General features: G+C 33.5%; 1 long non-coding RNA gene and 1 pseudogene across 14 annotated transcripts; one reads left to right on the top strand and one right to left on the bottom strand.

Moving 5' to 3' along the window:
- The first annotated feature begins 14412 nt into the window (after positions 1–14412).
- LOC149696409 (uncharacterized) lies at positions 14413–17732 on the top strand (annotated as a pseudogene).
- Positions 17733–34828: 17096 nt separating this feature from the next.
- On the bottom strand, positions 34829–36211 carry LOC149696408 (uncharacterized). 14 transcript variants are annotated; one of them, XR_016382426.1, is made up of 6 exons: positions 36114–36129; positions 35863–36034; positions 35700–35752; positions 35277–35614; positions 35012–35114; positions 34829–34937 (listed from the first exon to the last, which is right to left on the bottom strand). It is a non-coding gene; the product is annotated as an uncharacterized LOC149696408 (long non-coding RNA). The 14 variants fall into 14 exon arrangements; XR_016382429.1 differs by having other exon boundaries at positions 35182–35614; positions 35863–36211; XR_016382433.1 differs by having other exon boundaries at positions 35277–35617; positions 35700–35775; positions 35863–36210.
- Between the last annotated feature and the right edge of the window lie 35878 nt (positions 36212–72089).

Here is a 72089-nt window from a genome sequence, read left to right as displayed (position 1 = left end):
TTGCCTTATGCTCAATAATCGAAAACAATTGGGTCAAAACCACAATACTAGTGCTATAATTCTGCAAAATCCCCTTGTTTTTCGGCCTACTTTTGAGAGCCCATAACGTCGCAACGAAGCGCTTTACCCTAACACGTCATAGGACCTTTGGGACTCCGTTTGACCCAAGGAACATGCCTGTTAATTTGTGCCAGACTTTCCAGAAACACCCTGTATACAAAGATGATTAAAAACTATTCACTTATAGCCTGCGTTTCCTACCTAGAAGCTTGGCTTGAAGGAATAAGGGTGTTTGGAAGAGTATTTTCTACTCACCCGTTAAATAATAATTTTATACATCTTGAATAGGGCAGGGAGCTAGCTTGCGGCACCCCATTTGTCTTAAACCAGCCTGTCATAAATGTCTTAAGCACATAATCACGATAGAAGTGCAACATCAAGTTAGGGAGCATTATTAAATACCGCCACATTCCCGGAAAATGGCTTACAACTTTAGAAATTCTTCAGACGAAGAACAAATATACTCATTTAAAAATTGTTATTAATACTTAAGTTATTTGTGATGTTCAGGTGTTACTATTAATTTTTCGCAAGGTGTTCAACGCAAATTGGGTCCCTATGAGGGTCCTCGGCAAGGATACTGTCAGGTATAGATTAGCCACGGAGCCAAGATAAGATCATGAAAGCCCGTGCAAACCGGCCAGCTCTCCTGGTTTATGGGCCACCCATGTTGCTCGGGTATAAAAGGACCCCTCGCACGGGCATTCGAGAGATTCGCTTCGGCGACAGTAGAGGGATAAGACCATTGGTGTCCAGCCCCTGCTAGTTCGTCTAAGTTTTCCGCTCTCAGGTTAGAGGGATAAGACCCTTGTTGTCCAGCCCCTATCCGAGAGAACGTCCCCGCAACCCTGACTTAGGTTCCGGCGACCCCTTGTTCATATACCGAATAAAGAATATTTAAACGTACCATACATCTGTCGTCTCACTTAAGAATAAGCCTATTCCGACTTATCCGTACAAATACTGACGCGACAATACGATTTATTAAAACCCTCGCTGAATGTCAACTTCTATCGCACTCGGAATTAGGTAAAAGCTCTTGGAAGCAAAACAGACTGACATTCTGCATATATAGATTCTAGGAGTCGGACGTTTGGCATTTAGTGTACGGGATTTTGAGATTTTGCCCCAGATTTTGAGACCCTGACTGAGATTTTAGAAATCAATCTTGGACAAGATTTTAAGATTTCGGGATTTTCAAGGAGATTTTCAGATTTCGATGGAGATTTCAGGATTGGGAACAAGATTTTCAGATTTTTGATGAAATTTTGGGAATTTGCAGGGGATATCATTAAGATTTACTATTAACTTCCGGTGTTCAAGGGACATTTCGAGGTTTTGAAATCGTGGGGATTTTGATATTTTAGGGTGAGATTTCGGGATTTTACGTTAAGATTTCGGGATTTCTTGACGTTAATGTGAGATTTCGGGATTTTAGGTGAAGATTTCGCGATTTTAAGTTTTAAAATAGGGATTTCGGGATTTTCAGATTTTAAGGTAGGGATTTTGGGATTTTTAGATTTCGACGTGAGATTTCGGGATTTCGAGATTTTAAGGGTAAGATTTCGGGATTTCGAGATTTTAAATAGATTTCAAACGAACTGTACGGGATTTTGACAAACGTCCGACCCCTCGTATAGATTGTTTTTTAGCCTCATCGTATATGTACGATGAGGCTATTAGTTTGTCCCGCGAGCCTGTGGTGACGGTTGTGGTGGTGGTAGTACTAAAGTAGTTTTTCGCGATTTGGAATGTGGGCAGAGTTACCCAAAGAAATGGTTATGTCAGAGCTAACCGAAGAAATGGTCATTTTATGCTTTTGGCAGTATAAATATTTTCGTTCGTCATTAAAGGGAGGGAGAGTGAATGTGAGAGAATTGTGGTGAGATTATATTTTTCGTTCGTGTATTTTAAAAGGATGGGGATTATAATAGTATGTTTAAGCAATGCATTTAATTGTACAGGTAAGGCTAAGCTTTGTGAATTGTGTTTTACGTTTGCTCGATATATTTAAAGTGAGAGAGGATTATGGTATTGCCTTAATTTAAATGGAAGGTTTAATACTCCCTTTAAAATTCCGGTCACCCGTGAACAATAACGGTTTCACGCTTTTTATCCCGCTCGCCTATTTCAAAATCAAAAGAAAAGTAAATACCGACGTTATATTTAGAATGCTCTTGAGGTGGTGTTAATTATTAGAAATTACGCGTATTTCTCCACAAGTCGAGAAGAATTTTAAAAGGAAGTACTAGCTTGGGCCCCAGATATTGCAATTATAACGTAAGTAAATTTATTGAATGGTTAAGGGTTATAATTTTTTACTAGGGCATCGAGGGGCTATTCAGTCTGATCTTCAGTATTTCTTTTAATGGGTATTTACGTGTATTTCGTTTTACCACTGTTAAAGGATGCGCATCGAGGGGGTACTCACTCACGTTCTCCGTTATTATTACACTACTATAATTATAACAGTTAAGAAATTGAAGTAATAATTTTAAAACAGTTAGAGCTAGCGCATCGAGGGGCTATTCACTCAAACATTCTGTACGCCTGTTAAGTACGGTACGATGTGGCTGCTATTACGAGCCCTTGGGTCGTCTTGTCTAGGTCAAATTTTGCCGTTAGCTAAGCGCTACCAGACGCTACCAATACAGATTTCGTCGTAACGTTTTATCCGTGGGGAAAATATTATAATAGTGGGATCGTATTCGGTGCATTTTTAAATATGAGTTTCGTGCTGATTCTATATCTTCTTAAAGTGAGATTTCTTCCCAAAGATTTAGTGATTTCATTTCGGTAACCGATTTCGCAAGAAAAGTACGGGATTTCATATAAATAATACACCCCTTGAAATTTCACAGCTAAACATTAGCTCCCCGTTAGCCCATTCGAGCGTTTTTCATTACGTAAATTCCTTCTCAATCCCTATGGTCTCTACTCATTCCTTTGCGTCAGATGGTCCTTCCTCTCGATCCTTTGGATTTCGAAACAAGCTAACCACACCATAATAGCATTTTCCAAGTCTCTCATAGAACAATTGTGTGTCAAAATAACCTTACTCACTTAGGATGCATTTTCATGTAGTTGTAGATAATCCGACCCATTCCCATTTCGGATGCCCTTTAATAAAATATTTAACATTAATAAAAATTGTCATTAGATAAGATACAATTAATCGCAATTAATAGAAAGAATGGTTGTAACTTTGTCCTACTCATAGTGTTGAATTTATTACGAAATTACCAAAAACGTTTGGATTAAATAGAAAAATGGGTTATATTTGTGGGTTATGAGCAGTTCTCGAAATAGCAACCGCGATTCCAAAAAACAGCGGCGTTGCTCAAAACTGCTGTTTTAGAGATAGCAGCTGCTGTTTTAGAAATAGTAGTGTTTGTCTTGAGCTTCGAGCATTTCTTAACAATACAGTTATATTCGTTGGTTTCAAAAACCACCTTTTTCTGTGATCATTTATTCAGTAATGTGACCTACTAACGGATCGTGTTTTTGAATTTTTTTAAGCACACTTAAATATTGTACTATTCTGCAGGCTGTATGAGTTTACATTTCTCATACCAGGATAGAAAATAACTTGAGAGAGCTTATTATATTAATAAAAACTGTCATTGTAGACAAAGACGGGAAAGTGTAAAAGATAAGTGTAGAAGATGAATTGCCTGAAGTAACAGAAATTAAAACTAAGGTAAGTATTTTTACGAATAATCGATGTTTTATGACCATGTCTTCAAAAGTGAATATTTTAATATTACTACGTAAGACGGAGCGGCTGATAATCTATGAAGATGGACACCTTGGACTGGGGAGTGATCATAATGCGTTTGTGACTACTTTTCGGGCCTCACATTCCGCTACATTGCCCCGAGAAGCAGATAAATGCCAAAAGAGATGGAGGGTAATAAACCAGGAAGCTAAAAACAAAAGGAAGCCTCCCAGCTTACCATCTCCATGATCCATACATACGAAGAGTTTACTCACATTATTAAGGACTCTGCAGTTGCAATATTGGGCGAGGTCTCAAATGGCACGAAAAAGAGGCACTTGCGCCAATGGTTCGACCATGAGGTTAAACGGGCTATACAAGACATGAAGAACGCCAATAAGGCTTATCTTCACGAAGCTAAAAGAGCCCCACAGAATGCCACTCCTGAAGCTTTCCAGCTATGGAAGATATTTCTAGCCAAAAAACAGATAGTAAAATCGCTTGTAGCCCAGAAGATCAAGTACCTAAATGAGCGGACAGCGGAAATCATTCAGGCCGCAGAGGGACAGAGTAGTTAAGCTTTTTGGCGATTGTTCAAAGAACCTCGAATTTCTACGCCCCCTGTTGCTATCAACGCGATTGACGGTCGCACTCTAAAATCGGGTTCGGAGGTGAAAGCACGTATCGAGGAGTTTGTCTTAAGCTGGGAGGCTACCTTTTCCCCATAAAGTTTGTTAGCTTCCTGGTTTATTACCCTCCATCTCTTTTGGCATTTATCTGCTTCTCGGGGCAATGGAGCCGAATGTGAGGCCCGAAAAGTAGTCACTAACGCATTATGATCACTCCCCAGTCCAAGGTGTCCATCTTCATTGATTATCAGCCGCTCCGTCTTACGTAGTAATATTAAAATATTCACTTTTGAAGACATGGTCATAAAACGTCGATTATTCGTAAAAATACATATCTTAGTTTTAATATCTGTTACTTCAGGAAATTCAATTTCTACTCTTATCTTTTACACTTTCCCGTCTTTGTCTACAATGACAGTTTTTATTAATATAATAAGCTTTCTCAAGTTATTTTTCTATCCTGTTATGAGAAATGTGAACTGATACAGCCTGCAGAATAGTACAATATTTAAGTGTGCTTAAAAAAATTTAAAACACGATCCGTTAGTAGGTCACATTACTGAATAAATGATCACAGAAAAAGGTGGTTTTTGAAACCAACGAATATAACTGTATTGTTAAGAAATGCTCGAAGCTCAAGACAAACACTACTATTTCTAAAACAGCAGCTGCTATTTCTAAAACAGCAGTTTTGAGCAACGCCGCTGTTTTTTGGAATCGCGGTTTAGGCCAATAACTATATGGGTAAAACATTTGGATAGATACATGAAACATGTAAGTTTTGATTTTCTTTTTTGTCTAATGAACGTAGATAGTTTATTTTATTGATTATGGGTGCGTTGTGTAGGTGAACAGTTAATTGTTTTAATGGACTAAACAGAAAAAACTCCTTGGCCTACCCGTATACTAGGTGTTTCTGATACGTCTGCTATAGATTAAGAGGGATGTTCTTTGGGCGATTTTGAGTCGAAAACGTTCTATGACATTTAGCCGTCCGGGTCACTGTTTTTCAGCTATGATTGGACTGTTTTAGGGATGACCCCTTAATTAAAGTAGAAATCATTGTCGTTCAGTTTCTTAATTAAATTTAAGGGGTCACCCGTAAAATACTCCAATCTTAACAAGCAAACAGTGTCCCTCACGACAAACAAAATGGAGATAGAAATTACATTTTCGACTTAAAATCTCCCAAAAAAACACCCCCCCTTAATTTATGTCAGTCTGATCAGAAACACCCTGAATATAATTTTTATTATGTTTTCATTGGTTTGCTTTGAATACTTTTAAAAATATTTGGGGTAATATTGTCCAATAATTTTTTGAAAAATTACCAAAATATTATTTTTATCTCTATCAAAACAGTCACACAAGGTAACCTAAAGAAAAGGTTATTGATCATTCTGTTTACGTCTTTGTAGAGCCGGTTACCCTATATGAAACAGTATATAATACAGATTGCGTAAGGACGCAATGTATATAATTAAAGGGTTACTTAAAAGGTCTCTTAAAACAATACATTTTAGCTGCCGTAATTCAACAATGAAATATTTCAAGGAGGACCGTAGTTCAATGGGTTAAGCGAGGAACACACATGCGTAAAAAATTTCACGGAAACGTACTAAAAACTCGTAAACGTAAACAATTTTACATTCCGTTTACATTTACGTTTCTGGATCTGAATCGCACTTGAACACGTAAACGCAAACGAAAAACTTAATTTGCGGTGTTGAAATTCGAAAACAGTGACTTCTATAATAAGTCTCTTTCGGTAAAAAAACATTGAAAATGGCGTGTAGCCGCGGACCCAGATATGCTCATGGGAGACCGAGGCTTAGGGTTCAAATCAATGCTACGAACCTGATAAATTACACCGTGCTCTAATAGTTTGCAAAATATTTGGTTTGAAAATTGTATTTGAAAGAAAAATCTTGTCAAAAAATGATGGAAAACTTCCAACCTTCCCTATAAATTGCTCCAAAACAGCGCCTTTCTCCGCTCTGCTTTTCTTCTCCGCCATTTTTGCAAAACAAACCTAGTGCCAATCGGGCATCTGATTGGCTGGAGCTTAGCGTAAAATGTTTTACGACGGAAAAAGTTAAAACAATTTCAACTCCCTTTTCTAGTACGTTTACGTCGAAGTTTTTTGTACGTTTACGTTTCAATTTACGTTTCTGTCGAACTTTTACGCATGTGTGTTCCTCGCTTTATATGGGCGATTTTGAGCAAAAATGTAATTTCGATAATGTTTTTTACTCGTGCGGGCGGATTCAGCGATGGTGCTAGGGCTAACTTTCCTTCTGAAGACTTAAGCTGTCTGTTGCGAGTTCAACTGTTATGTTAATATTTATCAGTCTCGCTCAAAACTGGAGGTATGGCGTCTAGTAAAGAAATCAACCATCGAAAATTTCGAAATGTAAAGTTTTTAGTCAATATAATTTTTTCTTGTAATATCAATGTGTTAAAAGTCTGCTTTAATGGTTCGACCAAAACTTGTATTTTTACCTCATGCTCGCTTTTTGGGCCCCTTTGGTTTCACTTTTTTATTATCTTACATATCCCGCACGAGTGTCCTTTCTGCCGGGCAGCTTGTTCATATAAGAACCACCATAAACAAGTTATGACTAGACTGTTTTAGATGATCTCACTCTCTCTCACTCACTCACTCACTCACTCTCTCTCACTCTCTCTCACTCTTTCTCTCACTCTCTCTCTCTCACTCACTCTCTCTCACTCACTCTCTCTCTCACTCACTCACTCACTCACTCACTCACTCTCTCTCTCTCTCACTCACTCACTCACTCTCTCACTCACTCTCTCTCACAAGACTAGTGCTGTGCGAGTACTCGATAAGATTCGAGTACTCGATAAGAGATTTTCTGAGACTCGAAAAAGTTTCGAGTATCAAACCAAGGCTCGATAAATACTCGAACCTGCTTTTGGAAGGCCTTCAACTCTGAAAATAGGATGTATTAGCTATAAAAATCTACAAGAAAGTCACGCTTATTGGTTAACAGACGCACAATAGTGCTCATTTGGTAGTTTAGATCATAATGCCAGTGCAATGTAGTAGGGTAGTAGCTCCTAGCTGGTAAAATAGTGGAAGTAATGGTAATGAAATACAGTTAAAGGGGCGTTAACTATTATTATTTTATTTATTAATTTATTTATTTAATTATTTATTTTAAGTTTTGGTTAGTAATTTTCGCTTGGAACTTTGCGCGAAGTATAACAATGGCTACAAGTGACTTCGGTGAGGAATGACAAGAAGATATTAATGAGGAATTAAGTTTGTTGAATTTAAAGGGAAGAAGATTAATACCGTCTGGGAATTGATGAAAGTAGTTGTCGATGGTCAAATGTCTATTTTGAGAGCAATAAATTAACAGAAAGTATGAAAATACTAGAAAATCAATTCCCAATTACTCGATAAATACTCGAAACAAATTTTCTAACTACTCGATACTCGATTCGAGTGCTCGAGACTCGGCTCGATACTCGATAAGGGAAAATTTCAATACTCGAGACTCGACTCGAAACCAAAAATTCAAGGCTCGCCCAGCCCTACACAAGACACAATGGGGGCTCAAATATCTAGCCCTACTCGACCGAATGGATAAAATCCACACACATGGAAAAATGACTAGGTCACAACCGAGAACGTTATAAAAACTACCTTAAGACACCATTCTCGAAATAACGTCTGGGTATACTTGCTTTTCTTTTCAAAGAGACTAAGAGTTTGGACACCCTCGCTTTTAAAACACTAAAAATAGGCTAAAATAGACATAGAATAGTTTATCATAAAATCACTCAGCACCAGAACAGTCTTTTCTTCGCGTATCTTTCATCTCTGATTATTGTTAAACAATTCTTGAATTACCTTCATATGTTTTGCCCCCTTGGTAAAATAGTGAAGCTGAGGCGAATGGTTAATAGCGCAGTGTTGAATCACAGAAAATTAGACTTTTCGTCAATTATTCCACTCGAGAAACCCTCGCGTAACACTCTAAAATTGAAAAGAGTAGCACGGAATGTTTTATAATTATGCAAAAATAAACACCTAAAATGTTTCGCTTTTTCGGGAATTAAACGCAAAGTATATGGATAGATGACAGGCCACAGCGCGCTATGGCGAAAACCGTGGGTCAGAAAAAGTGCGGAATTCGGTTAATGTTTCTATACTTGAAATGCTTAAGCTTTATTTAATGATTTCGCGTGACGCAAAAACGTTTCTTTGTCCGCTTTTATGCCTTGAAATTAAGAACAAAAACCTAGCAATAAGCTGCTGTTGTTGGACGAGATTTAATAAGTTTATCAATTTACGAAAAGTTAAACTCTTGAGTTCCGCTTTATTCAACGCAATTGCGTGATTTAAGTCATTCCTGGGAACATTTCCCAAAAGTTAATATTTCAATTATAACGCCATAAAGAGCAATTTCGAAAGAACTTTATTTAGTCAAGCGAGCAACGAGCGAGTTTTATACGCGAGAAATGAGTTTGTTTTTTCACGCAATTAACTAAATGAGTCCGTTGTTTTGGTTCAAATTCATTTTCAATCTCAATATTAGAAAGAATTTGATACCGTATTGTGTCGAGGTATGTTCTATACTTTGAAGATACTCCCTAAAAATCCTTTAATGTGACACAAGAAATATGTGATCCGGAATTCGAAATATCAAATAAAATAGAAATAAGGCGAAACATCAAAAACAAGATGGCCTAAGGGCTGGACTTTAATAGTAGCCACATCGTTATATATTTAATTAGCAAATAAAAAGAAAATAGATATTAAGACCGAATGACAAAAAATTCAGAAGTATCCGACCCCATAAATAGGGTACTCCCTCATTTCCGACCCCTTAGTGATAAATTAAACGAAGATAACTCGCTATTTCTGTTAAGCCCTTATGGTACAGTGGTAAAGTGTCTTACTATTGCGCGAGCGACCCCGGTTCGATTCCTGGCTGCCACTAAGAGAAATTTTAAGTAAAATAATATCTCTAACCGAGCTCAGTTCCACCTATGGGTGGGTTGAGGTACTAAAGCGAAAACTCCGGCCACATCAACTAGGCCTACTACGACTCGGGTCAAACTAGGAGCCTATCGTATACTGCGATGTGGCTAAAAAGGTAAGGTAAAGAACTTTAAATCACGAAATTTGTATTAAAATCTAAAATAGCTTCTTGCTAAAAACTCAGAGGCGACGGAGTATGCACGAGCACGATGTTAGAAAAGAAAATCTAGCTCCTGGCAAGAATTTTACACGGATACTGTTCCGCCTTTTTGAGCCCACACCATCCGTCTGTTGTTGGAGACTAACTGCCCAAGGTGGTAGGAGTTCACCTTACCAGGGATATTAGGTGTTTAATTCATTTTATAACCCTGGCCTTATAAGTATCCACCCCCAATATCCTTTATTCCCCTTAATCTTCCATGATCTACACATGCACAAAACGCTCGACACCAGCTTGAGAGCACACAGAAAGCTATTTAACTGCACTATCTGTGTGTCTTTCACCGCGCTTGCAGTTGGCACATCGGAGCAAAGGTATTCGCAATATCCGGACCGCATTTGCAGTTCACTGAAAGCAATATTAGCATCTACTCCAGTATCACGGTTAGGGTTAAAATGTACGCGCCGATCGCCTAGGGTTACGAGAAAACGCCTAGTCTCTCAATGGCAGGGTTCCACCAGCTGTTCACGCAATTGCGGCATTTTACCTCGCCGAATGACGATGACGTCACGGAGAGGCATTACACTGAACGTACGACCTGGGTGTGTGTTTGTGTCTGTCCCCGCATTCGCAGTTAGCAAATCGGAGCAAACGTGTTCGCAGACAGCAATTTTTGGCTTCTACTCCCATCGTTAGGAGTGTCGATTAACACCGTTAAGAGTGTCACTTAACACCTTTGACAGTGTCGCATAATACTTTTCAGAGTGTCGAGTAACACTTTTAAGAGTGGAGGATTTTTTGGTAGGATAGTAGTAGAAATACTAGGGTATTAGTACCCTTAATCCATCTAAGGGCGATTTTAGAATCACTCAACATAAAGATCCTCTTTGGCTTTGTTTTGAGGTGCTTCGTCAGGTGCTGGACAAGTTGGGCAGCAAGGAGGGCTCCCTTCAACTCGAGACGTGGGAGTGTCAGTTTCATTAAGGGCGCCGCAGCCGCCACTCGGGATTTCTATTGGAAAATAGACATATAAAAAAGGATTTGACCTAATTGTGTTAAAGCGCTCCGCTAGGGGGTGTGTCAGAGGCTAGTTGTAGTCTAGAGATCGTCTGATTCTTCCTAATCAGTCTAGTGAAACCTCCCGCCGTAATAGTCATGCTTTACTTTTTTGTTTTAAATAATAAACTAACCAACTACCGTTTTCAATAGTGGCTATTATTTCACACTCGCGAACTACAATAATTCAACATGGTAGCAGAGCGTGGTTGCGCGAACGTGAGTTTTAGTTTAATACGGAATTAGTTACGGACGATAGTAAACGAGGACCAAGGCTTATCGTAATGGTTAACGTGTTCGGTTTCAACTTCGGTATAACAATAGAGTAGAGGTGGACTGAACTGAACTAGTCAATATGGCGGACAGTACTCCGGTGTTTAATGTTGCGCAAATCGAGAAATTAGATTTAACAAATTATAGTAATTGGAAATATGAAATGCAATTAATTTTTCGTGATCGGGCGCTATGGAAAATAATAGACGGTACGGAAGTGGCACCATCGCCAACAGCTACCGCGGAGGTTCGGCAAAAATATGAGCTGAGAGAAGAGAGGGCGTTTTCAATCATAGCCATGACGCTTAAGGAGCATGTAAGGTCTATCATTGACGGTATAAATGGAGCTAAGGCAGCTTGGGACACATTGAAAAATCGCTTTGAACCTGTATCCAGAGGAAGAATAGGCATGCTACTAAGAAAATTCTACTAATTGGAGTATTCACCGGCAGAGGGTATGGAAGCTTTTATACGACAACTGATAACTACACGAAGTCTGTTGAAAGACGCGGGTCGCCAAATAACAGATGAAGACCTATCATATAAGTTGATCGCTTCACTCCCAGAATCATATGAGGCACTGGTACAACAGATATATCACTCAACTGATGCAGAATTTGTGCCAGAAGTAATTAAGAAGAAATTACTTGCGGAAGAGGATCGTCAGGCGGAGAAATTGAGACAACAAGAAACGACAACAGCCTTTTCGACACAATCCAAACGGCATGAGGAGTCTTCAGAGCCTCGCAGGGCGGATAGAGGAAGACAACAAAGATATTTCCAAGGAACATGTCACAATTGTGGGCGGAAAGGACATAAAGCGATGGAGTGTCGATCGGAGAAGAAAACGCGTAAGACACAAAAACCGAGGACTAATGTTGGATATGGAGCATTTTTTGCGTCAACATGTTGTACGACGTTATCAGCAAATGATTGGGTGATAGATTTAGCTGCGACTCATCATTTTTGCAATAGAAGAGATTGGTTTTGCTCGTACACACAATCCGACAACAACGTTATACTTGGTGAAGGGCAGTCGAAAGCTTCTGGATGGGGTGATATATGCCTGCGGATCGTACAAGGAAATAGAACGACGGAACTACTACTTAAGGGTGTTATCCATACACCTAACATGGGGAAGAATCTTATATCGGCAAGATTGATGGATGTAGCTGGTTTTAAAGGTGTAATTGAAAACGGATGTTTCATAGCATATTTTCCTACACGGTCGGTGGCGTTTGAGGCAGCACTCAAATTAAATTTCTACGTCCTTGAAGCTGAAGTTATCCAGAAGGGACGGCTACGTCAGATAGAAGCACATCAGGCTACGAAATCAAAAGATGAAGAGCAGCTAGCGCTTTGGCACAAACGTCTGGGTCATGTGAATGAAGCCGATTTAAAGTATATGGGACAACATGGAATGCTACAAGGGATGTCGGAATTTAAAGGATCACTTGAAGTATGTACACCATGCCGACTGAGTAAAAGTACTGCTCAACCTCACCCAAAGATTAAGGAGATTCAAAGCAAGAAGCTCTTAGAGTTAATCCATTCGGATGTATGGGGACCGGCTCCCGCTATCTCTATTGGAGGAGCGCGATATTACGTATCTTTTGTCGACGACTACAGTCGCTATATTCGAATTTTCCCTATGGAAACGAAAAATGAAGTCCTTCATTGTTTCATGACATACAAGAATCAAGTCGAAAATATCATCGGTCAACGCATCAAAAGAATTAGGACAGATAATGGTGGAGAATATTGTTCCAGAGCCTTTGACGAATATTGCAGCAACGCTGGAATAAAACACGAGACAACTAATGTCTACTCACCATCTATGAACGGCGTGGCCGAGCGCATTAATCGTACCTTGATTGATATGACAAGAACCATCCTCGAGGAAGCTCAACTACCAATCTCGTTGTGGGCTGAAGTATTACGTACAGCAACATATCTGAAGAATCGTTTAAAACACTCTCAGCTAGCCAATAAGGTTCCTGCCGAACTCTGGACGGGTAGAATACCAAGCGCAAGACACTTAAGAACAATCGGATGTTTGGCATTTGTTCATGTACACAAGCAACAAAGAAGGCATAAGCTACAAAGAAGAGCGAAACAAGGTGTTCTTATTGGATATGCAGGAAGGACGAGAGGTTATAGAGTCTGGTACCCGGATAGGAAAACAATACAAGAGTCAAAGCACATAACGTTCGATGAGGGACGAATGGGTATGCATGAGTTGGAAAAAACAAAAAAGGAGAAAGGAACAATAATACTTCAATGGGATAATCCAGTGGTCGAAGAGGCCACTGTAAATGAAGAACCTGAACCTGAGAACAATGGACATCAACAAATACAAGAGAAACAAGAACAGAGGCACGATGATATAATCACAGCTGAAGGAAAACAGAAGGAGGAAGATGTGCCAAGAGAAGTCAAGCCACGGAAACTACGTACTAGAAACGATGCTAAGCGTTATATGAAGGAAAATAACCTGCAGATGGACTTGTCCTTATTTGATTTTTCGCGGCACAATGTCCAGGAATCACAAGTACAACAACCACCAAACCTCGAACCCACGGAAAATGAAGACAACGACGAATATTATGAAGCTCAGTCTGCTGAAATAATTCTACCTAAGAACTATGAGGAAGCAATGAAGTCGCCGGAGCATACATACTGGAAGGCGGCAATGGACGAAGAAGTAAAGACCTTAACAGAACGAAAAGTATTCGAGTGCGTCGCCAAGCCTACAACAAAACGCATCACAGGATGTCGTTGGGTCTACGTAATGAAGAAGAATAACGAAGGACAAATCATAAGATATAAAGCGAGATTAGTGGCTCAAGGATTTAATCAATTACAAGGAGAGGATTATGACACAACGTTTTCGCCGGTTGTGAATTTCTCAGTCATACGACTATTCATCGCTATTTTTGTCGTTACTTTTGGCTGGATGCATTGCCACATGGACATAAAGAATGCATATCTTTACGGAAAGCTAGACAAGAACGTTTATATGAAGCAAATTCCTGGTTACGAAGCCGCTGATACATCCATGCATTGTTTAAAACTATTGAAGTCATTGTATGGCTTGCCACAAAGCGGACGATTATGGTTTCAAGAACTGGACAAGACATTTCAAGATCTCGGTTACCGAAAATTAATAGGAACCAACTGTGTATATTTTATACCGATGCAAGTAATTATATTGGTTTACGTTGACGACCTTGTCGTTTTGGCCTGTGATAATAAATATTTACAAGAAGTTTACAAGAATCTAACCAGCGTATATGAATTAAAGCAACTCGGACCGCTGAAACAACTCTTAGGGGTTGAATTTCAAGAAACACCGCAGGGATTGAAACTTCACCAACTCAATTACGTTAAACGGATCGCTGAAAAGTACATCGTATGTGAAGCACCCGTTAGTCTACCATTAGTATCAACTGTCAAGTTAACCAGAAAAGATTGTCCGACGGACTAAAATGAGCAAGAACGAATGAAGAAGTACCCTTATCAAGCTGTCATCGGATCTTTATTGTTCCTGGCACAAAGAACCCGACCTGACATTCTGTATGCAGTCGTGACGTTATCACAGTTTAACTCTAATCCCGGATTTCAACATTGGCGTTACTTATGTCAATTAACCCGCTACGTCATTTCGACCAAAGACTATGGACTACATTTCCACCGTGATCATGAATTTAAACTAACCATTTATTCAGACAGTGACTATGCCGCAGATGTAGATACCAGACGTTCAACCTGCGGTTACGTTTGCTATTTTGGATCATCACCTTTTTCATGGCGTTCGTTCAAACAGAAATCAGTAACTCTGTCAACGATGGAGGCGGAATATATGGCCATGGTCGAAGCTATCAAGGAACTTTTATGGTTGATGCCAATAACAAATGAAATCAAAACCGCGTTTAATATAAATTTTAAAACCCCCTTAGTATTATGTGATAATGAATCTGCCATGTGTTATGCTAATAATGCCATAGAAAACCATAGATCTAAGCATATAGATGTCAAATATCATTTTGTTAGGGAGCATTTAGAACAAGGCGCGTTTATACTTAAACATGTAAGCTCTAAAAATAATGTAGCAGATATTTTTACAAAAGCATTATCGAAAGGTCTATTGCAAAATTGTTGTAATTTGTTAAAACTAAATGATTAACTATTTATTAATGTTGTAAAGAAATATAAAATTATGTCAAATAGGGGGAGTATTAGAAAATAGACATATAAAAAACGATTTGACCTAATTGTGTTAGAGCGCTCCGCTAGGGGGTATGTCAGAGGCTAGTTGTAGTCTAGAGATCGTCTGATTCTTCCTAATCAGTCTAGTGAAACCTTCCGCCGTAATAGTCACGCTTTACTTTTTGTTTTAAATAATAAACTAACTAACTACCGTTTTCAATAGTGGCTATTATTTCACACTCGCGAACTACAATAATTCAACAATAACAGTGTTTTGCTTTTACCCCGGAGGGCGGGACGTCAATGACGGCTTTTTCAAAAACAAATATCCAACCACCTCTTTAGAGTCCTTTTTTAAGCTACTTTTCTGGGCATACTAGTTGCATTGCTTAAGTTAGCAAGATGGTCAAGCCTATCTCGGTCTATAAAATTTCACAACACGAGGAAATCAGGCCAATTCCGTCCTATATCATCTTCATTTGTGATTAAAGGCACGCGCAAATATCACAAACGTAAGTTTATTGTGGCAGTGAGAACCCTAACCACATTATTAGCGAAGCAACAACGCCACCCATCACAAGACGAAGCAAGAGATATATACTAACTAGATATACATCATCATCTAAAAACTTCACCCTAGACTAACGTGCTCCTCGTGAGTACCTTTTAGCCACATCGTATGATGGATATCTAAGATGTAGGCTTTTACATTTACTAGCGACGTCGGAAGAAATAGTTGTTGAGGAAGTTTTCGCGGTTTGGATTGTGATATGGGTTAATAGAAGAAATGGCTAGTAGGGTTAAAAAGTTTGGAAATATAAGCACTGTTAAACGTAGCGCGTCAAGGGGCTGTTCACTTAGATTTTCTGTACGTCTGTGCAAGGTTTGGTTTGAGGGTAATCATTTTATCAATGTTCAACGAAGTGAGGGACTATTCATTAAAATTTTCTGTAAATTAATATGGGTCTTGACCATTTTGCTCTTATAGCGTGAAGCACATTTTGCCTAGAGCGCTTGTTTTACCCGATAAAGTACAAATACCATTTTAGCTTTCCATGAGCTCATTCTTTTTTAATATGGCAGCGATGCATGAGAGAACAGGGAATAATGGGGAGAAACATGAGACCGCGATTGAATAGCCAAGTTTCATCCTCGAAAGTTTTCAGGTTTTAAAAAGGTTCTTGCTTTTACACCTTCGCTTTGTAAGTGATCTTTGATGTTTTAATACCGAAAGTTAAAGAAGAAACTATTTTACATTTAAATGCTGTGCTCAATGAAATGGAGGGAAAAAATGAAAAACTTGTAGAAAAACACAAGAAGGAAATTGACGGTATAGTATATGCTTACCGTTTATAGAGGATTTTCTTAAATGTTTTACAAATTATATAGATTTCAAAGCTATTATTGTGAAATTGAAAGAAGACATGACTGAACTGCAAGAAGATTTTGACTTTCTAAGAAACAGCATGAGAAAACGTCTAAAAAATAGGTATAGACAGAAGTAAATAATACTTCTTCCCAACATCGAAACATTTGGAGCAAGGTTACTAAACCGAATCACATACGCAATAAATAGTTCCCTCATCATTAGTCTATTCGCGTTAAACTATTTGGCAAGACTCACTTGTGGATTTTTGTCTCACCCCAAGACAAGGTTAGGGATTTGATTGCTGAGGATTTAGTACCAAACAGTTATAGAGTTATAGAATTCACCTTACGGTGCGATGCCCATCTTGTTTGATGAGCGGGAGAGCAAACAAAAATGGTGAGCCTGGGTAGAATGATATTACATAACAAATGTATTAAGATGATACAGAGTGGCATCCTTCTTCTATTATTCCCTTCTGGTATAGAGTAGTTTCAGTCCTGTACATGGCAATGCCATACCCCTCTATCTCTTATCTCAGTGTCAACCCCCTACTGGGGGCGTACTGCATCCTCTGTTACAACTTTGCCCACAAAGGAGGCTATCCAAAATTACTCTATAGACCTTTTCGACGTAAAACAGGGCTAGCCAACCCTTAGTATTGGGAAAAAAAGATACATTGTCGTCTCTGCGCACTCTCATTATACAAAAAGACTAGAGCGTAGGCGCGAAAATCGAAACGAAAGGCAAAGGTATTACCTCCATGTCTTTTCCTCTTAGTTACATCGAAATGGTCTATTGTGGCAAAATATTTTCCAATTAAAACTGTCAGTAAGTTTCTTGGTCTACATTGGAGTAACGCCGCCGACACGGCGGTTGCTAAATTTTCGGGGGCGGAACCTTACACCATTTACGGAGCTGCAATACTCTTTAAACTATGAAGTCGACGAAAGACGACGATGATCCCCTCCTTTTAAACAAAAAATCGTCTCTGTATCGGTAAACGGTGGCCGGTCATGTGACATCTGCGGCGCTCAAATGGAACCCTATATTATCCGCCACGCGCAGATAGTAGTTTTGATGTCAGATGAAAATGCATTATGATAATGTTTCTACTGTTAATATTTTAGTGTTGGAATTCAGACAGAAAAAAAGAGGAACATCAGGAAAAAGAAGACGACAAAACAGCCAAAGAAATTTATGATTCTTCAGTTGAATTTGATCAGTTTTCCATAACAGCTTTCTGAGACAGTGAAGCCCTGATTGACTTTGAATTTGACAGCCAATAAGAGATTTAAGGTGAGGTGTAATTTATAACCGAAATAAGCTAGGGAGTATGATCTCTGGTAAAAACGAATTTCTTAAACTTGCCTGTTCACTTTCCCTTTTATTTCCACAATATCTACAATAACCTTTACTTGAAGCAAAGCGCGGGTCCAGTGGACCCCTTACAAGGTCACTTTCGTTACGAACTCCAGTTCTGGCTTGTCGAAGGCAGGAGGCATTTGGGGGTGGGATTTATAAATGAACTTATAAATCCCACCCACTACCCTTCGCCAAGCTAAACCCGGAGTTCAGGGGGAAAATCAACTTGTAGGGGATCCACTAGACTTGCACTCTACTTTCAACAAAATCAACAAACGATGTGGCTAAAAAGTAATTTGAGCCAACGTTCACCTAGCGCAAATAAAAACCCACATCATTTAAATATTCAATACGAATACATCCTATTTCGCTGTAGGATTTTTAAGACAGTTAATATGCATTTGGTTTACTTTTAGATAAAAAATGCCGAAAGAAACGTTTAAATTGTTGTCCAGCATGTCTTCACGTCACAGAAGCAGGCTTATTCGTAAAAATTTCATTGAAACTGAGCAAACTTTTAAAGAATATGAATCATTTGAACAAGAAACTACCGTGAATTTTGAAAATAATAATGAAGATAGTCCAATTTGCTTGGAGAGTCAGACCCATAATACTTCAGAAAAAATTCCCGGTATATCATTGCAGGATCCACAAATAAACGCTACACACCACTCAAACGATGTAGCCAAAGACAATTTGGGGGCTTTACTTGATGAACACCATGAAATAGTCTTCGATTGTAACAATATATCTGTAGAAAATGCGTGTTTAGCTAAAAACCAGAATAATGAAGTGTTTAACCAAACAGAGACCGACAGGGACAAACTTGCTAAATGGGCTGTTCAATTTAAAATTAGTAAGAACGCGGTAAATGGTCTATTAAATATACTTCGTAGTCATGACTGTTATTTTGAACTACCTAAGGATTCAAGAACACTTTTACACACACCTAGATTTACTGATGTTCAAAACGTTTCTCCAGGGGCTTATTACCATTTTGGTATAGAAAGTGGAATTCTCCACATCATGTCAACTGTTCAAAGTTTTGCTAATGTAACGGTGGATATCTTAGTAAACATTGACGGTCTCCCAATAGCAAAAAGCGCTAACAGTGAATTTTGGCCGATTTTAGGAGCTGTCACAAATTTGAAAAAATCTAAACCTTTTGTGATAGGAATATATTACGGTAAAAGTAAACCTCAGGTTGCTGACGAATATTTGTTTTACTTCATAAATGAATTTTTGGCTCTTAGAGAGAATGGAATGTTTTTAAATAATAAAAAGATTCAGGTTCGCATCCTAGGTTTTGTGTGTGACACTCCGGCTAGGATGTTCATTTGTCAAACAAAAGGGCATAGTGGCTATTTCGGGTGTGACAAATGTATGACGGCTGGGGAATACCTTAACAGACGTATCGCGTTTCCTGAACTTGATGCCACTTTGAGAACCAACGAAAACTTTCGCGGCAGAGTACAGGAGGAGCACCATTTAGGAAACACGATATTGGAAAACATACCCGATCTTGATATGGTGGATGATTTTCCACTGGACTATATGCACCTAATTTTATTAGGCGTTCAGAAAAAAATTATTAAATCTTGGCTATGTGGAAAAAGAGCCATATTTAGGTTAAACAACAGCCAGTTTGAACTACTTTCAAAACGGTTAGTGTATTTATCAAATTATACTTGCTCGGAGTTTGTTCGAAGACCAAGAAGTCTGAAAGATTTTAAACATTTCAAAGCAACAGAATATCGACAAATCTTATTATATTTAGGACCTATAATTTTAAGAGATATATTGCCTAAAAGATACTATGAACACTTTTTGGCTTTGCATGTTGCTATTCGAATTCTTGCTACTCCCAATCAAGAAGAAACTCTCATTGACTATGCTGACAGACTATTGAAATATTTTGTACAAACGTTTTCAGTTTTATATGGAAAGTATCTTATATCTTATAATGTCCACTGTCTGATTCACATTGTAAGAGATGTAAAAAAATACGGAGATTTAGACTTTTTCAGTGCTTTTCAATTTGAAATTTTTTTACAAAGTTTAAAAAATATGCTCGCCAATTCTGGTTTGCCACTCAAACAAATTATAAACTGAATTGTACAAGAGAGAAGGTTAATATTAATCACTCCAGATCTAACTACCCCTTCTTTCCACTCTGTTCACACTTACGGTCCGTTATTGAATGAATGTGGGGACCCTCAATATAAAAAAATTGTATTCGATAATTTTGTTATCAGTACAGCAAATAACGATATTTGTGCATTAATGAGGGATAATTCCATTATAATAGTGGAGAACATCGCTTCATATAAAAATGGGAAATTCATAATAGGACGAAAATTTTTAAGCGTGGAGAGCCTTTATAAAAAACCTTGCAGTTCTTCAGCTGTTGGAGTATTTAAAGTTGAGCATTTTTCAAGGCTTCAAATGTGGCCAGTTAATGATATACTAAGTAAAATGCAAAAATATCCAATGACAAATCCAAATGAGTATGTTACTATCAAACTTTACATAAATTTGAGTAGCGCTTCTTATGTGAAGGGATGAACCATTGCTTATCGCTAAATGTATGTTTGGGGTAAGATTTTTTTTAATGTGAAAATATAAGACTAAAATATAACTATATGTAAGATCTTACTAAAACATATGGAACAACCATAACAAAATAATAAAAAAAACTCTCTTTATAAATTTTACTTACATATTTTGCAAAATAATTTAGTAATAATTAACAAGTGAAATACTCTACCACCGAAATAAAATACTCTCACTAAATTCATTATATTGAAATAACAACTTTACTCCAGGCTTACTTTTATAATGTATTTCATAAAAATGGAATTATGTGTTTATAAAATGCAGAGAGCCCTATACTTTAAAGAAGAAACCGGAACATAAATATAAATTTGTGTTTTCAGTTCAAAATGTCGAATGAAGGATTTTACGTCGTTGAATTTGAAAAACATGGCGTCGCAATAGTCCCGAGAAATTGGGTTGACATTCATAAGCCCGATAGACTTTGCTCATGGCCCAATAAAGATAGCAAAAAACTTGCGAAACAGTGTGCCCAAGCCTTAAGCACGTGGAAAATATACGATGTACATATTCTGTACGATTGTGGTCAGTAATGTTTTGAATAACATGCTTATTCATGTTTTACCACTCTCTTTTGATATAGAATTTCACAGACCTGTGCTAATTAGCTGACAACTAATTGAATTAGAATTATCAATTAGGGAAATATTTATGAACTAATTAATTAGCCAATTAGCAATTAGACATAGAAACTAATTCAATTCAATTAGAAATTAGACATTTATTTATCAAACTAATTAATTAGAATTACTAAATTCTAATTAATTACTTGTCTAATTAAGGTAAAAAAGAAACCATAAGTAAACATAATAGTTTAAAAGTGCCCATGGATTTAGTACTTTGGTAATGCAAAGTTTAATGTTTTAATGCCATTGAAAAACGGGTACGGAAGCCATGAATTATTCTCGAAAAATGAGACAGGTCTCGAGCCTTCCGTCGTGTTAAAATTTGTCTCATTTCTTCATTTTCTTGCCACAGTTCCTATAATGGGCTCCTGAGTAGTAAATACATGCGCACTGCTATTAATTCGAGTAGGAAAAACAGTCGAAATTTCAAAATGGGGCAGTTGCGAACTACGAAATTTACTACTAGTACTAGTATTCTCTCATATTTGAGGAGCTGAAAAATTTAGAGTAGCACTAAGGTTTCCTCATCGATATAATAGGGCTTTTTCATATTCAAATAGATGAATCAAGAGTTAATTCATCTATTTTTTACAACAAATTGGCGTAAAAGATTAATTGAAAATCTAATTGGCTAATTAGTTAATCCTAAATCTAATTAAATTTTAATTCCGATTCATACTAATTAATTAGAATTACTTCTCAATTAGCACTAAGGTAATTAAAATTCAATTACAAATTTTAATTAGTAAATGTTGCTAATTAATTAGAAATTCAATTAGCTAACTAATTAATTAGCACAGCTCTGGAATTTCAATTTCAATACATGACAGTGAATTTTTAAATATTTCATTATGATAATGCTTGTACCCTGACCTCAAAATGCGCGTTAAAACAAGAAAAAAATTTACATGTTTTTGTAGCAACTTATGAAATAGCACTTAAAAAGGAGAAAAGTGCAATTCAAGGTTCGGGATCCTCTACAAGTGAGTGTGACAAAGGAAAAGGAATGAGAGCCAAGAAAAGGAATTCAAAGGTGATTTCAAGCGAAAGTAGCGCTGACGATGAAGATGACTTTATCCCAATGCCTGAATTAGATTTTTCAAAAACGAAAATCATAAAAGGAAGTATGTATTGTGTTTACTGAAGATATTATAAGGGTTGGAAAATAGGTGTACGCGTATGAATAATTTTGGGTGACAAAAAGCATGAAGTGTGTTGGCTGCATTTTCAATGGGAAAAATATATATAGAAGAGGTCAGTTTATGTTGAAAGTCTCAGCCCTTTAAATATAGCATAATGATTTGTATTAAAGCTAATCAAAAGCGAAGAAGACCTTCAGTGTTGTCAGCGGGACCCTTCCAAAGTTCGTCTCAGACTTCAGAAAATCCGGAAAGCTCAAACCAAGAGGATTTGCTAGATTGTAATGCATTTAACTATTAACTATTTAAAGTTAAGAAACAATGGAACAATTTTAAATTTAAGGTTTAGGAAACCGAGAAAAGGACACGACCAGGATTGAAAATTTAAGCATTTGCAGTAATTAAAATAATTTTACAAGTTGACTTTCCTTACGAATTGCGGGTTTAGCTTGGCGAAGGCTAACTGGCGGGATTTATAAGTGTGCACGTATAAATCCCGTCCACAAATGCCTCCTGCCTTTGCCAAGTCTAGATTGGAGTTTGTAAGGAAAGTCATCCTGTAGGGGATAAAAATGGACCCGCGCTTTGTTTTAAAATACTGTTACTAATTTCGCTATTGTTTTCTATAAGGAACTGAAAAAAAACGTTCAAAGTATTGCTGGCTGTAACCACATTGAGTCTCTGGATTCTGGTAATATATCATTAATAGTATGCAATAAGTGATGTATTTAATCTGTAATAAATCAAGCGCTTAAAGGTAAGCGCGGGTCAGTGGATCCCCTACAAGGTGACTTTCCTTACGAAGTCCAGTTTTGCCTTGGCGAAGGCAGAGGAAATTTGTGGATGATTTATAAGTGCACTTATAAATCCGGCAAACTAGCCAAGCTAAACCCAGAGTTCGTAAGGAAAGTCAACTAGCAAGGAATCCACTGGACCCGCGCTGACAAGAGACAACAACCAGTTTTGGTGTGGGAAAGGGGTTATCAATATTTATCATTGAACTATCGGCGCTTTTCAGGGTGTTAATCTTATACAAAATTAATAATTATATAAATACTCACAAAAAACTTGATATCTTATAGAAATTGAATTCAATGTTCCGTATTCATCAACATCTGCTAATATCCAAGGTTTGTAATATATCTGCCATTCTTAATAGTAATTTTTTAAAAATAAATATTATGTTTTTTAAGACAAACACATTCCCAGTCTGGCCGCCAAGTTGTCAAGTAAAAGCACAAGCAATGCAGGTAATAAAAAGCCATATTACTATCTTAATTCTACTAAATTTCCCCCCCCCCCGCCCCACCCCAAATCTAGTTAGTCCTTCAGAATCTGGGAACTGCTCTCCAATCGAGAATTTAGGCACGGTGTTATCCCAAGGTAAGTAATACAAATTTGTTTTATTATTACTTAGGGCTCCTGCACCCCCTTGCATTTAATCCCAGAATGGAAGAAGGTCTAGTTTTTCCATGATCCCAGCTGGTCAATGTGTATTGCATTTCCCAGAATATTCGCTTTGACTGACCTGGAAATGGCGTGAACTTCAACCGAGAGATTATGCAATGGGTGCGCGAGCTCTGGAGGATTCCTTTAAATTACCTAGCTTTATAACTTTAATCGATACATTTTATAATTTTAAGGAGCGATATTGCTAGATGTAGAAAAGAATGGGACGGTCGTCGACAGTTCTTTAGAAAGTAATATTTTTTTTCATTTTGGAAATTTTCAAGTGCAAAAAGCAAAACTTTTAAGGAACGCTATCACCAAATATAGAATCGTTCAGTGTAGAACCAAACTGTGCGACTGCCACCAATTCTTTAGAAAGTAATTTTAAATGAAATTTCATTTACTGAAAGGAGTGGAAAGCAATTAGAATTGTTGAAAAACTCACAAAACAGCTTAGATTTACTAAGTATAGCACCTAATTTTCAGAATATTAATTGTGAGCGACATGAAAAGCTAATTAATTCACCTTAGAATGAACTGTTTGTACTCCCTTCAAAATTTAAAATTACCATACAACTAAGACTTAGATATTCAATTTTAAATCTTTTAAGGACTGGCATCTCGAAGCGTTGAGCCATTAAGAATGGACAAAAACGGTAAGAATAACACTGCTATATAAAAGCTAATTGCTAAATATGTATGATTATAAAAAAAATAAAATTGATTATGTTTTAGAAAGGGCACAATTACGTGGAAAAGAACATTCCAAAGGTAAAGTGGTATTACATTTCATGTAAAAATAAGAATTTTACTAAGATGTTAAACGATGAGGTTGGATAATCAAATGATTGTATTGAATGGCAATTTATTCCCAGATGGACTGGTTTCAGTTAGTCAAGGTTGGTATTTTTCATTCGAGCCATATTTATTCAAAAGAACTAAAAATTTCATCTTTTCTTCTCGTTATGTTGCTATAGTCAATGTTATAATACAAAAATTATTAATTATATATAATATATATAATAATATAATATATATTATTATTCAAGCATACCTGTATTTGAAAAAGCTGGACTGCCTATATTCAAATCTGTCGACACCCATTTTGAAAATTTTCAGAAACAGATATACAGTTTGATCGAAAGCTAATTAAGCTTGGAAATGTGTTTAATGTTAGCAGAAGGGGATAATGGAAGAAAGATGACACTGTCTTCTCTTAGTACCTTAGTACTCACCCTTTTTATTTGCTCATTTGCCCATCAAACTTCAGATGGGCATGGCACCATGCTAGGGTGAATTCTATAACTGTTTGGTACTAAATCCTCAGCGATCAACCCACAAACCTTGATTGTCTTGACGTGGGGCAAAGTCCGCAATGTTTGAAAATAATATGTTTAATGGAAAATAGGAAACGTGTTATTTGGTTTACAGTATATTCGAAACTCATTAAAATTATAACAAATCATGTTAAACCCTAAGAATAAATAATTTTATACTCAAAATTTACAGCTGCCAAAGGGAGATACGATGGCTTAACTTTTCTAGACTTCATTAACCTTGGTTATTAATGGTGAAATTGCCATTTTTAAGACTAATTTCCCAAACAATAATAGTGATAAAATAGGTTGAGTGTTATGTTTGAAGTTAGCGGTTGGAGCTACAGTTAGTAATTGCTAGTAGAACTATAATTCACGAATTTTAAATATACTTTTATATGTGTCATTAATTTCAACTTTCGGCCACGCCTTTAATTGCTAAGCTATTCCTAATTGCAGGGATGTTTCAACTTTCACTATGGAGTGGAAACCAGAAAAAACTTGATCATTGATTTTGGGTCGCTTTCATACCATAAGTTAATATCAAGAAGTGATATCTAGTTTATTAGGGAGAAGGTATAAATTCGCCACATTTCCAGCTTTATCTCCAGTCCAAACGTAGGTCCGGAGTTAATACCCGCTTCTAAATTACAACCAGCTCTCATTAGTTCTTGAAAACTCACGTCAGCGCGACGCGAATGACGAAAATTACGGATTTTCCGACTGAGGAGAGGCGAAATAGCCTGGCCTCCTTTTACCTCCCCCCTCGTATTTTGAAAGGGGGACTGGAACTATGGCGCGTGAATACATAGGCAACTTATACCTTCTCCCTAATAAACTAGATATCACTGCTTGATGAGACGTTGAAGATTGTAAAGTTTCACAAATAAATAATTCAAATCTATTTGTTTATACTTTGGAATTTTAAACAATATGGTCAGGAAAATTTATGGAATATGGCAACCCTGAAAATTCCGGAAATATTTTTTTTTGTACAAGCCATGTAATGAAGTTTTAAGGATTCGATTGAATAATGCCTAAGTGGTAAAGTTTTTCAATTATAATAACCTGCGGAAGTACAAGGGTTATTGGATTTTTCAATTTCAATTTTTATGTCTATATCTATTTGAAATTTTCACGTAGTCGTATTATAGCGTTTCCAACTTCAAGTTAGCGCCTTGGGACTTTGCAATTTGAAAAACAACATCTGAGACTTAAACCTTTCCATGCGTGCCCTCTAATGTTAAACCCATTTTGGAAACGAATAATTTTTCTCTAATGCAATTCCGCTAAAAGCTTAGTCGCGGAACAAATTTAATGGAAAACGTGGTAAAATATTAAACTACTGCTCATATTAACCACAGAAAACGCGCAGTATTTTGAACCAAATACTAGGGTTAATTGTCTGCCAGCGATAGCACATTAAAAAATGGATCTCGACAAATTTGTATATAAGGAGTCCAGATTCTTCAAATATCGGTATGTTTAAATGGTTTGTAGGTAAATAAGAAGTTCATAAAATGATGTGGGCCAAACTTGATCTAGCCTGACATATAATACAATAGGGATGCATACGCGAAATAAGTTTCCGACTCTATATTTAAAATTAACGCTTTTCCATATCAAATGTTTCGGTAATTAGATAATATGCCTTAACGAAAGGCTATTTTCTATGAAAGTCAGTTTGGAGACGCAGCTTTTTTGAATAGAAAACACTGTTTTAACTGCTATTTTAGAATAGAAGACGCTGTTTTAACTGCGGTTTTAAGAATAGAAGACTCTGTTTTAAGAATAGAAGACGCGGTTAAATTTGGTTAAATTAGAAGGAACTCTTAAAAGATTTCTTAACTTTCAGATATGCTCAACCTTTTCCAGGAAATTATGGCACAATTGCTGCAATACGTTAATTTATATTCGTTCGCTACTTCTGAAACCGTAATATTTAAAGTTTTAATAAAATTTATTGCAGGAAACATGGAGTATGAAGAGTCAAGCCTTAAAATACATCTTTACCAGGGAGTTTTTGGATCGCGCCATTAATATCAAGTACAATATTAAAAACCGCAGCATCTTATCATCAAAAATATAGGGAAATTTACATTTAATTAGGATTTCTTTAAATAATTTTTATTTCATTTCATAGACTTAATTACGAAGACCACAAAATAGATTATATGGAATTAGTCAAAATACACGAATCACCATCAGAGTTTTATGTAATATACAAATATATATAATAGTAAAAATTATAAAAATTAATTTTATCATTATTTAAAAGGATAAACACGTCATTGTGTTTCCAATTCAGCTTTCATTCTTCGAAAAAGTGATAGGTGTATTTACACCTTCCTCACCGTTTGAGTTTAGTAGCACCGTTATTGTCACTGGTCCACCTGGAAAAATTGTCTCTTCAACATTATCATTTCTTTCCATGGACACGAATGTAAAAATATATTTTTATTACATTCCAAAACCTGTACTTAGCATAATAATATATGTAATATAATAATATAATAATTATAAGGATGATATCCCTGTCTATAAGCCTAATCGACCAATATACTAAATTTGTATTTAAACATAAATTTTCTTAATATTTTCGATGGTACAGGTTGTTACGTTACTGACCACGTCAGTTATTTTAATTTCGGCAATTCTGACATTTCATTGGATTCTAACGCGTCCACTCAAGATATTGTCTACTAGTCAAACTGTTAAGAAATTCGTGTATCTAATGTGGAACCACGTTTGGAATAACGCTTCATCGCTCTGCGCTGAACGTGAGTCATTAGATACTCTATGTCCTTTCCCCTTTGGCGAAAAAAAAGGAAAACAAATGTGTTATTGCAGCCGTTCCAGAGATATCCCCGGAAGTAACTGTTCGAGTGATATCTTCAGTTTGGTTGTTAGGTGCCTCGATAATTCTGTTCTTTTTGGGATGTTACTTAAAGACCGAGTTTACCACGGAGACATACGACACTCTCAACTCATTAAGAGATGTAATGGCGTCGAAATTAAAACCCAAAATAATCGAGGGAAGCATCGTCCACGAATATCTTAAGATTTTGGTAAGATTATCTTCAATGGATTTTGAAATGGTTCCCTTTAAATGATATTGATAATTTTCACTTCCTGTGTTCATAAATTCAGTCAGTAAGGATCAATTTATCTTTCGAACCGATATTTTTCAGGCAACCGGCGACGAAGTTGTCAATAAGTGGCTCAAAAGTCTAAAGGAGGAAAATTTTTGTGGTCTAGCGGATTTGTTAGATTTAGATGGATACATGGATGTCCTGTCTGGCGATTCGGTTCTAATCATCAGCAAAACCTATCTGACTTGGTTAATCGAAGAAGTGCTGACGAGAGGTGATGATTCAAAAGAAATAATAGCAAAGATGGGTGGATTAAACATTTCGAACGAAATTCACACCGATTATCTGCACATCCTTTACAACACGTCATTTATAACTAACGGACCTGAAATTAAAGAAATGGGTGCTGTGAGGTACGGCTACAACCAACCCTCCATCAGGGAAAGTCGTGTTACCTTCGTATTGATCCAATATTTCCTAATACTAATTACTTTTTTTTCCAAATTTCAGCGTGTATCCGATATTTGAGAGTAAACCATATGCTTATCTGGATTTCAACTTCATCCATCCCCTCGATTACGTAACGTGGATGAAACCTCAAGAAAGCGTAACCGAACTGAGCATATCACAAATGACAGCACCATTCAAGCTACTACTTTTCCTAATTGTTGTATAATCACTACACTCGAAATATTATTCTAGAAGTTCTGCAAGGAAATCTCAGTTATATCAAACGGTGCTTTCTTTTTTACACAGAATTTAGCCTCTAAAAATATTCTAATGATCATAATACTTTTAGTTCACTTCCAAAATAACTGGAAAAATATTTCAGTGCACTCACGATAAAATGATATTTATTCCTTACAACTTCAATCATATGAATTTCTTAGAACCAATTTACAATAATCTCAAATAGTTCTAGAGACTTCAAATGGATATGATTTGACTTGGGTTCATTTTGATGAAAACACTTCTCAGCATCGTGTACTTATGGCTTAAAGTGTACATTTATGTGCACTTTTCATTATAATGAAATTAGACTGTGCACGTTTGCACGGTAATTCCTCTTCACATCATCTACCTTTGATAGGATTAAATAAATCCCGGGGTTACACTAACGTTTTTGAAATTTGACCTTTGGTTTACAAAGGTCGACGTGTAATCGCAACACACTATATCAAAAACGGATTTATGGGATAAGAACGTCAGAGTTAGCGAATTCACTCCCCATCCTCGCATACTTTATTGAGAAACTTCGTCTGCTTATATTGACTCCACCCACAAATTCTGTATATAGCTACTTCTAGAGATCGAATTTGTGGGTGGAGTCTAAATATAAGCAGACGAAGTTTCTCAATAAAGTATGCGAGGATGGTACTAGAGGCTAAAGCTATGATCCGACGTTCATAAATCCGTTTTTGACTATATTAATACACCGTGCGATCATGGATTTAATGTTATGCTTCTGTATTGTATATGTGAATTAAGTTCAACCAGAAGGGGATAATAGAAGAAGGATGACACTCTGTATCCTCTTAATGCTTTAGTTATGTAACGTCATTCTTCCCAGGCTCACCCTTTTAGTTTGCTTTCCCGCTCATCAAACTCCAGATGGGCATCGCACCGTAAGGTGAATTCTATAGTTGTTTGGCACTAAATCCCCAGCAATCATCCCACAAACCTCGTCTTGACGTGGGACAAAAATGCACAAGCGCGTCTTGCCAAATATTTAAAAGCTAATAGAGTAATGATGAGGGAACTATTTATCGTGTATGTGATTCGGCTTAGTAACCTTGCTCCAAATGATCCGATGTTGGTAAGAGTGACGTTACACTTACCCCGCTTTGTGGTACACTTCTCTCGAAGAGAAGTATTATATACTTCTGGTTCAACCGAGAATTTGTCTCTTCAGCAGGCAAAAATATTTTTCAATAAAAAGTTTCTATAATTTTATTTCTTCAATATTGAGAATCTCGCTCATCATGAACACGTGATATTAATTATTGAACAATTAAGACGTTAAAGATTGTAACTTTTCTCAAATAAATAATTCAATTTTATTTGTCTCTATTTTGCAAATAGGAGAAATTTGTGGTATATGGTAAGCCTGAAAATTAGGGAAATAATTTTTATTTTTACGAGCCCTACAATGCAGTTTTAACAATATCTTTACTTTTTATGTTTTTTTTTTCAATTTAAATTTACGTATCAACTTCTACAGGCCAGTTTCCAACATTAAGTTGGCGCCTTGGGACTTAACAAAAACAAAGTTCTGAGACACAAAATTAAACGTTTCCATGCTTGCCCACTTATGTTAAACCAGCTGTGAAAACGAATAACCTATTTTCCGTACCAAACATTAATGCATAGTTTTCTTCCACTTGGAATATTAAAGGGGACAAAGACTCCATACTATTTACAAGAAAATATGACTTTTTTCCCAACCCTAAGCCTTTGCAAATGGATTCTGATGTTTTGTGTAACTCTGTTGACACTTTCCACTGACGGTTGTAGGTCGCGACGAAAGAATTACACCAATGTCACGTCATTTGTAAGCCGAAATAAATTACGCATGACCTCCCCACTTTAGTTGAAGCAAAAAGGCTCAGAAAATGGCCTGTTAAAGATTCCAAGTGGAAGATCAAGATGTTTCCTGATCGAAAGCGTAAAGCAAGTTACCTCGTGCAACTTTAGTAGTAGGAAAGTACCGATTTGGGGACACTGGCGTCGTGCCAGATCTGGCACATGATCTGGAACCAATAAATATGGCGTCAATGAATCAGACATGGCACCAGTAAATAGGGCGTCAATAAATCAGACATGGCACCAGTAAATATGGCGTCTATGAATCAAACATGGCACCAGTAAATATGGCGTCAATGAATCAAACATGGCACCAGTAAATATGGCGTCAATGAATCAAACATGGCACCAGTAAATATGGCGTCAATGAATCAAACATGGCACCAGTAAATATGGCGTCACTGAATCAGACATGGCGTCCACCGCATCTTTCGGACAATCTTCTTGTGAATCAAACATGGCGTCATATTTTTCACCCAATATTGTTGTGACGTCAGTAAAACGTACATGACGTGTCACAGTCTTCCTATGGCGTCAGTGAATCAGGCACCCTCCTCTTAATGGGAACATTTTAAACTGTAATTAAGTACACACGCAGGTTCGAATGTCTTAAATATAACGGGGGAAAATGTTAGGCTTAAGCTTAATATTCGACAACGTGGCCCGTGTGGTAAATAACCCTTGTCATACACGTGGTTTAAACGCCATGTTCACTATAAGAACATGATTGATCTAAAAAGAGCGCCATGTTTACATGGTCAGAGCCCAGAATGTCACGTGACATTAAAGTATAAAAGACGAGGACGGTTTAAAGATAAGCCAGAGTTAATGTGTTTCTAATTTTTTGGTTGTCTTATCTTAAATCTTATAACACCCATAAAATATTAATTTAGTTAATTTTTACTATTAAAAACATAAAATTTCTCTTATCATAATATATTATTATTTGAACTGATAAGGGAAATAAACCATGTTCAAAACTCTGTCTCACAGTGCCAACAGTAAAGCGAACTTTCGATCTGATAAGAGAACCAATAATCATTCTGAAATGATAATGATAAAAGCATATGACTCGATTTATCCATTCTTTCACATACATGTCGAGGAAATGAACAAATATTTGATCTTCCTAAAAGTAAGGATAAAAAGTAAATAGAAAAGACGGCAATTGTATCTCCTAAACACAAACAAAATCAAATTCAAACCATACTAAACAATGATAAAAGGGTAAAACTCATTTCAAAATCATCGGTAAATTTCCTCCGAAAGTGAGCAAGCAAAGGTTAAATTGATAAGTGCAGAAGTGAACTAATTTCAGAAATATGGCGGGTAGACTTTCGAACTACCCACGCTTTAGTCCATGCGTTTAATTCATTTCTAAAGTCAACATGATTAGAGAAAACTTTCCTATTAGTGTTCAAACCTACCCTATTATTGTTCATACTTTCCCTATTAATGTTCCCATCCCGATATGAACACCAGATACTAGTGTTGTCGTCCTTAAAACAATGTTTAGATACTAATAAACCTACTTTCTATTGATTAAAGACATTTATTCCGATAGCACCGTATCATAAATATCTTTATCATGTTTATACAATGAGCAAATATCGGATATCATAATAAAGCGGAATAAAAATAAAAAATGTCTTCGTGGACAAAGACTTGAAAAAGTAAATGATAAGAAAACAAAATGGAATGACCGAAGCAACAGATATTAAACTTTTTCTTTAAAGACATGATTATAAAACATCAATTATTTGAAAAAAAATACTTATCTTCGTTTTTTTCACCAAAATTACATTTGCATTGTTTTCGAAAGACAGATTATTCATTCTATATATCCTTTGTGGTATTAACAGTTTTCGAATGAAAAGGATTAGAATAAATATCCGAGTATGGATATAGGTTATTTTTAAAGGTTTCTCTTTTCGAACTATAAGGCAAAACGTTGTTTAAAACGACTAAATTCAACCGAAGGAAGAAATTTTATCTTTCATCATGATTGACATTTTAAACGTCGCTTTAGGGTGCTTTGGTTTTGCGCCTGCATTTATACGACCACGATTCAATTTGGGTCCCATTTTTTGGGTCGATGATTTAAAATGTTTTATAAATGAATCATTAAAATCTGGATAAAAGACATTATTAACAAAAAACCTTTGGTATATTATTGAGTGCGTGAGAACTGTTTTAAAAGTTGTGATTGAATTAGTTTGGTATGACTTCAACTCGCTATGAGGAACACATTGTAGAGCAAACGTATAACACGAAACACGTAAATGGACACCGACAAATGGTGGGCTGCGTATTTATTTCACTATTGGGTTTAGTTTCCAGTATTAAAACGCATTGTAGTTCAAATTAAAAGCTGCAATCCTTTTAAATATCACTAACGAGGAACTGTTTCTATCATGGTCTACACTGGAAATCTAGCTGTAAATATAAACGATATCGCATGTTTCTGTTATATAGTAAATCTTTGACACAAACCATTTTGAAAAGAATGGAAAATTTAATGATACAATATTTTTCGGCAAATGTAATTTTGGTGAAAAAAACGAAGATAAGTATTTTTTTTCAAATAATTGATGTTTTATAATCATGTCTTTAAAGAAAAAGTTTAATATCTGTTGCTTCGGTCATTCCATTTTGTTTTCTTATCATTTACTTTTTCAAGTCTTTGTCCACGAAGACATTTTTTATTAATATCTGTTCCTTCAGTCTTCATTTTAATTAAGATTGTTAAGAAACTGTGGCATTTTTAAAATCTGCACTAAGCACAAACATAAATATAGGGGAGCGTAAGCATAAGGGACCTAATATTGCAAGTTAGTGACTAATGCTTTCAGGTACCAGTTAATCAGTTATCACCAATGAGATTAATTTATTACTGAAAACATCAAATTTTCATAATAAAATTATTTTGGCCTTTCCTTATCCCCTGGCTTTGAGCATTAAAATATTTAAAATAACTCTGAGGATTATCTAGAATCATTTCTACTGATATTTCAAATTCAGAAGAATCAGAGTCATCGTTTTGAGTCTTTCAGATGACTGGCTTGGACTTATGTTGCTGGTATTTGGTTTTCGTTGTAGCAGTGTAACCAGGGATAAGGGAATTGAGATGGATTGCAAATGAAGATGGGCGACCTACGGCACCGTATCTCTCCCAATGTACCTCGCGCACGCCCCTACCCTTCGGTAGGCGATTGCTAAGTGCTGCCGCGTAGCGCTATTTTATTTGTATGAGAGCTAGCTTCTAATTTTAAGATAGAGGGGGCGCCCTTTACAATTTCATCCAGTACGACCCTACCTAACCGCTGAGGATGCTGGGAGGACTACGGTGCCGTAGGTGGGGGTACACAGGCAACGCTATAGGTATGGGGGTTTCCAATACAAGGTGTAGCCAAAGAGAATATAGGGGAGGAGTGGAAAGAGGGGAAAATCTTGTTGCTCTTTTCTACCGCGCATCTTCAATGCGCAGTACCGAGGCATTTCCGTTTGAGACATTTAACGGTATCGTAGGTGGCGCGACTGAGCCGGAAACTCCCTCGTACCACTAGTATAATTTAGGGGCAACAATGTAATTTACCCTTGTGGAGCGGGGGATCTTCAACTCCACCCCTATATTCTCTTTGGTGTAACTGAGACAAAGTTTCTTCCTGCAAGCATAGCCCACTCGATCCGCGCTCATGGACGCAAGCTGCTCGCGCTTTATAATAATATTTGACCACGTCGTCTGCTAAACTTAGGAATTGAACAATTAAACTTTTTGAGTTAATGTCTGGACTCTGGTTACCTTTGCATTTTCTTTGTGGTCCCATGGTTTTATTTTTAAACTAGTCATTTGCCCTGTATCATTATTGTGTAAGAGACAGCCTGGCAGCCCCGTATTTGTTTACCCTGCCCATAGCCCACTCGATCACGCGTAACACTACGCAAGATGCAGAGCAGCGTCCGTGAGCATGGATCGAGTGGGCTATGCCCTGCCTGGCCAAGTCAGCTGACTTAGGTCAAATATTTATTACTTCTATGCGACTTATTTCTAGACATTCATGAACGAATCATCTTGTGAAAATTTTATAAGACAGGCTTCTGGCGCTGGGTTTTTTCCGAGCCAAATTTGCTTTTTAAATTTAAAAAAATTAATTTCAACCTTTTTTCCTCTCTTCAGAAATTTAATAATGATAGTGTGTTACATATTTATCCAAAATTTATATTAATTAATTAACACACTGTAATTTGTAATTTCGCGCTTGGAAGAGCCTGAATTAAAAATATTGATTTGGAGACAGGGATTAGTGATAGTGTGATTGAATTGAATCTATCATTTATTTTACCAGCAAAAAACATATCTTCGTAGCGGTAACCCTTGTCTAGAAACCAGGGAATGAACTCTTCTGCGTAGTTTGAATTAATCTACTTTACACATCAAAAATGTATCTAATTTAAACAAAAAAGTTTATTCCAAATAGCGGTTATAAATAGTACTTAAAAACGCAACTGTTACCTAATAAAAATGATTGCAAGAGCCGTGATAAAAAACATTGGTTGGTTTGTTGACAGGGTTTAGTGATCGTGTGTTTAATTATTCAATTATATTACCATTAATTTAAACCAATAAAATGATCTACATAGTGGTTATCGGTGGCACCAAATATAATCTGCACAGTTATCGTTGGAAAAATGGCCATTGTTTACTGTTTTGAGGTTATGTTAGAATAAGCACTAAATAATTAAAATTTAAATTGTTAACCTATAAGAATTATTGGAAAAGCGTCATTTAAAAATATTGTATGATTTGGTGACAGGGTTTAGTGATAGTGTGATTGAATCTATCATTTATTTTACCAGTAAAAAAGGTATGTTCGTAGCGGTAACTGTTGGCTGGTGGCAACAGTCAAAAACCAGGGAACGAACCCTTGTGCGTCTTTTGCATTAATCTACTTTAAGCAACAAAAATTGATTTAATTTAAACAAATTACCTAATTAGCGGCTATCGTGGGCCGATGGCACCAGGTGAAACACCTTAAAACGTACGCTACACGGCCAATTGGTCTCTAGTCTCTACATACAATCAGCTGGATTTAAATTTTGACCGAGGCTTAGTGAAATCAGTCAATTTAAAAATTATCGGCTAAATCCTAAATTTAAATTCTTTAGTATTAAATTATAATAAGGTTTAACTTACGAAATTAAAATAAAATGAGGACGAATTAACCCCTTCTTTTATGTGAAAAGTTAAAAAATTCGCCTTAAGCTCGGCATAGCCACACGCGTTGTCTAAACAAAAATCTTCGCTCAGTCGCTCTATTAGCGGTAAAACAGCGTAAGTCCAACAGTACGTTTCTCTATGATTTTAGCTAGGATTAAACCACGTAAGTCCAACAGAATAAAAGGTCGTAAGTTTAAGTATGTGCTTAAAAGTACAAAAAGTAATACTTAATATTAATTGTTTTCAATAAAACTTCGAAAGGCACCAGAAAAATGTTCAACCTTTCATTTAAAACCATTTTCAGACCTATCGAATAAATAGTCTTCAAAAAATTCTCGAGTCAATTTGGCCATCACAGCAAACATTTGCCATGTTATTCCTATGGGAAAATTTCCCGTTTTTTGCCAAAACGTCTTAATTTTTTTATGGAAATGAAAACCACCCTTAGCAACTTTATTTTCTATGAAGAAAACTAATAGAGGGATCTCTTTGAAATTTTAACCACATATTAAGGGTCCGAATTTTAGTTCAGTGGAATTTTTTCAAAGCAGTAACCATGATAGGAAAAAAGTTACATCGAATCAAAAAACCACCCTTATACATTAAACGCAGTATGAGGTCTTATCTAAGAGAGCAACCGCTCTCTCAGAATTAAATCAAATACCCTCTATTCTATTTGGTGAATCTATGGATAAAAATATTTGTAAGATAAAGCAAGATACAGATCTTGGATTCTATCCCTAAGCACTTTGTCAAAAGTGTATCGAAATGGGAAAATATGCGATTTAAAGTGTTGTGAACCTACCAAACTAAAATAAAAAGTGGTGGAAAATAATTGAAAAGATAAACAAAATACTATTTAAAGTGATGGAGAATGATAGAAAAGATGACGAGAATAATACTGAAAGCTACACTATTTCTGTTCAGAGTTTCACTATTTCTGTTCAGAGTTTCACTATTTCTGTTCAGTGTTTCACTATTTCTGTTCGGTGTTTCACTATTTCTGTTCGGGGTTTCACTATTTCTGTTCGGGGTTTCACTATTTCTGTTCGGTGTTTCACTATTTCTGTTCGGTGTTTCTCTATTTCTGTTCGGCGTTTCACTATTTCTGTTCGGCGTTTCACTATTTCTGTTCGGTGTTTCACTATTTCTGTTCAGAGTTTCACTATTTCTGTTCAGAGTTTTACTGTTTTTGTTCAGAGTTTCACTATTTCTGTTCACACCTTTCCTATTACTGTTCATTCCTTTCCTATTACTGTTCATACCTTTCCAATTACTGTTCATACCTTTCCAATTACTGTTCACACCTTTCCTATTACTGTTCACACCTTTCCTATTACTGTTCACACCTTTCCTATTACTGTTCACACCTTTCCTATTACTGTTCATACCTCTCCTATTACTTTTCATACGTTTCCTATTACTGTTCACACCTTTCCTATTACTGTTCATACCTTTCCAATTACTGTTCATACCTTTCCAATTACTGTTCATACCTTTCCCATTACTGTTCATACCTTTCCTATTACTGTTCACACCTTTCCTATTACTTTTCATACGTTTCCTATTACTTTTCATAGGTTTCCTAATACTGTTCACACCTTTCCTATTACTGTTCACCCCTTTCCAATTACTGTTCACACCTTTCCAATTACTGTTCACACCTTTCCTATTACTGTTCACACCTTTCCAATTACTGTTCACACCTTTACTATTACTGTGCATACCTTTCCAATTACTGTTCATACCTTTCCAATTACTGTTCACACCTTTCCTATTACTGTTCACACCTTTCCAATTACTGTTCACACCTTTCCAATTACTGTTCACACCTTTCCTATTACTGTTCACACCTTTCCTATTCCTGTTCACACCTTTCCTATTACTGTTCATACCTCTCCTATTTCTTTTCATACGTTTCCTATTACTGTTCACACCTTTCCTATTACTGTTCATACCTTTCCTATTACTGTTCATACCTTTCCAATTACTGTTCATACCTTTCCAATTACTGTTCATACCTTTCCCATTACTGTTCATACCTTTCCTATTACTGTTCACACCTTTCCTATTACTTTTCATACGTTTCCTATTACTTTTCATAGGTTTCCTAATACTGTTCACACCTTTCCTATTACTGTTCACACCTTTCCTATTACTGTTCACACCTTTCCAATTACTGTTCACACCTTTCCAATTACTGTTCACACCTTTCCTATTACTGTTCACACCTTTCCAATTACTGTTCATACCTTTCCCATTACTGTTCATACCTTTCCTATTACTGTTCACACCTTTCCTATTACTTTTCATACGTTTCCTATTACTTTTCATACGTTTCCTATTACTGTTCACACCTTTCCTATTACTGTTCATTCCTTTCCTATTACTGTTCATACCTTTCCAATTACTGTTCATTCCTTTCCTATTACTGTTCATACCTTTCCAATTACTGTTCATACCTTTCCAATTACTGTTCACACCTTTCCTATTACTGTTCACACCTTTCCAATTACTGTTCATACCTTTCCAATTACTGTTCATACCTTTCCAATTACTGTTCACACCTTTCCTATTACTGTTCACACCTTTCCAATTACTGTTCACACCTTTCCAATTACTGTTCACACCTTTCCTCTTACTGTTCACACCTTTCCTATTCCTGTTCACACCTTTCCTATTACTGTTCATACCTCTCCTATTTCTTTTCATACGTTTCCTATTACTGTTCACACCTTTCCTATTACTGTTCATACCTTTCCTATTACTGTTCATACCTTTCCAATTACTGTTCATACCTTTCCAATTACTGTTCATACCTTTCCCATTACTGTTCATACCTTTCCTATTACTGTTCACACCTTTCCTATTACTTTTCATACGTTTCCTATTACTTTTCATAGGTTTCCTAATACTGTTCACACCTTTCCTATTACTGTTCACACCTTTCCTATTACTGTTCACACCTTTCCAATTACTGTTCACACCTTTCCAATTACTGTTCACACCTTTCCAATTACTGTTCACACCTTTCCTATTACTGTTCACACCTTTCCAATTACTGTTCATACCTTTCCCATTACTGTTCATACCTTTCCTATTACTGTTCACACCTTTCCTATTACTTTTCATACGTTTCCTATTACTTTTCATAGGTTTCCTAATACTGTTCACACCTTTCCTATTACTGTTCACACCTTTCCTATTACTGTTCACACCTTTCCAATTACTGTTCACACCTTTCCAATTACTGTTCACACCTTTCCTATTACTGTTCACACCTTTCCAATTACTGTTCATACCTTTCCCATTACTGTTCATACCTTTCCTATTACTGTTCACACCTTTCCTATTACTTTTCATACGTTTCCTATTACTTTTCATACGTTTCCTATTACTGTTCACACCTTTCCTATTACTGTTCATTCCTTTCCTATTACTGTTCATACCTTTCCAATTACTGTTCATTCCTTTCCTATTACTGTTCATACCTTTCCAATTACTGTTCATACCTTTCCAATTACTGTTCACACCTTTCCTATTACTGTTCACACCTTTCCAATTACTGTTCACACCTTTCCAATTACTGTTCACACCTTTCCTCTTACTGTTCACACCTTTCCTATTCCTGTTCACACCTTTCCTATTACTGTTCATACCTCTCCTATTTCTTTTCATACGTTTCCTATTACTGTTCACACCTTTCCTATTACTGTTCATACCTTTCCTATTACTGTTCATACCTTTCCAATTACTGTTCATACCTTTCCAATTACTGTTCATACCTTTCCCATTACTGTTCATACCTTTCCTATTACTGTTCACACCTTTCCTATTACTTTTCATACGTTTCCTATTACTTTTCATAGGTTTCCTAATACTGTTCACACCTTTCCTATTACTGTTCACACCTTTCCTATTACTGTTCACACCTTTCCAATTACTGTTCACACCTTTCCAATTACTGTTCACACCTTTCCTATTACTGTTCACACCTTTCCAATTACTGTTCATACCTTTCCCATTACTGTTCATACCTTTCCTATTACTGTTCACACCTTTCCTATTACTTTTCATACGTTTCCTATTACTTTTCATACGTTTCCTATTACTGTTCACACCTTTCCTATTACTGTTCATTCCTTTCCTATTACTGTTCATACCTTTCCAATTACTGTTCATACCTTTCCTATTACTGTTCATACCTTTCCAATTACTGTTCATACCTTTCCAATTACTGTTCACACCTTTCCTATTACTGTTCACACCTTTCCTATTACTGTTCACACCTTTCCAATTACTGTTCACACCTTTCCTATTACTGTTCATACCTTTCCAATTACTGTTCACACCTTTCCTATTACTGTTCATACCTTTCCAATTACTGTTCATACCTTTCCAATTACTGTTCATACCTTTCCAATTACTGTTCATACCTTTCCCATTACTGTTCATACCTTTCCTATTACTGTTCACACCTTTCCTATTACTTTTCATACGTTTCCTATTACTTTTCATAGGTTTCCTAATACTGTTCACACCTTTCCTATTACTGTTCACACCTTTCCAATTACTGTTCACACCTTTCCTATTACTGTTCACACCTTTCCTATTACTGTTCACACCTTTCCTATTACTGTTCACACCTTTCCTATTACTGTGCATACCTTTCCAATTACTGTTCATACCTTTCCAATTACTGTTCACACCTTTCCTATTACTGTTCACACCTTTGCTATTACTGTTCACACCTTTCCTATTACTGTTCACACCTTTCCTATTACTGTTCACACCTTTCCTATTACTGTTCATACCTCTCCTATTACTGTTCACACCTTTCCCTTACTGTGCATACCTTTCCAATTACTGTTCATACCTTTCCAATTACTGTTCACACCTTTCCTATTACTGTTCACACCTTTCCAATTACTGTTCACACCTTTCCAATTACTGTTCACACCTTTCCTATTACTGTTCACACCTTTCCTATTACTGTTCACACCTTTCCTATTACTGTTCATACCTCTCCTATTGCTTTTCATACGTTTCCTATTACTGTTCACACCTTTCCTATTACTGTTCATTCCTTTCCTATTACTGTTCATACCTTTCCAATTACTGTTCATTCATTTCCTATTACTGTTCATACCTTTCCAATTACTGTTCATACCTTTCCAATTACTGTTCACACCTTTCCTATTACTGTTCACACCTTTCCTATTGCTGTTCACACCTTTCCTATTACTGTTCATACCTCTCCTATTACTTTTCATACGTTTCCTATTACTGTTCACACCTTTCCTATTACTGTTCATACCTTTCCAATTACTGTTCACACCTTTCCTATTACTGTTCATACCTTTCCAATTACTGTTCATACCTTTCCAATTACTGTTCATACCTTTCCAATTACTGTTCATACCTTTCCCATTACTGTTCATACCTTTCCTATTACTGTTCACACCTTTCCTATTACTTTTCATACGTTTCCTATTACTTTTCATAGGTTTCCTAATACTGTTCACACCTTTCCTATTACTGTTCACACCTTTCCAATTACTGTTCACACCTTTCCTATTACTGTTCACACCTTTCCTATTACTGTTCACACCTTTCCTATTACTGTTCACACCTTTCCTATTACTGTGCATACCTTTCCAATTACTGTTCATACCTTTCCAATTACTGTTCACACCTTTCCTATTACTGTTCACACCTTTGCTATTACTGTTCACACCTTTCCTATTACTGTTCACACCTTTCCTATTACTGTTCACACCTTTCCTATTACTGTTCATACCTCTCCTATTACTGTTCACACCTTTCCCTTACTGTGCATACCTTTCCAATTACTGTTCATACCTTTCCAATTACTGTTCACACCTTTCCTATTACTGTTCACACCCTTCCAATTACTGTTCACACCTTTCCAATTACTGTTCACACCTTTCCTATTACTGTTCACACCTTTCCAATTACTGTTCATACCTTTCCCATTACTGTTCATACCTTTCCTATTACTGTTCACACCTTTCCTATTACTTTTCATACGTTTCCTATTACTTTTCATACGTTTCCTATTACTGTTCACACCTTTCCTATTACTGTTCATTACTTTCCTATTTCTGTTCATACCTTTCCAATTACTGTTCATTCCTTTCCTATTACTGTTCATACCTTTCCAATTACTGTTCATACCTTTCCAATTACTGTTCACACCTTTCCTATTACTGTTCACACCTTTCCAATTACTGTTCACACCTTTCCAATTACTGTTCACACCTTTCCTATTACTGTTCACACCTTTGCTATTACTGTTCACACCTTTCCTATTACTGTTCATACCTCTCCTATTACTTTTCATACGTTTCCTATTACTGTTCACACCTTTCCTATTAATGTTCATACCTTTCCAATTACTGTTCATACCTTTCCAATTACTGTTCATACCTTTCCAATTACTGTTCATATCTTTCCCATTACTGTTCATACCTTTCATATTACTGTTCACACCTTTCCTATTACTTTTCATACGTTTCCTATTACTTTTCATAGGTTTCCTAATACTGTTCACACCTTTCCTATTACTGTTCACACCTTTCCAATTACTGTTCACACCTTTCCTATTACTGTTCACACCTTTCCTATTACTGTGCATACCTTTCCAATTACTGTTCATACCTTTCCAATTACTGTTCACACCTTTCCTATTACTGTTCACACCTTTCCAATTACTGTTCACACCTTTCCAATTACTGTTCACACCTTTCCTATTACTGCTCACACCTTTCCTATTACTGTTCATATCTCCCCTATTACTTTTCATACGTTTCTATTACTGTTCACACCTTTCCTATTACTGTTCACACCTTTCCAATTACTGTTCACACCTTTCCAATTACTGTTCACACCTTTCCTATTACTGTTCACACCTTTCCTTTTACTGTTCACACCTTTCCTATTACTGTTCATACCTCTCCTATTGCTTTTCATACGTTTCCTATTACTGTTCACACCTTTCCTATTACTGTTCATTCCTTTCCTATTACTGTTCATACCTTTCCAATTACTGTTCATTCATTTCCTATTACTGTTCATACCTTTCCAATTACTGTTCATACCTTTCCAATTACTGTTCACACCTTTCCTATTACTGTTCACACCTTTCCTATTGCTCTTCACACCTTTCCTATTACTGTTCATACCTCTCCTATTACTTTTCATACGTTTCCTATTACTGTTCACACCTTTCCTATTACTGTTCATACCTTTCCAATTACTGTTCACACCTTTCCTATTACTGTTCATACCTTTCCAATTACTGTTCATACCTTTCCAATTACTGTTCATACCTTTCCAATTACTGTTCATACCTTTCCCATTACTGTTCATACCTTTCCTATTACTGTTCACACCTTTCCTATTACTTTTCATACGTTTCCTATTACTTTTCATAGGTTTCCTAATACTGTTCACACCTTTCCTATTACTGTTCACACCTTTCCAATTACTGTTCACACCTTTCCTATTACTGTTCACACCTTTCCTATTACTGTTCACACCTTTCCTATTACTGTTCACACCTTTCCTATTACTGTGCATACCTTTCCAATTACTGTTCATACCTTTCCAATTACTGTTCACACCTTTCCTATTACTGTTCACACCTTTCCTATTACTGTTCACACCTTTCCTATTACTGTTCACACCTTTCCTATTACTGTTCATACCTCTCCTATTACTGTTCACACCTTTCCTATTACTGTGCATACCTTTCCAATTACTGTTCATACCTTTCCAATTACTGTTCACACCTTTCCTATTACTGTTCACACCTTTCCTATTACTGTTCACACCTTTCCTATTACTGTTCACACCTTTCCTATTACTGTTCACACCTTTCCTATTACTGTTCATACGTCTCCTATTACTTTTCAAACGTTTCCTATTACTGTTCACACCTTTCCTATTACTGTTCATACCTTTCCTATTACTGTTCATACCATTCCAATTACTGTTCATACCTTTCCCATTACTGTTCATACCTTTCCTATTACTGTTCATACCTTTCCTATTACTGTTCACACCTTTCCTATTACTGTTCACACCTTTCCAATTACTGTTCACACCTTTCCAATTACTGTTCAAACCTTTCCTATTACTGTTCACACCTTTCCTATTACTGTTCATACCTCTCCTATTACTTTTCATACGTTTCCTATTACTGTTCACACCTTTCCTATTACTGTTCATTCCTTTCCTATTACTGTTCATACCTTTCCAATTACTGTTCATACCTTTCCCATTGATGTTCATACCTTTCCTATTACTGTTCACACCTTTCCTATTACTTTTCATACGTTTCCTATTACTTTTCATAGGTTTCCTAATACTGTTCACACCTTTCCTATTACTGTTCATTACTTTCCTATTTCTGTTCATACCTTTCCAATTACTGTTCATTCCTTTCCTATTACTGTTCATACCTTTCCAATTACTGTTCATACCTTTCCAATTACTGTTCACACCTTTCCTATTACTGTTCACACCTTTCCAATTACTGTTCACACCTTTCCAATTACTGTTCACACCTTTCCTATTACTGTTCACACCTTTGCTATTACTGTTCACACCTTTCCTATTACTGTTCATACCTCTCCTATTACTTTTCATACGTTTCCTATTACTGTTCACACCTTTCCTATTAATGTTCATACCTTTCCAATTACTGTTCATACCTTTCCAATTACTGTTCATACCTTTCCAATTACTGTTCATATCTTTCCCATTACTGTTCATACCTTTCATATTACTGTTCACACCTTTCCTATTACTTTTCATACGTTTCCTATTACTTTTCATAGGTTTCCTAATACTGTTCACACCTTTCCTATTACTGTTCACACCTTTCCAATTACTGTTCACACCTTTCCTATTACTGTTCACACCTTTCCTATTACTGTGCATACCTTTCCAATTACTGTTCATACCTTTCCAATTACTGTTCACACCTTTCCTATTACTGTTCACACCTTTCCAATTACTGTTCACACCTTTCCAATTACTGTTCACACCTTTCCTATTACTGCTCACACCTTTCCTATTACTGTTCATATCTCCCCTATTACTTTTCATACGTTTCTATTACTGTTCACACCTTTCCTATTACTGTTCACACCTTTCCAATTACTGTTCACACCTTTCCAATTACTGTTCACACCTTTCCTATTACTGTTCACACCTTTCCTTTTACTGTTCACACCTTTCCTATTACTGTTCATACCTCTCCTATTGCTTTTCATACGTTTCCTATTACTGTTCACACCTTTCCTATTACTGTTCATTCCTTTCCTATTACTGTTCATACCTTTCCAATTACTGTTCATTCATTTCCTATTACTGTTCATACCTTTCCAATTACTGTTCATACCTTTCCAATTACTGTTCACACCTTTCCTATTACTGTTCACACCTTTCCTATTGCTCTTCACACCTTTCCTATTACTGTTCATACCTCTCCTATTACTGTTCACACCTTTCCTATTGCTCTTCACACCTTTCCTATTACTGTTCATACCTCTCCTATTACTTTTCATACGTTTCCTATTACTGTTCACACCTTTCCTATTACTGTTCATACCTTTCCAATTACTGTTCATACCTTTCCAATTACTGTTCATACCTTTCCAATTACTGTTCATACCTTTCCCATTACTGTTCATACCTTTCCTATTACTGTTCACACCTTTCCTATTACTTTTCATACGTTTCCTATTACTTTTCATAGGTTTCCTAATACTGTTCACACCTTTCCTATTACTGTTCACACCTTTCCAATTACTGTTCACACCTTTCCTATTACTGTTCACACCTTTCCTATTACTGTTCACACCTTTCCTATTACTGTTCACACCTTTCCTATTACTGTGCATACCTTTCCAATTACTGTTCATACCTTTCCAATTACTGTTCACACCTTTCCTATTACTGTTCACACCTTTCCTATTACTGTTCACACCTTTCCTATTACTGTTCACACCTTTCCTATTACTGTTCATACCTCTCCTATTACTGTTCACACCTTTCCTATTACTGTGCATACCTTTCCAATTACTGTTCATACCTTTCCAATTACTGTTCACACCTTTCCTATTACTGTTCACACCTTTCCTATTACTGTTCACACCTTTCCTATTACTGTTCACACCTTTCCTATTACTGTTCACACCTTTCCTATTACTGTTCATACGTCTCCTATTACTTTTCAAACGTTTCCTATTACTGTTCACACCTTTCCTATTACTGTTCATACCTTTCCTATTACTGTTCATACCATTCCAATTACTGTTCATACCTTTCCCATTACTGTTCATACCTTTCCTATTACTGTTCATACCTTTCCTATTACTGTTCACACCTTTCCTATTACTGTTCACACCTTTCCAATTACTGTTCACACCTTTCCAATTACTGTTCAAACCTTTCCTATTACTGTTCACACCTTTCCTATTACTGTTCATACCTCTCCTATTACTTTTCATACGTTTCCTATTACTGTTCACACCTTTCCTATTACTGTTCATTCCTTTCCTATTACTGTTCATACCTTTCCAATTACTGTTCATACCTTTCCCATTGATGTTCATACCTTTCCTATTACTGTTCACACCTTTCCTATTACTTTTCATACGTTTCCTATTACTTTTCATAGGTTTCCTAATACTGTTCACACCTTTCCTAATACTGTTCACACCTTTCCTATTACTGTTCACACCTTTCCAATTACTGTTCACACCTTTCCTATTACTGTTCACACCTTTCCTATTACTGTTCATACCTCTCCTATTACTTTTCATACGTTTCCTATTACTGTTCACACCTTTCCTATTACTGTTCATACCTTTCCTATTACTGTTCATACCTTTCCAATTACTGTTCATACCTTTCCCATTACTTTTCATACCTTTCCCATTACTGTTCATACCTTTCCTATTACTGTTCACACCTTTCCTATTACTTTTCATAGGTTTCCTATTACTTTTCATAGGTTTCCTAATACTGTTCACACCTCTCCTATTACTTTTCATACGTTTCCTATTACTGTTCACACCTTTCCTAATATTGTTCAAACGTTTATTTATATTCAAACGTTTGTTATTTTTATACAAACCTCTGTTATATTTATTCAAAACTTTGTTATTTTCACTCAAACCTTTGTTATTTCTGTTCAAACTTTTCTTATTTCTGTTTTAAAACTTTTAAATTTTTCGTTCCTTTGCTTAATTTTTCCTTCATATACTATATTTTCAAATTATCTAGTTAATGATTCCTTCATCTGATAAATTTGCCCGTCATCTGCATAATATTTCTTATTATTCTTAACTTTTCCTTTTACTATTCAAAAATTTCGAATTGCTGTTCAAATAATTTAAAAAAAAAACCTTATTTGTAGCTAAACCTTTGTTAATGACTGTTCAATTTTTTTTTGTTCAAACCCTTGTTATTTTGTTCGAACTTTTGTCAATGACTGTTCAAAATTTTCTTATTTCTGTTCAAAGTTTCACTATTTCTGTTCAAAGTTTTACTATTTCTGTTCAAAGTTTCACTCTTTCTGTTCAAAGTTTCACTCTTTCTGTTCAAAGTTTTACTATTTCTGTTCAAAGTTCCACTCTTTCTGTTCAAAGTTTCACTCTTTCTGTTCAAAGTTTCACTCTTTCTGTTCAAAGTTTCACTATTTATGTTCAAAGTTTCACTCTTTCTGTTCAAAGTTTCACTCTTTCTGTTCAAAGTTTCACTCTTTCTGTTCAAAGTTTCACTCTTTCTGTTCAAAGTTTCACTATTTATGTTAAAAGTTTCACTCTTTCTGTTAAAAGTTTCACTATTTATGTTCAAAGTTTCACTATTTATGTTCAAAGTTTCACTATTTATGTTAAAAGTTTCACTCTTTCTGTTAAAAGTTTCACTATTTATGTTCAAAGTTTCACTATTTATGTTAAAAGTTAACTCTTTCTGTTAAAAGTTTCACTCTTTATGTTCAAAGTTTCACTCCTTATGTTCAAAGTTTCACTCTTTATGTTCAAAGTTTCACTATTTCTGTTCAAAGTTTTACTCATTATGTTCAAAGTTTCACTCTTTCTGTTCAAAGTTTCCCTATTGTTCAAAGTTTCACTATTTATGTTCAAAGTTTCACTCTTTCTGTTTAAAGTTTCAGTCTTTACGTTCAAAGTTTCACTCTTTCTGTTCAAAGTTTCACTATTTATGTTTAAAGTTTCACTATTTATGTTTTAAGTTTCACTATTTATGTTTTAAGTTTCACTATTTATGTTTTAAGTTTCACTCTTTCTGTTCAAAGTTTCACTCTTTCTGTTCAAAGTTTCACTCTTTCTGTTCAAAGTTTCACTCTTTCTGTTCAAAGTTTCACTCTTTCTGTTCAAAGTTTCACTCTTTCTGTTCAAAGTTTTACTATTTCTGTTCAAAGTTTCACTCTTTCTGTTCAAAGTTTCACTCTTTCTGTTCAAAATTTCACTATTTCTGTTCAAAGTTTCACTCTTTCTGTTAAAAGTTTCACTATTTATGTTCAAAGTTTCACTCTTTCTGTTCAAAGTTTCACTCTTTCTGTTGAAAGTTTCACTCTTTCTGTTAAAAGTTTCACTCTTTCTGTTCAAAGTTTCACTCTATCTGTTCAAAGTTTCACTCTTTCTGTTCAAAGTTTCACTCTTTCTGTTAAAAGTTTCACTCTTTCTGTTCAAAGTTTCACTCTTTCTGTTCAAAGTTTCACTATTTCTGTTCAAAGTTTCACTCTTTCTTTTAAAAGTTTCACTATTTATGTTCAAAGTTTCACTCTTTCTGTTCAAAGTTTCACTCTTTCTGTTCAAAGTTTGACTCTTTCTGTTCAAAGTTTCACTCTTTCTGTTCAAAGTTTCACTATTTATGTTAAAAGTTTCACTCTCTCTGTTAAAAGTTTCACTATTTATGTTCAAAGTTTCACTATTTATGTTCAAAGTTTCACTATTTATGTTCAAAGTTTCACTATTTATGTTAAAAGTTTCACTCTTTCTGTTTAAAGTTTCACTATTTATGTTCAAAGTTTTACTCATTATGTTCAAAGTTTCACTCTTTATGTTCAAAGTTTCACTCTTTCTGTTCAAAGTTTCCCTATTGTTCAAAGTTTCACTATTTATGTTCAAAGTTTCACTCTTTCTGTTTAAAGTTTCAGTCTTTACGTTCAAAGTTTCACTCTTTCTGTTTAAGTTTCAGTCTTTCTGTTCAAAGTTTCACTATTTATGTTTTAAGTTTCTCTATTTATGTTTTAGGTTTCACTATTTATGTTTTAAGTTTCACTCTTTCTGTTCAAAGTTTTACTATTTCTGTTCAAAGTTCCACTCTTTCTGTTCAAAGTTTCACTCTTTCTGTTCAAAGTTTCACTATTTATGTTCAAAGTTTCACTCTTTCTGTTCAAAGTTTCACTCTTTCTGTTCAAAGTTTCACTCTTTCTGTTCAAAGTTTCACTCTGTCTGTTCAAAGTTTCACTATTTATGTTAAAAGTTTCACTCTTTCTGTTAAAAGTCTCACTATTTATGTTCAAAGTTTCACTATTTATGTTCAAAGTTTCACTATTTATGTTAAAAGTTTCACTCTTTCTGTTAAAAGTTTCACTATTTATGTTCAAAGTTTCACTATTTATGTTCAAAGTTTCACTATTTATGTTAAAAGTTAACTCTTTCTGTTAAAAGTTTCACTCTTTATGTTCAAAGTTTCACTCCTTATGTTCAAAGTTTCACTCTTTATGTTCAAAGTTTCACTATTTCTGTTCAAAGTTTTACTCATTATGTTCAAAGTTTCACTCTTTCTGTTCAAAGTTTCCCTATTGTTCAAAGTTTCACTATTTATGTTCAAAGTTTCACTCTTTCTGTTTAAAGTTTCAGTCTTTACGTTCAAAGTTTCACTCTTTCTGTTCAAAGTTTCACTATTTATGTTTAAAGTTTCACTATTTATTTTTTAAGTTTCACTATTTATGTTTTAAGTTTCACTATTTATGTTTTAAGTTTCACTCTTTCTGTTCAAAGTTTCACTCTTTCTGTTCAAATTTTCACTCTTTCTGTTCAAAGTTTCACTCTTTCTGTTCAAAGTTTCACTCTTTCTGTTCAAAGTTTCACTCTTTCTTTTCAAAGTTTTACTATTTCTGTTCAAAGTTTCACTCTTTCTGTTCAAAGTTTCACTCTTTCTGTTCAAAGTTTCACTCTTTCTGTTCAAAGTTTCACTATTTCTGTTCAAAGTTTCACTCTTTCTGTTAAAAGTTTCACTATTTATGTTCAAAGTTTCACTCTTTCTGTTCAAAGTTTCACTCTTTCTGTTCAAAGTTTCACTCTTTCTGTTAAAAGTTTCACTCTTTCTGTTCAAAGTTTCACTCTTTCTGTTCAAAGTTTCACTATTTATGTTAAAAGTTTCACTCTCTCTGTTAAAAGTTTCACTATTTATGTTCAAAGTTTCACTATTTATGTTCAAAGTTTCACTATTTATGTTAAAAGTTTCACTCTTTCTGTTTAAAGTTTCACTATATATGTTCAAAGTTTTACTCATTATGTTCAAAGTTTCACTCTTTATGTTCAAAGTTTCACTCTTTCTGTTCAAAGTTTCACTCTTTCTGTTCAAAGTTTCACTCTTTCTGTTCAAAGTTTCACTCTTTCTGTTCAAAGTTTCACTATTTATGTTAAAAGTTTCACTCTTTCTGTTAAAAGTTTCACTATTTATGTTCAAAGTTTCACTATTTATGTTCAAAGTTTCACTATTTATGTTAAAAGTTTCACTCTTTCTGTTAAAAGTTTCACTATTTATGTTCAAAGTTTCACTATTTATGTTCAAAGTTTCACTATTTATGTTAAAAGTTAACTCTTTCTGTTAAAAGTTTCACTCTTTATGTTCAAAGTTTCACTCCTTATGTTCAAAGTTTCACTCTTTATGTTCAAAGTTTCACTATTTCTGTTCAAAGTTTTACTCATTATGTTCAAAGTTTCACTTTTTCTGTTCAAAGTTTCCCTATTGTTCAAAGTTTCACTATTTATGTTCAAAGTTTCACTCTTTCTGTTTAAAGTTTCAGTCTTTACGTTCAAAGTTTCACTCTTTCTGTTCAAAGTTTCACTATTTATGTTTAAAGTTTCACTATTTATGTTTTAAGTTTCACTATTTATGTTTTAAGTTTCACTATTTATGTTTTAAGTTTCACTCTTTCTGTTCAAAGTTTCACTCTTTCTGTTCAAATTTTCACTCTTTCTGTTCAAAGTTTCACTCTTTCTGTTCAAAGTTTCACTCTTTCTGTTCAAAGTTTCACTCTTTCTTTTCAAAGTTTTACTATTTCTGTTCAAAGTTTCACTCTTTCTGTTCAAAGTTTCACTCTTTCTGTTCAAAGTTTCACTCTTTCTGTTCAAAGTTTCACTCTTTCTGTTCAAAGTTTCACTCTTTCTGTTCAAAGTTTCACTATTTCTGTTCAAAGTTTCACTCTTTCTGTTAAAAGTTTCACTATTTATGTTCAAAGTTTCACTCTTTCTGTTCAAAGTTTCACTCTTTCTGTTCAAAGTTTCACTCTTTCTGTTAAAAGTTTCACTCTTTCTGTTCAAAGTTTCACTCTTTCTTTTCAAAGTTTCACTCTTTCTGTTCAAAGTTTCACTCTTTCTGTTCAAAGTTTCACTATTTCTGTTCAAAGTTTCACTCTTTCTGTTAAAAGTTTCACTATTTATGTTCAAAGTTTCACTCTTTCTGTTCAAAGTTTCACTCTTTCTGTTCAAAGTTTCACTCTTTCTGTTAAAAGTTTCACTCTTTCTGTTCAAAGTTTCACTCTTTCTGTTCAAAGTTTCACTATTTATGTTAAAAGTTTCACTCTCTCTGTTAAAAGTTTCACTATTTATGTTCAAAGTTTCACTCTTTCTGTTCAAAGTTTCACTCTTTCTGTTCAAAGTTTCACTCTTTCTGTTCAAAGTTTCACTATTTCTGTTCAAAGTTTCACTCTTTCTGTTAAAAGTTTCACTATTTATGTTCAAAGTTTCACTCTTTCTGTTCAAAGTTTCACTCTTTCTGTTCAAAGTTTCACTCTTTCTGTTAAAAGTTTCACCCTTTCTGTTAAAAGTTTCACTCTTTCTGTTCAAAGTTTCACTATTTATGTTAAAAGTTTCACTCTCTCTGTTAAAAGTTTCACTATTTATGTTCAAAGTTTCACTATTTATGCTCAAAGTTTCACTATTTATGTTAAAAGTTTCACTCTTTCTGTTTAAAGTTTCACTATATATGTTCAAAGTTTTACTCATTATGTTCAAAGTTTCACTCTTTATGTTCAAAGTTTCACTCTTTCTGTTCAAAGTTTCACTCTTTCTGTTCAAAGTTTCACTCTTTCTGTTCAAAGTTTCACTCTTTCTGTTCAAAGTTTCACTATTTATGTTAAAAGTTTCACTCTTTCTGTTAAAAGTTTCACTATTTATGTTCAAAGTTTCACTATTTATGTTCAAAGTTTCACTATTTATGTTAAAAGTTTCACTCTTTCTGTTAAAAGTTTCACTATTTATGTTCAAAGTTTCACTATTTATGTTCAAAGTTTCACTATTTATGTTAAAAGTTAACTCTTTCTGTTAAAAGTTTCACTCTTTATGTTCAAAGTTTCACTCCTTATGTTCAAAGTTTCACTCTTTATGTTCAAAGTTTCACTATTTCTGTTCAAAGTTTTACTCATTATGTTCAAAGTTTCACTTTTTCTGTTCAAAGTTTCCCTATTGTTCAAAGTTTCACTATTTATGTTCAAAGTTTCACTCTTTCTGTTTAAAGTTTCAGTCTTTACGTTCAAAGTTTCACTCTTTCTGTTCAAAGTTTCACTATTTATGTTTAAAGTTTCACTATTTATGTTTTAAGTTTCACTATTTATGTTTTAAGTTTCACTATTTATGTTTTAAGTTTCACTCTTTCTGTTCAAAGTTTCACTCTTTCTGTTCAAATTTTCACTCTTTCTGTTCAAAGTTTCACTCTTTCTGTTCAAATTTTCACTCTTTCTGTTCAAAGTTTCACTCTTTCTGTTCAAAGTTTCACTCTTTCTGTTCAAAGTTTTACTCTTTCTTTTCAAAGTTTTACTATTTCTGTTCAAAGTTTCACTCTTTCTGTTCAAAGTTTCACTCTTTCTGTTCAAAGTTTCACTCTTTCTGTTCAAAGTTTCACTATTTCTGTTCAAAGTTTCACTCTTTCTGTTAAAAGTTTCACTATTTATGTTCAAAGTTTCACTCTTTCTGTTCAAAGTTTCACTCTTTCTGTTCAAAGTTTCACTCTTTCTGTTAAAAGTTTCACTCTTTCTGTTCAAAGTTTCACTCTTTCTGTTCAAAGTTTCACTATTTATGTTAAAAGTTTCACTCTCTCTGTTAAAAGTTTCACTATTTATGTTCAAAGTTTCACTATTTATGTTCAAAGTTTCACTATTTATGTTAAAAGTTTCACTCTTTCTGTTTAAAGTTTCACTATATATGTTCAAAGTTTTACTCATTATGTTCAAAGTTTCACTCTTTATGTTCAAAGTTTCACTCTTTCTGTTCAAAGTTTCACTCTTTCTGTTCAAAGTATCACTCTTTCTGTTCAAAGTTTCACTCTTTCTGTTCAAAGTTTCACTATTTATGTTAAAAGTTTCACTCTTTCTGTTAAAAGTTTCACTATTTATGTTCAAAGTTTCACTATTTATGTTCAAAGTTTCACTATTTATGTTAAAAGTTTCACTCTTTCTGTTAAAAGTTTCACTATTTATGTTCAAAGTTTCACTATTTATGTTCAAAGTTTCACTATTTATGTTAAAAGTTAACTCTTTCTGTTAAAAGTTTCACTCTTTATGTTCAAAGTTTCACTCCTTATGTTCAAAGTTTCACTCTTTATGTTCAAAGTTTCACTATTTCTGTTCAAAGTTTTACTCATTATGTTCAAAGTTTCACTTTTTCTGTTCAAAGTTTCCCTATTGTTCAAAGTTTCACTATTTATGTTCAAAGTTTCACTCTTTCTGTTTAAAGTTTCAGTCTTTACGTTCAAAGTTTCACTCTTTCTGTTCAAAGTTTCACTATTTATGTTTAAAGTTTCACTATTTATGTTTTAAGTTTCACTATTTATGTTTTAAGTTTCACTATTTATGTTTTAAGTTTCACTCTTTCTGTTCAAAGTTTCACTCTTTCTGTTCAAATTTTCACTCTTTCTGTTCAAAGTTTCACTCTTTCTGTTCAAAGTTTCACTCTTTCTGTTCAAAGTTTCACTCTTTCTTTTCAAAGTTTTACTATTTCTGTTCAAAGTTTCACTCTTTCTGTTCAAAGTTTCACTCTTTCTGTTCAAAGTTTCACTCTTTCTGTTCAAAGTTTCACTCTTTCTGTTCAAAGTTTCACTCTTTCTGTTCAAAGTTTCACTATTTCTGTTCAAAGTTTCACTCTTTCTGTTAAAAGTTTCACTATTTATGTTCAAAGTTTCACTCTATCTGTTCAAAGTTTCACTCTTTCTGTTCAAAGTTTCACTCTTTCTGTTAAAAGTTTCACTCTTTCTGTTCAAAGTTTCACTCTTTCTGTTCAAAGTTTCACTATTTATGTTAAAAGTTTCACTCTCTCTGTTAAAAGTTTCACTATTTATGTTCAAAGTTTCACTATTTATGTTCAAAGTTTCACTATTTATGTTAAAAGTTTCACTCTTTCTGTTTAAAGTTTCACTATATATGTTCAAAGTTTTACTCATTATGTTCAAAGTTTCACTCTTTATGTTCAAAGTTTCACTCTTTCTGTTCAAAGTTTCACTCTTTCTGTTCAAAGTTTCACTCTTTCTGTTCAAAGTTTCACTCTTTCTGTTCAAAGTTTCACTATTTATGTTAAAAGTTTCACTCTTTCTGTTAAAAGTTTCACTATTTATGTTCAAAGTTTCACTATTTATGTTCAAAGTTTCACTATTTATGTTAAAAGTTTCACTCTTTCTGTTAAAAGTTTCACTATTTATGTTCAAAGTTTCACTATTTATGTTCAAAGTTTCACTATTTATGTTAAAAGTTAACTCTTTCTGTTAAAAGTTTCACTCTTTATGTTCAAAGTTTCACTCCTTATGTTCAAAGTTTCACTCTTTATGTTCAAAGTTTCACTATTTCTGTTCAAAGTTTTACTCATTATGTTCAAAGTTTCACTCTTTCTGTTCAAAGTTTCACTCTTTCTGTTCAAAGTTTCACTATTTATGTTAAAAGTTTCACTCTTTCTGTTAAAAGTTTCACTATTTATGTTCAAAGTTTCACTATTTATGTTCAAAGTTTCACTATTTATGTTAAAAGTTTCACTCTTTCTGTTAAAAGTTTCACTATTTATGTTCAAAGTTTCACTATTTCTGTTCAAAGTTTCACTATTTCTGTTCAAAGTTTCACTCTTTCTGTTAAAAGTTTCACTATTTATGTTCAAAGTTTCACTCTTTCTGTTCAAAGTTTCACTATTTCTGTTCAAAGTTTTACTCATTATGTTCAAAGTTTCACTCTTTCTGTTCAAAGTTTCACTCTTTCTGTTCAAAGTTTCACTATTTATGTTAAAAGTTTCACTCTTTCTTTTCAAAGTTTTACTATTTCTGTTCAAAGTTTCACTCTTTCTGTTCAAAGTTTCACTCTTTCTGTTCAAAGTTTCACTCTTTCTGTTCAAAGTTTCACTCTTTCTGTTCAAAGTTTCACTCTTTCTGTTCAAAGTTTCACTATTTCTGTTCAAAGTTTCACTCTTTCTGTTAAAAGTTTCACTATTTATGTTCAAAGTTTCACTCTTTCTGTTCAAAGTTTCACTCTTTCTGTTCAAAGTTTCACTCTTTCTGTTAAAAGTTTCACTCTTTCTGTTCAAAGTTTCACTCTTTCTTTTCAAAGTTTCACTCTTTCTGTTCAAAGTTTCACTCTTTCTGTTCAAAGTTTCACTATTTCTGTTCAAAGTTTCACTCTTTCTGTTAAAAGTTTCACTATTTATGTTCAAAGTTTCACTCTTTCTGTTCAAAGTTTCACTCTTTCTGTTCAAAGTTTCACTCTTTCTGTTAAAAGTTTCACTCTTTCTGTTCAAAGTTTCACTCTTTCTGTTCAAAGTTTCACTATTTATGTTAAAAGTTTCACTCTCTCTGTTAAAAGTTTCACTATTTATGTTCAAAGTTTCACTCTTTCTGTTCAAAGTTTCACTCTTTCTGTTCAAAGTTTCACTCTTTCTGTTCAAAGTTTCACTATTTCTGTTCAAAGTTTCACTCTTTCTGTTAAAAGTTTCACTATTTATGTTCAAAGTTTCACTCTTTCTGTTCAAAGTTTCACTCTTTCTGTTCAAAGTTTCACTCTTTCTGTTAAAAGTTTCACCCTTTCTGTTAAAAGTTTCACTCTTTCTGTTCAAAGTTTCACTATTTATGTTAAAAGTTTCACTCTCTCTGTTAAAAGTTTCACTATTTATGTTCAAAGTTTCACTATTTATGCTCAAAGTTTCACTATTTATGTTAAAAGTTTCACTCTTTCTGTTTAAAGTTTCACTATATATGTTCAAAGTTTTACTCATTATGTTCAAAGTTTCACTCTTTATGTTCAAAGTTTCACTCTTTCTGTTCAAAGTTTCACTCTTTCTGTTCAAAGTTTCACTCTTTCTGTTCAAAGTTTCACTCTTTCTGTTCAAAGTTTCACTATTTATGTTAAAAGTTTCACTCTTTCTGTTAAAAGTTTCACTATTTATGTTCAAAGTTTCACTATTTATGTTCAAAGTTTCACTATTTATGTTAAAAGTTTCACTCTTTCTGTTAAAAGTTTCACTATTTATGTTCAAAGTTTCACTATTTATGTTCAAAGTTTCACTATTTATGTTAAAAGTTAACTCTTTCTGTTAAAAGTTTCACTCTTTATGTTCAAAGTTTCACTCCTTATGTTCAAAGTTTCACTCTTTATGTTCAAAGTTTCACTATTTCTGTTCAAAGTTTTACTCATTATGTTCAAAGTTTCACTTTTTCTGTTCAAAGTTTCCCTATTGTTCAAAGTTTCACTATTTATGTTCAAAGTTTCACTCTTTCTGTTTAAAGTTTCAGTCTTTACGTTCAAAGTTTCACTCTTTCTGTTCAAAGTTTCACTATTTATGTTTAAAGTTTCACTATTTATGTTTTAAGTTTCACTATTTATGTTTTAAGTTTCACTATTTATGTTTTAAGTTTCACTCTTTCTGTTCAAAGTTTCACTCTTTCTGTTCAAATTTTCACTCTTTCTGTTCAAAGTTTCACTCTTTCTGTTCAAATTTTCACTCTTTCTGTTCAAAGTTTCACTCTTTCTGTTCAAAGTTTCACTCTTTCTGTTCAAAGTTTTACTCTTTCTTTTCAAAGTTTTACTATTTCTGTTCAAAGTTTCACTCTTTCTGTTCAAAGTTTCACTCTTTCTGTTCAAAGTTTCACTCTTTCTGTTCAAAGTTTCACTATTTCTGTTCAAAGTTTCACTCTTTCTGTTAAAAGTTTCACTATTTATGTTCAAAGTTTCACTCTTTCTGTTCAAAGTTTCACTCTTTCTGTTCAAAGTTTCACTCTTTCTGTTAAAAGTTTCACTCTTTCTGTTCAAAGTTTCACTCTTTCTGTTCAAAGTTTCACTATTTATGTTAAAAGTTTCACTCTCTCTGTTAAAAGTTTCACTATTTATGTTCAAAGTTTCACTATTTATGTTCAAAGTTTCACTATTTATGTTAAAAGTTTCACTCTTTCTGTTTAAAGTTTCACTATATATGTTCAAAGTTTTACTCATTATGTTCAAAGTTTCACTCTTTATGTTCAAAGTTTCACTCTTTCTGTTCAAAGTTTCACTCTTTCTGTTCAAAGTATCACTCTTTCTGTTCAAAGTTTCACTCTTTCTGTTCAAAGTTTCACTATTTATGTTAAAAGTTTCACTCTTTCTGTTAAAAGTTTCACTATTTATGTTCAAAGTTTCACTATTTATGTTCAAAGTTTCACTATTTATGTTAAAAGTTTCACTCTTTCTGTTAAAAGTTTCACTATTTATGTTCAAAGTTTCACTATTTATGTTCAAAGTTTCACTATTTATGTTAAAAGTTAACTCTTTCTGTTAAAAGTTTCACTCTTTATGTTCAAAGTTTCACTCCTTATGTTCAAAGTTTCACTCTTTATGTTCAAAGTTTCACTATTTCTGTTCAAAGTTTTACTCATTATGTTCAAAGTTTCACTTTTTCTGTTCAAAGTTTCCCTATTGTTCAAAGTTTCACTATTTATGTTCAAAGTTTCACTCTTTCTGTTTAAAGTTTCAGTCTTTACGTTCAAAGTTTCACTCTTTCTGTTCAAAGTTTCACTATTTATGTTTAAAGTTTCACTATTTATGTTTTAAGTTTCACTATTTATGTTTTAAGTTTCACTATTTATGTTTTAAGTTTCACTCTTTCTGTTCAAAGTTTCACTCTTTCTGTTCAAATTTTCACTCTTTCTGTTCAAAGTTTCACTCTTTCTGTTCAAAGTTTCACTCTTTCTGTTCAAAGTTTCACTCTTTCTTTTCAAAGTTTTACTATTTCTGTTCAAAGTTTCACTCTTTCTGTTCAAAGTTTCACTCTTTCTGTTCAAAGTTTCACTCTTTCTGTTCAAAGTTTCACTCTTTCTGTTCAAAGTTTCACTCTTTCTGTTCAAAGTTTCACTATTTCTGTTCAAAGTTTCACTCTTTCTGTTAAAAGTTTCACTATTTATGTTCAAAGTTTCACTCTTTCTGTTCAAAGTTTCACTCTTTCTGTTCAAAGTTTCACTCTTTCTGTTCAAAGTTTCACTCTTTCTGTTCAAAGTTTCACTCTTTCTGTTCAAAGTTTCACTATTTATGTTAAAAGTTTCACTCTCTCTGTTAAAAGTTTCACTATTTATGTTCAAAGTTTCACTATTTATGTTCAAAGTTTCACTATTTATGTTAAAAGTTTCACTCTTTCTGTTTAAAGTTTCACTATATATGTTCAAAGTTTTACTCATTATGTTCAAAGTTTCACTCTTTATGTTCAAAGTTTCACTCTTTCTGTTCAAAGTTTCACTCTTTCTGTTCAAAGTTTCACTCTTTCTGTTCAAAGTTTCACTCTTTCTGTTCAAAGTTTCACTATTTATGTTAAAAGTTTCACTCTTTCTGTTAAAAGTTTCACTATTTATGTTCAAAGTTTCACTATTTATGTTCAAAGTTTCACTATTTATGTTAAAAGTTTCACTCTTTCTGTTAAAAGTTTCACTATTTATGTTCAAAGTTTCACTATTTATGTTCAAAGTTTCACTATTTATGTTAAAAGTTAACTCTTTCTGTTAAAAGTTTCACTCTTTATGTTCAAAGTTTCACTCCTTATGTTCAAAGTTTCACTCTTTATGTTCAAAGTTTCACTATTTCTGTTCAAAGTTTTACTCATTATGTTCAAAGTTTCACTCTTTCTGTTCAAAGTTTCACTCTTTCTGTTCAAAGTTTCACTATTTATGTTAAAAGTTTCACTCTTTCTGTTAAAAGTTTCACTATTTATGTTCAAAGTTTCACTATTTATGTTCAAAGTTTCACTATTTATGTTAAAAGTTTCACTCTTTCTGTTAAAAGTTTCACTATTTATGTTCAAAGTTTCACTATTTATGTTTTAAGTTTCACTATTTATGTTTTAAGTTTCACTCTTTCTGTTCAAAGTTTCACTCTTTCTGTTCAAAGTTTCACTCTTTCTGTTCAAAGTTTCACTCTTTCTGTTCAAAGTTTCACTCTTTCTGTTCAAAGTTTCACTCTTTCTGTTCAAAGTTTCACTCTTTCTGTTCAAAGTTTCACTATTTCTGTTCAAAGTTTCACTCTTTCTGTTCAAAGTTTCACTCTTTCTGTTCAAAGTTTCACTCTTTCTGTTCAAAGTTTCACTCTTTCTGTTCAAAGTTTCACTATTTCTGTTCAAAGTTTCACTCTTTCTGTTCAAAGTTTCACTCTTTCTGTTCAAAGTTTCACTATTTCTGTTCAAAGTTTCACTCTTTCTGTTCAAAGTTTCACTCTTTCTGTTCAAAGTTTCACTCTTTCTGTTCAAAATTTCACTATTTCTGTTCAAAGTTTCACTCTTTCTGTTAAAAGTTTCACTATTTATGTTAAAAGTTTCACTCTCTCTGTTAAAAGTTTCACTATTTATGTTCAAAGTTTCACTATTTATGTTCAAAGTTTCACTATTTATGTTAAAAGTTTCACTCTTTCTGTTTAAAGTTTCACTATATATGTTCAAAGTTTTACTCATTATGTTCAAAGTTTCACTCTTTATGTTCAAAGTTTCACTCTTTCTGTTCAAAGTTTCACTCTTTCTGTTCAAAGTTTCACTCTTTCTGTTCAAAGTTTCACTCTTTCTGTTCAAAGTTTCACTATTTATGTTAAAAGTTTCACTCTTTCTGTTAAAAGTTTCACTATTTATGTTCAAAGTTTCACTATTTATGTTCAAAGTTTCACTATTTATGTTAAAAGTTTCACTCTTTCTGTTAAAAGTTTCACTATTTATGTTCAAAGTTTCACTATTTATGTTCAAAGTTTCACTATTTATGTTAAAAGTTAACTCTTTCTGTTAAAAGTTTCACTCTTTATGTTCAAAGTTTCACTCCTTATGTTCAAAGTTTCACTCTTTATGTTCAAAGTTTCACTATTTCTGTTCAAAGTTTTACTCATTATGTTCAAAGTTTCACTCTTTCTGTTCAAAGTTTCACTCTTTCTGTTCAAAGTTTCACTATTTATGTTAAAAGTTTCACTCTTTCTGTTCAAAGTTTCACTCTTTCTGTTCAAAGTTTCACTCTTTCTGTTCAAAGTTTCACTCTTTCTGTTCAAAGTTTCACTATTTCTGTTCAAAGTTTCACTCTTTCTGTTAAAAGTTTCACTATTTATGTTCAAAGTTTCACTCTTTCTGTTCAAAGTTTCACTCTTTCTGTTCAAAGTTTCACTCTTTCTGTTAAAAGTTTCACTCTTTCTGTTCAAAGTTTCACTCTTTCTGTTCAAAGTTTCACTATTTATGTTAAAAGTTTCACTCTCTCTGTTAAAAGTTTCACTATTTATGTTCAAAGTTTCACTCTTTCTGTTCAAAGTTTCACTCTTTCTGTTCAAAGTTTCACTCTTTCTGTTCAAAGTTTCACTATTTCTGTTCAAAGTTTCACTCTTTCTGTTAAAAGTTTCACTATTTATGTTCAAAGTTTCACTCTTTCTGTTCAAAGTTTCACTCTTTCTGTTCAAAGTTTCACTCTTTCTGTTAAAAGTTTCACTCTTTCTGTTCAAAGTTTCACTCTTTCTGTTCAAAGTTTCACTATTTATGTTAAAAGTTTCACTCTCTCTGTTAAAAGTTTCACTATTTATGTTCAAAGTTTCACTATTTATGTTCAAAGTTTCACTATTTATGTTAAAAGTTTCACTCTTTCTGTTTAAAGTTTCACTATATATGTTCAAAGTTTTACTCATTATGTTCAAAGTTTCACTCTTTATGTTCAAAGTTTCACTCTTTCTGTTCAAAGTTTCACTCTTTCTGTTCAAAGTTTCACTCTTTCTGTTCAAAGTTTCACTCTTTCTGTTCAAAGTTTCACTATTTATGTTAAAAGTTTCACTCTTTCTGTTAAAAGTTTCACTATTTATGTTCAAAGTTTCACTATTTATGTTCAAAGTTTCACTATTTATGTTAAAAGTTTCACTCTTTCTGTTAAAAGTTTCACTATTTATGTTCAAAGTTTCACTATTTATGTTCAAAGTTTCACTATTTATGTTAAAAGTTAACTCTTTCTGTTAAAAGTTTCACTCTTTATGTTCAAAGTTTCACTCCTTATGTTCAAAGTTTCACTCTTTATGTTCAAAGTTTCACTATTTCTGTTCAAAGTTTTACTCATTATGTTCAAAGTTTCACTTTTTCTGTTCAAAGTTTCCCTATTGTTCAAAGTTTCACTATTTATGTTCAAAGTTTCACTCTTTCTGTTTAAAGTTTCAGTCTTTACGTTCAAAGTTTCACTCTTTCTGTTCAAAGTTTCACTATTTATGTTTAAAGTTTCACTATTTATGTTTTAAGTTTCACTATTTATGTTTTAAGTTTCACTATTTATGTTTTAAGTTTCACTCTTTCTGTTCAAAGTTTCACTCTTTCTGTTCAAATTTTCACTCTTTCTGTTCAAAGTTTCACTCTTTCTGTTCAAATTTTCACTCTTTCTGTTCAAAGTTTCACTCTTTCTGTTCAAAGTTTCACTCTTTCTGTTCAAAGTTTCACTCTTTCTTTTCAAAGTTTTACTATTTCTGTTCAAAGTTTCACTCTTTCTGTTCAAAGTTTCACTCTTTCTGTTCAAAGTTTCACTCTTTCTGTTCAAAGTTTCACTATTTCTGTTCAAAGTTTCACTCTTTCTGTTAAAAGTTTCACTATTTATGTTCAAAGTTTCACTCTTTCTGTTCAAAGTTTCACTCTTTCTGTTCAAAGTTTCACTCTTTCTGTTAAAAGTTTCACTCTTTCTGTTCAAAGTTTCACTCTTTCTGTTCAAAGTTTCACTATTTATGTTAAAAGTTTCACTCTCTCTGTTAAAAGTTTCACTATTTATGTTCAAAGTTTCACTATTTATGTTCAAAGTTTCACTATTTATGTTAAAAGTTTCACTCTTTCTGTTTAAAGTTTCACTATATATGTTCAAAGTTTTACTCATTATGTTCAAAGTTTCACTCTTTATGTTCAAAGTTTCACTCTTTCTGCTCAAAGTTTCACTCTTTCTGTTCAAAGTTTCACTCTTTCTGTTCAAAGTTTCACTCTTTCTGTTCAAAGTTTCACTATTTATGTTAAAAGTTTCACTCTTTCTGTTAAAAGTTTCACTATTTATGTTCAAAGTTTCACTATTTATGTTCAAAGTTTCACTATTTATGTTAAAAGTTTCACTCTTTCTGTTAAAAGTTTCACTATTTATGTTCAAAGTTTCACTATTTATGTTCAAAGTTTCACTATTTATGTTAAAAGTTAACTCTTTCTGTTAAAAGTTTCACTCTTTATGTTCAAAGTTTCACTCCTTATGTTCAAAGTTTCACTCTTTATGTTCAAAGTTTCACTATTTCTGTTCAAAGTTTTACTCATTATGTTCAAAGTTTCACTTTTTCTGTTCAAAGTTTCCCTATTGTTCAAAGTTTCACTATTTATGTTCAAAGTTTCACTCTTTCTGTTTAAAGTTTCAGTCTTTACGTTCAAAGTTTCACTCTTTCTGTTCAAAGTTTCACTATTTATGTTTAAAGTTTCACTATTTATGTTTTAAGTTTCACTATTTATGTTTTAAGTTTCACTATTTATGTTTTAAGTTTCACTCTTTCTGTTCAAAGTTTCACTCTTTCTGTTCAAATTTTCACTCTTTCTGTTCAAAGTTTCACTCTTTCTGTTCAAAGTTTCACTCTTTCTGTTCAAAGTTTCACTCTTTCTTTTCAAAGTTTTACTATTTCTGTTCAAAGTTTCACTCTTTCTGTTCAAAGTTTCACTCTTTCTGTTCAAAGTTTCACTCTTTCTGTTCAAAGTTTCACTCTTTCTGTTCAAAGTTTCACTCTTTCTGTTCAAAGTTTCACTATTTCTGTTCAAAGTTTCACTCTTTCTGTTAAAAGTTTCACTATTTATGTTCAAAGTTTCACTCTTTCTGTTCAAAGTTTCACTCTTTCTGTTCAAAGTTTCACTCTTTCTGTTAAAAGTTTCACTCTTTCTGTTCAAAGTTTCACTCTTTCTGTTCAAAGTTTCACTATTTATGTTAAAAGTTTCACTCTCTCTGTTAAAAGTTTCACTATTTATGTTCAAAGTTTCACTATTTATGTTCAAAGTTTCACTATTTATGTTCAAAGTTTCACTATTTATGTTAAAAGTTTCACTCTTTCTGTTTAAAGTTTCACTATATATGTTCAAAGTTTTACTCATTATGTTCAAAGTTTCACTCTTTATGTTCAAAGTTTCACTCTTTCTGTTCAAAGTTTCACTCTTTCTGTTCAAAGTTTCACTCTTTCTGTTCAAAGTTTCACTCTTTCTGTTCAAAGTTTCACTATTTATGTTAAAAGTTTCACTCTTTCTGTTAAAAGTTTCACTATTTATGTTCAAAGTTTCACTATTTATGTTCAAAGTTTCACTATTTATGTTAAAAGTTTCACTCTTTCTGTTAAAAGTTTCACTATTTATGTTCAAAGTTTCACTATTTATGTTCAAAGTTTCACTATTTATGTTAAAAGTTAACTCTTTCTGTTAAAAGTTTCACTCTTTATGTTCAAAGTTTCACTCCTTATGTTCAAAGTTTCACTCTTTATGTTCAAAGTTTCACTATTTCTGTTCAAAGTTTTACTCATTATGTTCAAAGTTTCACTCTTTCTGTTCAAAGTTTCACTCTTTCTGTTCAAAGTTTCACTATTTATGTTAAAAGTTTCACTCTTTCTGTTAAAAGTTTCACTATTTATGTTCAAAGTTTCACTATTTATGTTAAAAGTTTCACTCTTTCTGTTAAAAGTTTCACTATTTATGTTCAAAGTTTCACTATTTATGTTCAAAGTTTCACTATTTATGTTTTAAGTTTCACTATTTATGTTTTAAGTTTCACTCTTTCTGTTCAAAGTTTCACTCTTTCTGTTCAAAGTTTCACTCTTTCTGTTCAAAGTTTCACTCTTTCTGTTCAAAGTTTCACTCTTTCTGTTCAAAGTTTCACTCTTTCTGTTCAAAGTTTCACTATTTCTGTTCAAAGTTTCACTCTTTCTGTTCAAAGTTTCACTCTTTCTGTTCAAAGTTTCACTCTTTCTGTTCAAAATTTCACTATTTCTGTTCAAAGTTTCACTCTTTCTGTTAAAAGTTTCACTATTTATGTTAAAAGTTTCACTCTCTCTGTTAAAAGTTTCACTATTTATGTTCAAAGTTTCACTATTTATGTTCAAAGTTTCACTATTTATGTTAAAAGTTTCACTCTTTCTGTTTAAAGTTTCATTATATATGTTCAAAGTTTTACTCATTATGTTCAAAGTTTCACTCTTTATGTTCAAAGTTTCACTCTTTCTGTTCAAAGTTTCACTCTTTCTGTTCAAAGTTTCACTCTTTCTGTTCAAAGTTTCACTCTTTCTGTTCAAAGTTTCACTATTTATGTTAAAAGTTTCACTCTTTCTGTTAAAAGTTTCACTATTTATGTTCAAAGTTTCACTATTTATGTTCAAAGTTTCACTATTTATGTTAAAAGTTTCACTCTTTCTGTTAAAAGTTTCACTATTTATGTTCAAAGTTTCACTATTTATGTTCAAAGTTTCACTATTTATGTTAAAAGTTAACTCTTTCTGTTAAAAGTTTCACTCTTTATGTTCAAAGTTTCACTCCTTATGTTCAAAGTTTCACTCTTTATGTTCAAAGTTTCACTATTTCTGTTCAAAGTTTTACTCATTATGTTCAAAGTTTCACTCTTTCTGTTCAAAGTTTCACTCTTTCTGTTCAAAGTTTCACTATTTATGTTAAAAGTTTCACTCTTTCTGTTCAAAGTTTCACTCTTTCTGTTCAAAGTTTCACTCTTTCTGTTCAAAGTTTCACTCTTTCTGTTCAAAGTTTCACTCTTTCTGTTCAAAGTTTCACTCTTTCTGTTCAAAGTTTCACTATTTCTGTTCAAAGTTTCACTCTTTCTGTTCAAAGTTTCACTCTTTCTGTTCAAAGTTTCACTCTTTCTGTTCAAAATTTCACTATTTCTGTTCAAAGTTTCACTCTTTCTGTTAAAAGTTTCACTATTTAAGTTCAAAGTTTCACTCTTTCTGTTCAAAGTTTCACTCTTTCTGTTGAAAGTTTCACTCTTTCTGTTAAAAGTTTCACTCTTTCTGTTCATAGTTTCACTCTTTCTGTTCAAAGTTTCACTCTTTCTGTTCAAAGTTTCACTCTTTCTGTTAAAAGTTTCACTCTTTCTGTTCAAAGTTTCACTCTTTCTGTTCAAAGTTTCACTATTTCTGTTCAAAGTTTCACTCTTTCTGTTAAAAGTTTCACTATTTATGTTCAAAGTTTCACTCTTTCTGTTCAAAGTTTCACTCTTTCTGTTCAAAGTTTGACTCTTTCTGTTCAAAGTTTCACTCTTTCTGTTCAAAGTTTCACTATTTATGTTAAAAGTTTCACTCTCTCTGTTAAAAGTTTCACTATTTATGTTCAAAGTTTCACTATTTATGTTCAAAGTTTCACTATTTATGTTCAAAGTTTCACTATTTATGTTAAAAGTTTCACTCTTTCTGTTTAAAGTTTCACTATTTATGTTCAAAGTTTTACTCATTATGTTCAAAGTTTCACTCTTTATGTTCAAAGTTTCACTCTTTCTGTTCAAAGTTTCCCTATTGTTCAAAGTTTCACTATTTATGTTCAAAGTTTCACTCTTTCTGTTTAAAGTTTCAGTCTTTACGTTCAAAGTTTCACTCTTTCTGTTTAAGTTTCAGTCTTTCTGTTCAAAGTTTCACTATTTATGTTTTAAGTTTCTCTATTTATGTTTTAGGTTTCACTATTTATGTTTTAAGTTTCACTCTTTCTGTTCAAAGTTTCACTCTTTCTGTTCAAAGTTTCACTATTTATGTTAAAAGTTTCACTCTTTCTGTTCAAAGTTTCACTCTTTCTGTTCAAAGTTTCACTCTTTCTGTTCAAAGTTTCACTCTTTCTGTTCAAAGTTTCACTCTTTCTGTTCAAAGTTTCACTCTTTCTGTTCAAAGTTTCACTATTTCTGTTCAAAGTTTCACTCTTTCTGTTCAAAGTTTCACTCTTTCTGTTCAAAGTTTCACTCTTTCTGTTCAAAATTTCACTATTTCTGTTCAAAGTTTCACTCTTTCTGTTAAAAGTTTCACTATTTATGTTAAAAGTTTCACTCTTTCTGTTAAAAGTTTCACTATTTATGTTCAAAGTTTCACTATTTATGTTCAAAGTTTCACTATTTATGTTAAAAGTTTCACTCTTTCTGTTAAAAGTTTCACTATTTATGTTCAAAGTTTCACTATTTATGTTCAAAGTTTCACTATTTATGTTAAAAGTTAACTCTTTCTGTTAAAAGTTTCACTCTTTATGTTCAAAGTTTCACTCCTTATGTTCAAAGTTTCACTCTTTATGTTCAAAGTTTCACTATTTCTGTTCAAAGTTTTACTCATTATGTTCAAAGTTTCACTCTTTCTGTTCAAAGTTTCACTCTTTCTGTTCAAAGTTTCACTATTTATGTTAAAAGTTTCACTCTTTCTGTTCAAAGTTTCACTCTTTCTGTTCAAAGTTTCACTCTTTCTGTTCAAAGTTTCACTCTTTCTGTTCAAAGTTTCACTCTTTCTGTTCAAAGTTTCACTCTTTCTGTTCAAAGTTTCACTATTTCTGTTCAAAGTTTCACTCTTTCTGTTCAAAGTTTCACTCTTTCTGTTCAAAGTTTCACTCTTTCTGTTCAAAATTTCACTATTTCTGTTCAAAGTTTCACTCTTTCTGTTAAAAGTTTCACTATTTAAGTTCAAAGTTTCACTCTTTCTGTTCAAAGTTTCACTCTTTCTGTTGAAAGTTTCACTCTTTCTGTTAAAAGTTTCACTCTTTCTGTTCATAGTTTCACTCTTTCTGTTCAAAGTTTCACTCTTTCTGTTCAAAGTTTCACTCTTTCTGTTAAAAGTTTCACTCTTTCTGTTCAAAGTTTCACTCTTTCTGTTCAAAGTTTCACTATTTCTGTTCAAAGTTTCACTCTTTCTGTTAAAAGTTTCACTATTTATGTTCAAAGTTTCACTCTTTCTGTTCAAAGTTTCACTCTTTCTGTTCAAAGTTTGACTCTTTCTGTTCAAAGTTTCACTCTTTCTGTTCAAAGTTTCACTATTTATGTTAAAAGTTTCACTCTCTCTGTTAAAAGTTTCACTATTTATGTTCAAAGTTTCACTATTTATGTTCAAAGTTTCACTATTTATGTTCAAAGTTTCACTATTTATGTTAAAAGTTTCACTCTTTCTGTTTAAAGTTTCACTATTTATGTTCAAAGTTTTACTCATTATGTTCAAAGTTTCACTCTTTATGTTCAAAGTTTCACTCTTTCTGTTCAAAGTTTCCCTATTGTTCAAAGTTTCACTATTTATGTTCAAAGTTTCACTCTTTCTGTTTAAAGTTTCAGTCTTTACGTTCAAAGTTTCACTCTTTCTGTTTAAGTTTCAGTCTTTCTGTTCAAAGTTTCACTATTTATGTTTTAAGTTTCTCTATTTATGTTTTAGGTTTCACTATTTATGTTTTAAGTTTCACTCTTTCTGTTCAAAGTTTCACTCTTTCTGTTCAAAGTTTCACTCTTTCTGTTCAAAGTTTCACTCTTTCTGTTAAAAGTTTCACTATTTATGTTCAAAGTTTCACTCTTTCTGTTCAAAGTTTCACTCTTTCTGTTGAAAGTTTCACTCTTTCTGTTAAAAGTTTCACTCTTTCTGTTCATAGTTTCACTCTTTCTGTTCAAAGTTTCACTCTTTCTGTTCAAAGTTTCACTCTTTCTGTTAAAAGTTTCACTCTTTCTGTTCAAAGTTTCACTCTTTCTGTTCAAAGTTTCACTATTTCTGTTCAAAGTTTCACTCTTTCTGTTAAAAGTTTCACTATTTATGTTCAAAGTTTCACTCTTTCTGTTCAAAGTTTCACTCTTTCTGTTCAAAGTTTGACTCTTTCTGTTCAAAGTTTCACTCTTTATGTTCAAAGTTTCACTCTTTCTGTTCAAAGTTTCACTCTTTCTGTTCAAATTTTCACTCTTTCTGTTCAAAGTTTCACTCTTTCTGTTCAAAGTTTCACTCTTTCTGTTCAAAGTTTCACTCTTTCTTTTCAAAGTTTTACTATTTCTGTTCAAAGTTTCACTCTTTCTGTTCAAAGTTTCACTCTTTCTGTTCAAAGTTTCACTCTTTCTGTTCAAAGTTTCACTCTTTCTGTTCAAAGTTTCACTCTTTCTGTTCAAAGTTTCACTATTTCTGTTCAAAGTTTCACTCTTTCTGTTAAAAGTTTCACTATTTATGTTCAAAGTTTCACTCTTTCTGTTCAAAGTTTCACTCTTTCTGTTCAAAGTTTCACTCTTTCTGTTAAAAGTTTCACTCTTTCTGTTCAAAGTTTCACTCTTTCTGTTCAAAGTTTCACTATTTATGTTAAAAGTTTCACTCTCTCTGTTAAAAGTTTCACTATTTATGTTCAAAGTTTCACTATTTATGTTCAAAGTTTCACTATTTATGTTAAAAGTTTCACTCTTTCTGTTTAAAGTTTCACTATATATGTTCAAAGTTTTACTCATTATGTTCAAAGTTTCACTCTTTATGTTCAAAGTTTCACTCTTTCTGTACAAAGTTTCACTCTTTCTGTTCAAAGTTTCACTCTTTCTGTTCAAAGTTTCACTCTTTCTGTTCAAAGTTTCACTATTTATGTTAAAAGTTTCACTCTTTCTGTTAAAAGTTTCACTATTTATGTTCAAAGTTTCACTATTTATGTTCAAAGTTTCACTATTTATGTTAAAAGTTTCACTCTTTCTGTTAAAAGTTTCACTATTTATGTTCAAAGTTTCACTATTTATGTTCAAAGTTTCACTATTTATGTTAAAAGTTAACTCTTTCTGTTAAAAGTTTCACTCTTTATGTTCAAAGTTTCACTCCTTATGTTCAAAGTTTCACTCTTTATGTTCAAAGTTTCACTATTTCTGTTCAAAGTTTTACTCATTATGTTCAAAGTTTCACTCTTTCTGTTCAAAGTTTCACTCTTTCTGTTCAAAGTTTCACTATTTATGTTAAAAGTTTCACTCTTTCTGTTAAAAGTTTCACTATTTATGTTCAAAGTTTCACTATTTATGTTCAAAGTTTCACTATTTATGTTAAAAGTTTCACTCTTTCTGTTAAAAGTTTCACTATTTATGTTTTAAGTTTCACTCTTTCTGTTCAAAGTTTCACTCTTTCTGTTCAAAGTTTCACTCTTTCTGTTCAAAGTTTCACTCTTTCTGTTCAAAGTTTCACTCTTTCTGTTCAAAGTTTCACTCTTTCTGTTCAAAGTTTTACTATTTCTGTTCAAAGTTTCACTCTTTCTGTTCAAAGTTTCACTCTTTCTGTTCAAAGTTTCACTCTTTCTGTTCAAAATTTCACTATTTCTGTTCAAAGTTTCACTCTTTCTGTTAAAAGTTTCACTATTTATGTTCAAAGTTTCACTCTTTCTGTTCAAAGTTTCACTCTTTCTGTTGAAAGTTTCACTCTTTCTGTTAAAAGTTTCACTCTTTCTGTTCAAAGTTTCACTCTTTCTGTTCAAAGTTTCACTCTTTCTGTTCAAAGTTTCACTCTTTCTGTTAAAAGTTTCACTCTTTCTGTTCAAAGTTTCACTCTTTCTGTTCAAAGTTTCACTATTTCTGTTCAAAGTTTCACTCTTTCTGTTAAAAGTTTCACTATTTATGTTCAAAGTTTCACTCTTTCTGTTCAAAGTTTCACTCTTTCTGTTCAAAGTTTGACTCTTTCTGTTCAAAGTTTCACTCTTTCTGTTCAAAGTTTCACTATTTATGTTAAAAGTTTCACTCTCTCTGTTAAAAGTTTCACTATTTATGTTCAAAGTTTCACTATTTATGTTCAAAGTTTCACTATTTATGTTCAAAGTTTCACTATTTATGTTAAAAGTTTCACTCTTTCTGTTTAAAGTTTCACTATTTATGTTCAAAGTTTTACTCATTATGTTCAAAGTTTCACTCTTTATGTTCAAAGTTTCACTCTTTCTGTTCAAAGTTTCCCTATTGTTCAAAGTTTCACTATTTATGTTCAAAGTTTCACTCTTTCTGTTTAAAGTTTCAGTCTTTACGTTCAAAGTTTCACTCTTTCTGTTTAAGTTTCAGTCTTTCTGTTCAAAGTTTCACTATTTATGTTCAAAGTTTCACTATTTATGTTAAAAGTTTCACTCTTTCTGTTAAAAGTTTCACTATTTATGTTCAAAGTTTCACTATTTATGTTCAAAGTTTCACTATTTATGTTAAAAGTTTCACTCTTTCTGTTAAAAGTTTCACTATTTATGTTTTAAGTTTCACTCTTTCTGTTCAAAGTTTCACTCTTTCTGTTCAAAGTTTCACTCTTTCTGTTCAAAGTTTCACTCTTTCTGTTCAAAGTTTCACTCTTTCTGTTCAAAGTTTCACTCTTTCAGTTCAAAGTTTCACTCTTTCTGTTCAAAGTTTTACTATTTCTGTTCAAAGTTTCACTCTTTCAGTTCAAAGTTTCACTCTTTCTGTTCAAAGTTTCACTCTTTCTGTTCTAAATTTCACTATTTCTGTTCAAAGTTTCACTCTTTCTGTTAAAAGTTTCACTATTTATGTTCAAAGTTTCACTCTTTCTGTTCAAAGTTTCACTCTTTCTGTTGAAAGTTTCACTCTTTCTGTTAAAAGTTTCACTCTTTCTGTTCAAAGTTTCACTCTTTCTGTTCAAAGTTTCACTCTTTATGTTTTAAGTTTCACTCTTTCTGTTCAAAGTTTCACTCTTTCTGTTCAAATTTTCACTCTTTCTGTTCAAAGTTTCACTCTTTCTGTTCAAAGTTTCACTCTTTCTGTTCAAAGTTTCACTCTTTCTTTTCAAAGTTTTACTATTTCTTTTCAAAGTTTCACTCTTTCTGTTCAAAGTTTCACTCTTTCTGTTCAAAGTTTCACTCTTTCTGTTCAAAGTTTCACTCTTTCTGTTCAAAGTTTCACTCTTTCTGTTCAAAGTTTCACTATTTCTGTTCAAAGTTTCACTCTTTCTGTTAAAAGTTTCACTATTTATGTTCAAAGTTTCACTCTTTCTGTTCAAAGTTTCACTCTTTCTGTTAAAAGTTTCACTCTTTCTGTTAAAAGTTTCACTCTTTCTGTTCAAAGTTTCACTCTTTCTGTTCAAAGTTTCACTATTTATGTTAAAAGTTTCACTCTCTCTGTTAAAAGTTTCACTATTTATGTTCAAAGTTTCACTATTTATGTTCAAAGTTTCACTCTCTCTGTTAAAAGTTTCACTCTTTCTGTTTAAAGTTTCACTATATATGTTCAAAGTTTTACTCATTATGTTCAAAGTTTCACTCTTTATGTTCAAAGTTTCACTCTTTCTGTTCAAAGTTTCACTCTTTCTGTTCAAAGTTTCACTCTTTCTGTTCAAAGTTTCACTCTTTCTGTTCAAAGTTTCACTATTTATGTTAAAAGTTTCACTCTTTCTGTTAAAAGTTTCACTATTTATGTTCAAAGTTTCACTATTTATGTTCAAAGTTTCACTATTTATGTTAAAAGTTTCACTCTTTCTGTTAAAAGTTTCACTATTTATGTTCAAAGTTTCACTA

Source organism: Phalangium opilio, unplaced genomic scaffold, assembly GCF_054372755.1.
Source record: "Phalangium opilio isolate 3A_F unplaced genomic scaffold, DU_Popi_V2 ptg000021l_1, whole genome shotgun sequence".
NCBI lineage: Eukaryota > Metazoa > Arthropoda > Arachnida > Opiliones > Phalangiidae > Phalangium > Phalangium opilio.
Note: the sequence above shows the minus strand (reverse complement) of the source record. Positions and strands in the feature narration are given on the sequence as shown.